The sequence below is a fragment of the Camelus bactrianus genome, chromosome 14 (genome assembly GCF_048773025.1).
Source record: "Camelus bactrianus isolate YW-2024 breed Bactrian camel chromosome 14, ASM4877302v1, whole genome shotgun sequence".
In the NCBI taxonomy this organism is placed as follows: domain Eukaryota; kingdom Metazoa; phylum Chordata; class Mammalia; order Artiodactyla; family Camelidae; genus Camelus; species Camelus bactrianus.
Genome location: NC_133552.1, coordinates 17,290,189 through 17,357,792, shown reverse-complemented (window position 1 = coordinate 17,357,792; position 67,604 = coordinate 17,290,189). Strand labels below are relative to the sequence as shown.

The following is a 67,604-nucleotide window of genomic DNA, read 5'->3' as shown; positions in this document are numbered from 1 at the left end:
ACTATAAAAAGAAAAATGCAAAAGAATTTATCTTACAATTGGCCTTTTTGCCATCCATTCTAAGGGATAAGACAGTATTTCAAAGTCATCAGTGGGGTTTGCGCCTCATATGGATTTAAAGTCATGTACCCAAGTTCTCAACTTTTGTGCATTTCTGTGGAAATCTCTCCAGTGCCAACCATCTCAATTGTGGATTGCTTTGGGGAATAAAAGATGAATTCCAGTACTATATTTAGTTGTTTGAATTCATTACCCAGGCTCTTAGGAAATTGGTACAATCTCTGTTATCTTGCTGGTCATCTCACAAAGCCTGATTCCACAGGCTACTGCCAGCATTCAAAAGGCTTTCAGTGATAGGCTGTCAAGAAAATGAAGTAAAACTTAGAAAATTATGTTAACAAAGCAACACATGCACACAGTAGAACTTGAAGTTTTAAGAATTAGTGTTTGGTAAGAAGAAGGTAAAAGAACATATAACAAACAATTTTAGAAAAGGCAGACACAGAATTGCTTCATATATGGCATATCTTTATGTGCAGCTAACAAATCTAAAATGTCATTGCTAATGAAACTTGATGAAATGAAGTAATTTAAATTTATATAACTATTTTATCATTCAAAAACATCAGAAAATACATGTCAGGTTTTTGTATATCATGTAGTAATATCATTTAAATAAAAAAGAAAATAAACCAGGCAAATTAATTTTCCTGACTAATGATTTCAATAAACTGGAATGCTTGTATTCTTCTTGAAAAGTAATTCAATTTTAAGCAGAACTAGGAAAACCTTGCCCAAGAAGTATACGAGGTATTCTCTAGCAAATGAATAAAAATTTTTATATAGAAGTAACTATCATATCACACGTGTAATCCAGAAGGAGATATTTATATCATGATAACAAATAAATTCATTAAAATGTAATATACCCATAGTTACAAAACAAGATAAAAAATAAGACCAAATCCTAGTGGCATATAGCCTATTAATGCTTATACTTGTCCCTGAAATATTTCTTGGGGAAAGAAGTGTATTTATTTTTTAATAAAAAAATGTTGGTTTTTGGCTTGAATAACTGGGTGGTGTCACGTTGCAATAGGAATAAACAAGAAAAGTGTCATGGGAAATTACAACAGCTTAGAGACATTGCACAGAAACATTTACCTAGGCATTTTGATAAAAATGAAATATACTTAGAGCTCAATCTCATTATTTCTTCATGGTTAGTATAAACCTTGAATGTAAGTGATCTCTTATAGACCTTTAAAAAAATAAAGTGTTTTTTAAATATAAAAGTAAGACACATTTATTACAGAAATATTTGAAACAGAACTAAACCTAAGAAGAAAACAAAATTCCTCTTGTAATGTCACCACCCAATGAACAAGAGCTAATCATTTTGACGTGTATATGTATATATGTGCACACTTATGTAATGTATTATTCTTATTTAAAAAATGGGTTATGTGTCTGTCTCACACCACACACAACAATTTTCAGATTCCTAAAGGTCAAAACTGAAAATATAAAGAGATATATCATGTCTTACCAAAAAATCAGAATGCAAAGGACCTTTTTAAGCAGGAAATGAAACCCAAGGGAAAAGATAAACAGATTCACTATGTAAATTTTTTTTTTAATTCTTGTACAGCCAAAGCCACCATAAATGAAGTCAAAAGACAAGCAACACACTGGGGAAAACATCTATAATACACATGACCACCAGAGAGCTACTCTACTAACTAATCTCGATCGTAAATGACAGAAACCCACTAGGACCAGTTGAAGAAACAAAAGGAAATGTAGTCCTTTTGTGCATGTGTCTTCAGGCACAGCCAAATTTGTGTCATTCTGAGCTCAAACTGTGTCATCAAGGCATTGTCTGTCTGTCTGTCTATCATCTATCTCTTAGTAACACTTTTCTCTAAGTTTGGCTCTTCCTTGAGTAGCAAGGATGACCACTGATGATGACTCCAGGTTTATGTACTGGAAAGTCAGGAACCTCTGAGAGAAGTTCAATATCGATCCCAACTATTACTGTAAAACATATTAGGGATGATTTTGGCTTAAACTGGGTCTCACATGTCCATATGTGAACAAATCATTGTAGCTACACAAATGAATACTCTGACTGGTTGAGTCACATGCCCGTATGTGTAACTAGGAAAGGGGAAATTAGCCCATCCACAAACAAATGAAACAGGTTCTTTACAAGGAAGAGTTCTGAAACTGAAAACTGGGAGAAGGAGAAATGTTTTTGGCAGCTAAAAAAATCTAGAACTATCAGAGACCTCTAAACTTCCTAATATCCAATAAGCTGTTATAAATAATAACATCAAAAAGATGAACTAAGTATTTCAATAGCCATAACAATCAAAATTAAACATATGTATTTTTCATCCTGAGACGTTATTGCTCAAAAATACTTGCACGTGTGCAAAAATATATCCAAAGATATGTATTGCAATGATACAACAGTGAAAAATCTGAAACATTCTAAGTTTTCATCAGTGGAGAATTGGTTATATACGGTCAGTCCAACAAGGTAATATCATCCAGCCATTTAAAAAATTAGTTATCTGTTTTCCCTAACATGGAAAGATATCTACCACGTATTTTTAGAGAAATATTTACCAGATATTATAATCACATTACTCAAAATTTTAAAAGTACAAAAGAGTTCTTAAAATGTCTTTAACCCCAGTGCTCTGTCAGTTCATTTCCCTTCTCAGAGGCAATCAACAATATCAAGTCTTTTATATTTTTTCAGGATATTTTATGCAGATGTAAGCTAATAAATGTTTCCTACTATTGATATAATATTAACATAATACATACTTCTTTCCGTGCCTTCTCATTTAATATTATGTCACAGATGCAGTTTCACACCAGTACGTTACTAGCTTATATTATTTTTTATGATTATATATTATTCCATTGAGCAATGTATATAGTTTATTTTACCAGGTCACTACTAATGGACTTTCAATTTTTTGTAACCTCTTTCTATGAAAAAAAAAAAAGCTGCAATGAATAACCTTGTCATTTGCACATGCTTAGATATAGCTGTGGAATAAATTCTTAGAAGTTATCTTGCTGGTTCAAAAGGCGTGTGTGTTTATATTTAACAGGGAGTTGGGGGAAAATATAACATATTTATTTTATTTACTTTTAAATAGGTAATAATAATAGTTCAAAAAAGATTTAGGTAAGAGTGAAAAGTAAGTCTGCCTCATATGAATTTCCTTCAGATGCCAGTTTTCGGAGGCAAACATTGCCAGCAACTCTAGAGAAATTCTAAGTACATATAAGCGTGCAGCTGTATATGGAAGAATCTCCCTTATCCAGTAGGTTTTTAAAAAAGATCTTTTGCATTATGTTCTATAGTAGCATCATAAGCTTCATTTGTAAGCTTCTTGGAAATGAAGATTCTCAGATCCACCCAAACCTACTAGATCAGAATCTCTGGGGATGGTACCCAGGAATCTTCATAACTACTAGCTCTCCAGGTAATTCTAATGCTCACTGAAGCTGGGGATCACCATCTCCAAAGGCCAGAAGGCTCATACCCAGATGCTGGTTAAATAAGAGATGCAGGTTTTGGTGTAAAATACTTAATTGTCTACTCATCCAGTCTCAGCCATTAAGATTCCATCTATAAAATTCACCCCAGGAATGCAGAACTGGCTTAATGTTCAAAAATCAATCAATGTAAGTCACTGGGCATCCACCGTAATTTCCAGAACCGCAAGAGCACCAGAGGTGGGAGAACGGAGATGGGCGACTGCTTCTGTTTCTAGTTCTTCATTATCTTTGTCCAAAACTGCTCAGTAAGTAGATTCTTTTTTTCCTCTTTCCTTTCCTTGCATTCATTTCTTCTCTTTTCATCTTCCCTCTTCCTTTCCTTGCTTTCTATGGCCCTTTATCTTTTCCTGTCTCTCATTCCTGACACAGAGAGTGCTCAATTTAAACCTGAAGGGGGACTAGGGATAAGTGAGATAACCCGTCTGTAAAGTACTCAAAATAATCCCAAAGCTGTCCTGTAATAGTGAGTGTGACTGCGCATGCATCTGTATACACAGAGACAAAGGTATGGATGAGAAAACATGGATTCATGGTACCTCTGGGAAATGGAATCTCACGGCTGGGAAGAGGGGCTTTTGCTTTCTACCAGATTCTACTTCTGATTGCTTGAATTTAAATATAATTATGTATTATTTTTGTAAACATAAAAATTGTTTTAATTTTTAATGGAATCATGTAATGGTGATGTTTTGTTTCTTTCTCCCCTCAATCATACATCACATTTTTCAATGTTATTATATCCAATATTGATATGTCATCATGGAAGAGCCCTAACTTACTTATCTAAAATTCTCTTGTTAAATAAATTCTCCTCAGTTTTTATTAATTATAAACAATTTAAGGAAAATTTATAAAAATAAATCTCTGCCAAAATTTATCCTTGTTTTTTATTTTAATATAAATTTCTGATATTAAGATTGCAAACACTGTATACAAGTTTAAGTCTTTTTATTCTTAGGATGAAAGTTTACCTTTTCCCCAAACCCACAATATCACTGATTTTAGTTAATAAACTAGTATATTCATTTGCCAATTAGAGAGACAGGAAGTAGACATGATTCATTTACTTTCTTTCATTACTAATAAAGTTGATTTATATTGAGAACAGTAACCCTCTGTCCTGTAGGATGAAATTTCCTTTTTTTTTTTTTTTTAGTTTACTGCCTGCCTTTTATTCTTACCTGAAGTGAGGTTTGGTTTGGTTTTGTTTACCAGGGATGAGAGGGCTGGGAAAATGGAGCAATGTTGGTCAAAACCAATTTATTCCTTTATGTTTTTGTTTTTTATTGCTAAGCTTAACAAGTCCTTCCTTACAGTCCTTACTCCCAAATTTACATAAATATTGACCTATATTTTACATTTTAATCTTTGATTCATCCCAAAATTACTTTAGTATCCTAAGTGAGGTGTGGTTCCAAAATTCAAGTCTTTCTAGAATGCAGTGAAGTTGTGCCCTCATTATCTACTGTCTACCCCACCAATATGAAATGCTGTCTTTATGATATATTAAATTCTTCGTTAGACCCATTTTTTGTACTTTCTACTCCGTTCCATTAACTTGTCTATGTGATGCCAACACCATACTGTTTTAATGATTTTAATTGGAACCACATCTTAATATACCTCGCTTATCAAGCTCCCACTCAATGTTATCCTTATTCAAGACTTTTCAGCTATTCTTATACCTCTTTTTTATACAGTTTTTATAATTTTAAAACTTATTTTACCTCCTCTCCCCCTCACCAAATAAACAATTTTGGATTTGGGTGAGAATTTGAAGAAAACTGCTATCCACACAATATGCGGTCTCCCCATTCAGGAACATATACTATGTAATTTTACGTAATAATAATGACAACAAGTCAGTTACTGGGGGATTTGTTTCTGTATGACTCATACTGTTTATGATAAAATGTCTGCTTCTTATCTGGGAGCAGTAATCATAAGTATAATGGTTTATGCACTTACTCAGAAATATTATTTTCAAGCTGAGAGTTTTGATCAATATAGCTCCAAGGAGTACTCTGCCTTGCTTTGGAGTCTGTATGCTTAGCCAGCTGTGATGAAAGGCAAGAGAGGTAGGGCTAGGAGAGCAGGGCCCTCTAAGCCCCCTTTACTGGGGATTGTCACTTCCCACTCAGAACCCAAGGAGGCAGAAGTATGCAGCATCTCCTGGGCAGCAGGTGCTCAGAGGTCGCTCACTGGGGTCACTGTTTAACCATAACCTGCACATCAAGGCAGTGCTTAATTTCATACACTAGACATCACACATCCTGAGCTTGGATTCCTGATCATCTGACTCCCAGAAACTGCCTTTCCTGCAACACCCTATGGGTGACAATCTGAAGATAGTCCATGGCATCGATGTCTGCCAGAGATAGCAGAGGTGGGGACCAGTCCTGGACCAAGGTAGCCCCGGGGCCTTCTCCAGCCCAGGCTGGCGCAGCTGCAATGAGCCTTCAGGGTGGGACCACCCGGGCCTCTGCCTCCTGCAGACTCCGAGGTCAGGTCCTGAGGCCCTGGAGTCAGCCTGCTCAGGAAGGTCAAACAAGTGTCCTGCTCTGTGGTGATGAAGAGGCCCTCTACAGACCAACCACCCTCCTCTACTAATGCTCCATCCCTCCCAACTTCTTTCTCCTTCTGCTTGCCAGCACTGAGGGTTGACCTTGGCTGGAAAGCCGCAGTGTGAGTGGCATATGTAGGTGCAGTTGTTCTAACAGGCAGACACCTCAACTTGGGCGGCCACCATGGGACGGGGAAGGGCATTATGGTTTGTTTGCCTTTTTAAGTAGATTTTAAACACATATTTCTCCAATTTCTTCTCTTTTTAAATTCTCGACACAATGACATTTCCAGTGGATTGAATGTCAACTGAGGATCTCTGATTATTTTTATTTGTTGTTTTCATTACATTGGGGGGCGGGGCGGGGATGATGTAGAGATTAATGACAAAAGAATGATTCTTCTCTTTTCTTCAAGTTGTGCTTAGTTAAGCACTTCTAATCCTTAAATAGGATTCCTTTGGCTAGGGCCTGCAATGCAAATGTTCCAAAAGCAATTAATCTCAGAATTCCATACCTCCACAAATCGAGAGTGCCAACCCATTCTGACTATCTAACCACTATTTTCTAACATGATAGGAAGTTCTAATTTTCATTAATAAGAAATGCTGTATGTTTGATCAGAAAATGGTATTGGGGGACATCTATGTGGGAAGCCAAAGGGTTCAGAAGATCCTGCTGCCACATACTTCTGGGGAGACCTGAAGATCAGTAGTTTTGTAGTGAAGAAGAAAATAAATAATAATCACATTAACTATTCTTTAAATAAAACCTTCAAACTAATGTTTTCTGGAGATCAAATTTTTTTTGAGTTGAGTTCAATCCACCAGTGATTGAGCACTACCAGATGACCATCACCATGAAGCGTAGGCCTTCTGGATACAGTGTATGTGGCATGTACTACGACCAAGGTGTGCCCAGAGTGCCACAGGAGCACAGCGAAGTCACACCAGGCCAACTCTGGGGATTCCAAGATGACTTCCTATGGGCACAGTAGTTGACCCAGTGACCAGGGCTACTGTTGTAAAGTGTACGGCACAGCCAGCGTCATGGGAGATAAGGCTACAGAAATAAACAGAGTGGGGTCATAAGACCCACATGCCATGCTAAGGGGGGGTCACTGACTGCTAAAGAGTCACTGAAGGATCTTTACAGGACAGTAACATGACCAAATATGGAAACAGATTAGGAAATTTAGAGAAGGTACAAAGGTACCACCAGGCACAACAGTAGTAGCAAGGAGGAGAATTTTCAAGGAATATTTAGAGTATATAATTGGGAGATTGAGTGTTGAAAACGAGGGTGGGAGGGAAGTCTCTAGAATGGTTCCCTTGATTTGTATTTCATGGGAGGAAGGAGTATGAAAAAAATCTTTTTTGCATTAATTAATTCACCAAACTTATAACTCTGTCATAGGAAAAAATCAGTTTTATAGAGCTGATATATTTCAAAACTATACATTGGTTTTAAGTCATATTCTGTTCTCTTCTGGGCACGAAAGTGGAGTTAAGGCCACTTTATGCAAATACTACATATAAAAAAATTCTAGATTTGTCAAGACAACAAAATAAGGGTGATTATATTACTTATAAAAGCATTCTTTGTTTTGCAAAATAAATCTTATGATACCTTTAAATTATTAGCTCCAAATATGATACAATATACTGCTCCTCAGAAACACTATTTTATAAAAACATACATACTTGCAAGTTGATTTCTGTTTTATCCCCCAAGATTTTTTTTAGAGTAAGATGCACAACAATACTTTCTAGGATTTATTCATTCATTCATTCATTCAACTAACAACTGCTTATTGGGTTCTTCCTGTATGTCAAACACTGTCCTAGACCCTTCAGTTACAGGAGTGAATGAAATTGACAAAAGTTCCTGTCCTCATAGAATTTACATTCTAATGGATTGTCCTTTTGTTTTTCTTTTTAAAAACAGGGTATACCATTTTCCCTTTTGCTAGTTTTTAAGGTATTTTCTAGCACAGTTCCTTGCCCAGAGCAGGCACCTTCTATGTATTTATTCAATTGAATAAATTCTTAAAAGAACAGAAAGTGACTCTAATAATACATTGTATAAATGACTTCACAATTTAAAATATTCTGATATACTGCCAGACTCAGATGAAGATGGCAGACTATACATTCTCATTTTTTTTTTTAAAATCAGATCTATAGTCACAATGTTTAAGTTATTAATGAGAAAAAGATACAATTGTTGGAATACTCCTAATTTGCTAGCTTAATTTCTCATCAAATAGTGTACTGTCTTTGCATCACTTCAAACTCTTACTAGATTACATTGCCTAAAATTTTATAATTTGCAAAGCACTTTCATATCCCAAAGGGAGGGAGGGATTTTAAAGCCATTGCTTTCCTAGTATTACCTGTGTGGCACAGAAGGCTGATTACCCACAGCATTTCCTTTCTCCTGTTCCTCATGAGGAGTAGACTTCTGACTTTTAGCTAGGCACAACTGCCTCCCAGTATAAGATATTACATTTCCCAGGCTCCCTTAAAGCTAGACCTGATCACAAAATTATGGCCAGTGAAATATGAGTGAAAGTTTCTATAAGACTCCAGGAAGTCTGTTTAAAGAGAACAGATTGATCAGAGAGAAGACCCTTTCTGCCCTTTCCTCTTTCCTCCAGCCTAGAATGCATATGAGATGACTGGAGTTCCAGCAACTATTTTGGGCCATGAGGTGACTTTGAGAATAGAAAGCAGAAGCCAGCTATCTGATGACACCATAAACCACAATATTGGACCTGGTATTGCCTACCTTGTACAAGAGGGAGAAATCAATTTCTATCTTGGTTTAGCCACCAATATTTTGCATTTTCTGTTATCTTCAGTCAAACCTAACCCTAAAAACTATAGTCTGTTATAGACGTCAATCAACTACACCAGCAATGAGTAATACTCCTACTAATCTACCTTAAGCTCGACTCTTTCCCTTCAAGCTGCTCCTTCAAACCTGGTATCACTTAGGTTTATATCGTAGGCTGGAAACAAGGTTAAGCAAACTGATTTGCCATGATCTCACTTGTGGGATGGACCAGGGGGCCCAGGTCTTTTACCTCACCTGACACTGGTCTATATGACCTACTGGCAAGGAAGAAAGCAACCACTTCTGGTCCAATTACTTTTCTTTCTTTACCTCTGCACACCTCTTCTGAAAAAGAAAAAGGCTTCTAAACCAGCAAACCAATATAGCTTGGGAACAGCATGTAAGATCTGCTTTGTTAATGAGCCCCCAATGTCTTCTGGGGTGGCAAATTCCTAGCCCTGCATCATCGTATTTCCCAGCTCACTGCAGACATTACTAATCAATCCTAAAACTCATACATGCTAGGCCCTGCCCTGCCCTGCCCCTGAATTCCTAACTGGCCAGACTAAGCTTTTCTTTGTTTACATGTTAGTACCTTATAAATACATTTGATATCACTTCTTAGGTTGCTAAGCTATTGTTTGGTACTGGTTAGCAACTGTAACAGGAAACTAAAATGGGACTCTTGGTGTTTCTATCTTGCTGGGGCATAAGTGCTTAGAATAAAACGATGTTTCCAAATCAAAGTGTTATACGTCATCAAAACATTATATGGAACTCAGGAATAAGGTGGACAAATCAGATTTGTAATAGCTAGTCAGACAGGCAGATAGGTAGACAGACAGACAGACAGGCACCCCCCAGCCACCTGAAGGAAGTCATGGTGCTTGCTTTCCCCTTGCCTTAAGCCAAGTGAGAGAGGTTTCAAGGCCCTGCTTGATGAGTTTCATGTGTTCACTGGAACATCACAGACACAAGGCACTGATGTAGGACACACCCAGAGAATTCTAAAGGGAAGAGACTGTGGCTATTGGCATGAGGTGGCCAAGCAAAGATAAAAGAGACAGGGCAACTTGGGCATAAGTGGCAGGACCAAAGACAGAGGCAGAGTTTTCCTCTGAGTCACTTGACCACAGGGAGGATCAGGCCTGGGGTCATTCTGAAAGGGTTCTCTTTGGGAGCTTTACTCGGGGATGGAGCCAAATGACTCTGCAGTGGGATCTCCTGCTACAGGGACAAGGCTTGAGTGAGGAGATGGAAAGTGGCAATTGATGGAAGCATCACCTGAATAGTGGGAGCTGCAGTGGGAGATTCCTGAGGGGCAAGGGGCTCCCCAAGAAACCCACAAACCTGCCCAGAGAGAGTCGGCTTGGAGCATCTACTAAGCCCACATGGCACAATGCCAGGTCATAACAATTCCAAAGACACAAGGCTGTGTCCTTTCCTCCTAATCTCCTTCTCCCCAGGGCACTTTTCTGAATGGTCAGAAACTGCAGCTAAGCAATGGGAGAGCGAGGTGGGGGAGGGCAGTGAGAGGTGACAGATGCAGCTGATCACGGCCCCTACCCCACTGTGGGTTTCTGGCTTGACCCAATATATTCTCACTTGCTTAAGAGTTTGGAGTAAGATTATTACATTGGTCTGGATGCATTGTTGCTGCAGTAATACTGGTCTTATGACACAAAGGGCAGGAAGGACTTTGGGACCCAGCAGGGACCAGGAAAGAACAGTCCTTGGAAGTGGATATAAAGGGCCATGGAGAGAGAGGGTCAAGTTACTCCGCACAGCCCCCCACGGCCTCATCCTTCATGGGGTCCTACTTGCTTAAAAAAGCTGCTACACCATCCTCACCATCGGGTCCCTCGTGGCCATGGACAGTGCGTGAGTCCAGGACACGGGGACCACCTGTCCCTTTTGAGAGAATTTCCACCCTAGCTGCTCCTGAAAATTGGAAAGGATGTCTCCTGTCACCTGGAGCATGAGAAGAATGAGGATCAGTCTCTTCAAAGTGTCACATTGGTTTTGCAATGTTGTCTGACCCTCCTTAACAATGTTTCCACAGTACCTTGCTGAATATGTTTGATTGCTGGGAAAATCTGAACGGGTTAAATTTTCATGATGTTTCAAATACAGAAAGCTGACGTTAGAAAATTCTGCAGAAGCCAGAGTCAAAATTTTATGGGGACAACTGGCAAATTCCTCAGAAACCCAGCCAAGCCACTTACTGAAATTTTTAAAAGTTCAGTGAGAACCATGGGCTTTACTTGAAACTGTACAAATAATAGCTTGATTTTCTTCCTTTACTTCTTTCCAGCTCAATTTCATGTAGCTTATGGGCTATAGTAGTTTTCTGTACTAAAAAGAGACTCACACTAATTGCATTTTTTGATCCCTGAGTCACTCTTGCTTTGGTCAGACACTTTTTAATTTAAGGAGTGAGGCACTAAAAAGTAAGAATTACCCAAGTAATTTATAGTAATGCAAAATTTGGCTCAACAAGCAGATCAATAGTTTCCATAAGGCCCAGGACAGACAGAGAGACGGTTACAAAAAGTCATTATCTAATTGGGAAATATCTGCTTGGACACCAGATTTCCAATTGACCTTAACTGAAGATTGTCTTGGCCCAGAAAGCATAATAGCCCTTGAAAAAGACAAGGGCATTTTTTTTTTTGTAACATCACATGTCATAGAAAGAATTGCCTTAACTGGAACTTTCCAATTTCATTTTCCCTTTCCGCTTGGCAATACCCTAAGAGACCCAAAATGATCTACAGAATTCCTTTTGACAGTGCTCAAAGGACCCTCAAACGCCCCTGAATTTAGAGTCCAGCTGCTTTCATTCCACGATGATAACAGAGGGTGTCTGCTGTTGTGACTACTGGGTCTACCTCCTTGACCCCCTTTTTACAGAACAAATGGAATTACAGCTCTTTGGAGTTCTCAGTGGACACTAGTAGAAAGTATGTCCTGTGTAAAAGACAAATGAGTTTTTTTCAAAATAGGAAAACAACATTTCCTTATGAAGTGAGTGGGGATGCCATTAAGCACCATCCCAGCCTGAGGGGCTAGATGTTGCTCAGTTCAGCAGGACTCAGGCCAAAGCCCCAGGACGGGGCTCCTTTTGGGTTTACAAGTATCCTGGGGAGTTACAGAAGGTGCCTGCACAGGGTGGTTTGCCAGAAGCAAGACTTGTGGCAGTGCAGGGGATCAGTGCTGCTAATCCTTCTGCCTGCAAGGCACGGGGCAGGTGGAGCCCAGGTTTGTCCCATATGCAGCTCAGTGGTAAGGGGGACAGAAGTCTCCACGTGTGTGAAGGCTGGTGCATCAGCAAGGAGGACACCATTCAAGGTGGCCCCCAGGTGCGTGAGAAGGATCCCGTGGAGGCCTGTCAGGCCACTTCCCTCCTCAGTGCCCGCCCCACTCCCCGGACAGCCTCCCCTCCCCACGCTGGCCACTCCCTCTCGCTCAAGTCCCCAGTAACTAACTCTCCATCCCGCGTAACACGACTTGCATGCAGCTCTCCTCTCTTCTCTGTGAGTTCCTGTGACACACCCCCTTTACCACCTTCCCTAACAGCTCAATTCTCCTCTTTTCTTTCACAACAGACCCTGATTTACCCACCCAATCATTTGACCACCACCTAATCATTACCAGCCAAAGCCAGTCTGAATCCCCTTTCCTCAGGAGCCAGAAGGCTTCTTCAAAGACCTTTGAAAACCTTCAAATAGACCCAGATCCTAATCTTACAAACCTGCCCACTGAATACGTTGATCAGCCCACACTAAGCACACAATTGCAGGCGCGGAGTGCTCACTAGAATGTCCCCTCGGGAGAACACGACGTTTGCCCCTAAAGCAATCCATAAAAATAACGTGTAGTTTTCTTATGCCAAGGAAGTCCTTAACCTTTTTTATGACAATACGTCTGAATTAAATTGAGAGCTCCAGCTTCCACACCTTCGAGCCATCTTAAGAGACCTATTTCAAGAACTGAATGGGAAGTAGGTGGGCCTCTCTTCCCAAAATGGGTTTTTTGGTTCCTCAAGCACATGGGAGTATCAATACCTGAAATTTCTATGCCACCGTGTTGCAATAATTTTTATCTGGAAAGACTTTTATTTTTTTTTTTTGTCAATATTATGCCTAACAATTGTCAAGCACACATTGTGTGCCAGTTTTCCATTAGTGAATTTGCAAGTCACTATGAAATAGTTACTACTAATATCTCTATTTTACAGGTAAGGAAACTGAGCGGATGAGTTAAAAAAAGAGGATGAACTCTGAATAATATAATTTCAGGGTTATACACATAAACATGCTGAAGGCTCCTGATACAGAAAGTCAACGTGCTTTCTGGAAAATTCATGCCCCACCCCCCACTCTACACCATCATCTTTTCCACCACACACTCAACAAAACATTGAGGGTTGTCATTTAAAATATTTACTCATTCAACAGGCGGAGCTGGGACCTTATTGTAGTTATTTTCATTGTCTTTTAAAATTTTCCTATTTTCTACTAGTTTAATTTTGGAGTCCTTCTGAATTTTGTGGGAGCAAACATGGCATAAATCCTAAGGAAATGGATTAAATGCTTCACTATTTTACCTGGAGCCAGAGTTAGCTATTTTACTTTCAAAAACTAGAAAAGGGAGAAGCTAAAAGTATCTCACACTTCTACAGCTTGTTCCAGAAATAGAAACAGCTTCTATACTCTGAGGAACCAGAAAGAAGTTTGTTCCTCTTCTCAATAGTCAGCGGGTCTGCGCCAGCCTCAGCATCGTCAGAGAAGCTGAGGGTGACAGAGCACATGACTGGAAGCGAGTGGCCAAGTCTGTGCCAAAACTAGGTTGAGCCTCACTCTGCTTTCTCCTTTTCTTAGATAAACTCATCACTGGCAATGTCATGTTATGGTGCCTCTGTGTGCTGAAAATATTCTGCAACTTGATGAATATGTGGTAATGAAACATGCCAATCCCAATACCCGTGCTGGCGTATAAGGAAGGGGGTCAAACAGGAGCTCTCTGCCTTTCACACTGCATCAAAGGGTTGCGTCAAACAGGATGATGGGTGTTGCAAGGGGCAGAGACCACAAACCGCCTACCACCACTGCCAGGCACCAGGGAACCTCAGTCATTGCCGCTCTCTCAACCCTTTCCTGGCAGATAGGTTCTGACACACTGCAAGAGGGCAGCTCGAACTAAAATGTACCATCAAGCAAGAGGAGAAATAATCAGATTACCAGCTATTTTAGACTACATTTGAATTTCCAAGTGTGATGATGACTCCCAAATGAACCCATTGTTTTCAACTCAGCTCTAACCAAAATAGCTAAAAGCAACCGAGTAGCAGCAGGAGACAAGCTACACCCTCACGAGAAGCAGCCCTTCTGCTCTGGCTGGCTTGTGTTAGAGGACATTCTGCCCCATAAGTACCATTATGAGGTATGTCCTTCTAAAAGACATGTCTTCCAAGAGATGATGCAAAGACTGCCCTAGGAGAGTGGGAATAACGCGCAGATGAAAGGTGTATCTGTTTCCTACAGCTGCTGTAACAAGCTGCCACATGTCAGTGGCTTCAAACAACACAATTTTATCATCTTACAGTTCTGGAGGGTTTAAGTCAGAAACGGGTCTCACTCGGTTTAGGGATTAAGTCACGGTGTCAGCAAGACTGCATTTCTTCTGGAGGCTCTAGGGTAGCATCCATTTTCTTGCCTTTTCCAGCTTTTAGAGGCTGCCTTCATCCCTCAACTCACAGCCCCCTATTGTCTTCAAAGCTAGCAAAGTTAGACTGATTCTTCCTCTCACTGTCATCTCTCTCATTTTTCCTCTTCTGTCTCCCTCTTAGAAGGACTTTTGTCCTCATTACAACGGTCTTACCTAGATGATCCAGGCTAATCTCCCCATCTCAAGATCAGCTGATTAGCAACCCTAAATCCACCTGCCCATCTTAATTCTCCCATCACCAGGTAACACGGCAGAGTCACAGGTTCCTGTGTTTAGGACCAAGACATCTTTGGGGAGCCGTTTTTCTGCCTACCACAAGAGGGAACAACAGAGACTTCAGTTTTGTATCTCTAATCCCCACAGCAAACTTCAAGGTGGGACGTTTACAAAATAAGAAACCGACGCTTCGAGAATTTAAGTAATTTTCCCAAATATATTAATCTAGTAAGAGACAGAGCTGGAACATGACCTGGATCTATCTGTTCTGAAAGCCCACACTCATCCTCCACATCATGCTCCCACCCAGGAGGCACCCCTGACCTTCCTACTAAATCCCTATGTCAGATGGAGCCTGAAGACTATTTAGCAGGAACCTCAGAGGAAATTCATCTGACTTTGCGCTGGTGATGAGACTTAGAGGACATGTGACCTCTACTTCATGCTGCATTGTACCCACAATGTGACTCTGGGCAATTTACTTAAACTTTCAGGTTCTCAGGATTCTCAACCCTAAAACCAAGAATCTGGATCACAGAGCATCTAGCACACCCTCCGGCTCTAAAATTCTAAAATCAAGTAATCCCATGGAAGAAATCACTGTGCCACAGAACAGTGCCACATAACGCACGCTTTGTGGACCCCTGCCAGCCCACAAGCTATTCATTACCTGTCTGTCTCAGTCCATTTACACCACTATAAAAACATATCACTGACTGGGTAACTTCTAAACAACAGAAATCTACTGCTCACAGTTCTGTAGGCTCTAGAAATCCAAGATTAAGGATTTTTGTCCTCAACTTGTTTGGTAAACTTGGGAAAGTTGCCGTTTTTCCCCTCTGCTTTTTTTTTTCCCCCAGAGAATTGTATCAACAGTAGTTAACATTTAGAAAGGGCATTATGAGAAATATTAATTTTTAGAGACAAGTATATCTTAAAAACAGGAAGAACTTCTGTTACATGGTAACAGAATAACTGCCCTTATTTCACTTCACTCTTACATAACAATTTGAGTATAGAGTTCCAGGAGGATGGCTATTTCAGTCCAGCACTTTGCCCTGTATTTTTTGCCTCTATTGTTGACAAGACTGTTGTCTCTATGATTACTACTGTTTTTAGGTAACCTATGGATGTTTACTATTTCCTCGCTGTTGTTGATATTCTGAAGTCGACGCTGATGTATTTAGTGTGGACTTGGTTTTATTTGCTATGCTTGTTAATTCAGAATGCATCTTCAAACTGAGGCTGCATACACTCTCCCTCTACAAAATTCTTAGCCACTGGCTCTTCATTGGCCTCTCCCTCATTCCCTCTATGCTCTCCTTCTAGATGTAATTTTTAAGTCCCTTCTTTAGTTCCCATGGCTTTTAATTTTTCTCATTTCCTTCTATTTATTTTGGTGTACTGCATTCAAGATGATTTCTTCATATTTATCTTCCAGTATTTCGGCTGTTCCAAATAGTCTGTTTAATTTATACACTGAATTTTTGCTTCCAACGACTTTATTTCTAGAAATTCTTTTTCATTCTCTTAACTTTTTTTCATAGAACCTATGCTGTTACTATGATTCCTAAGCTTATTAAAAATTTAGTCCTTATTAATATGCTTATTTTATAGTTCCTTACAGATTATCCTGTTATTTAAAATTCTCAGGATGTTAATCTCCTGTTTATTATATATGCTAACTCTCCTTCATGATGGCTGATTTCCTCTTTTGAGAAGAATTTTTTTTTTAATTGTACTCATTTTTACTAGGAGTTACTTTTTCAGTGGGAGTCCCAGTGAGCCCTGGATTAAGAAAATCTTACATTTGTTTTGGTCAGGACCCTAGAGCTTTCAATGGCTCTGGATCAGTCTGCATGTTCACTTCTTGGCTTGAGTTTCACAATCCATACAAAGAGGATACCTGGCGACAGACATCATGCCTGTCTGTGGGGCATGCCCAGAGTTTTTATTTTTCATGGGTGACTTTTTCCTTACATGCCCACAGACAGGATTAATTTTCTCCCAGATTCCTCAAGCAAGTGGCCACCATTTTTCTAATATGTATTTGTTGCCAGGGCTGCTCTAGGTCTTTGCTCACAACCCTCCAACCCCCAGCTTTAGCAAGAATGTCCTTGATCAAAACCTGCCAACCTCCACACCCCCTCACCTTTAGCAGGAGTTAACATAAATATTTAAGTTAAAGGGTCCAGAGATAAGGAAGCTACAAAGGGGAAAAAACCCAGATGGAACCAGCTGGGACTAAGATGGTGATGAATCTGACCTCCAGCAGAGTCTGAGTCTCATTAAATGCTGACTTTTACTACATTAACATATTAAATGACATCTACCAGCAGCCAGGGCCAGACATTAAAGACCAAGAAAGGATAAAATGGAGATGGCACCCCAATTCTTCAGAAAAAGCTCTGCCCCTTCCCCAAGGCATAATGCACAGGCCTCCCCATCATTAGTCTCACTCTTCCTCCCTTTGTCTTTACTCTTTAAAATTAAGTCCCTCCGGCCAGGTGGGCGAGAAGTTCATCTGCGAACTCAATTCCCGCTTCTCCATTCTTTGGCTACTGAATAAAGCTTATGCCGAGTCTATCGATTTCAGCTGCAGTTTCGTTATTCATCTACTCGAAACAGGAGGGGAAAATTACCCAGCAGGGTCCCTATGACTCAATTCGGTAACACACTGGGTTCCTCCCTCACCCCCTCCCTCCAACTCCCCGCTTTTACTGTCTCGGGCAAAATGCAGACTCATCTGTACTTGGGGTTTGGAAAGTTGTTAACCTCTGGGCCTTCCCGCTGGAGCTGGCATCCTCTCATCACTCCCTTCACGGCGCTGAGATTTTGTTAAAACCAAACATTTTCCAAACTCATACTTCGCCACCTTAGTTTGCTATCTTAGAAGTATCCTGGGAAAACTTACAAAGAATAATAGCAGCATACCAGTGGTTGGTTCTATGTGTCAGCTTGGCTAAGTTGAACCGCATTTTCCAGAATTCCCGTCCTAGCGTGGGTCCCTTTGGGGAGAAACCACAAGAGAAATACGCGCGACACACTAGCAGCGTCTCCCTACTGAAACGACCCTGGTGCTGCGCATGCGCATTGTCATGGCTCTGCGGCTCAACACCCGCGCCCCTCTAAATCTCGCGGGATCTCTTCTTTGGCTTCACAGCCTAGACCAGGTGTGAGTGCGGCTCCACAGGTGGGGCACCATCCTCTCCGCAAGCCGTGCACAGCGGCGAGGTTGGAGATTTGGAGTGGGGAGGCAGACACAAATACTGGTGGAGACTGGGCTGATGGCAGCAAACCTCGTAACACCCTCCAGCCAGAAGGGATGAGGGGATAGAATTTCCAGAACCAAAAAGGGGAGAGAGGTGTGTGGAGTAGGCAGCCTGGACAGGCACTGTGACCTTTGATCAAGGGGCACGGCCAACTCCAGGGACCCTCGTGGGAAAGAACCAAGGGGAACAGAAACCCTGACCTGACTCTCCTTCCACTCCCACATCTCCTTTCAGCCCTCCTGATCACCCAAACCTACCCTAAGCCAGAAGGCAAAGAAGGCATTGACACGCAGCTTATAGGTTGGCCTCCAGGGCAGACAGTGGGAGAGGGGCGGGAGTGGATCTGGAGGAGCAAACACAGGCTATCTTGTACTGCCTCTAGCTCCTCCTGTCAGTCATTGTGGTATTAGTAAGTACAGCAAAGTTCAGCAATACAGAAGAAGAATACTTGCCATGTACCATTCACTTATCCAGGAAAACCAATACTTTTATACTAAAACCTTATTTGTACCAACATATTTATTACGTATCCACTTGTATTTACTCTCCTCTTTTATTTGTATGAAACTTATTACAAAACTAACTTTCTGAACATCAAAACAACGAAGTCCCAACAACACATTTCAAGTTTCTTCTGTTGAGACTCATTGGGTTGCAAGCAATACAGACTCTTCAAGCTCAAGTAAAGGGAATTTATATAAGGATACAAATAAAGTAACAGGGAAGATGAGCTGTCTTTCAAACTTTAAAGCAGAAGACCAGTGTGGCTGAAGCATAGTCAACAGGGACAAGGTAGAGAAAGATGAGGTCAGAGGCTAGAATATGTAGGATGATTGATGATGAGAAGGTATCAGGGCTGAGATACGGAGGGGCTCAATCATGTTGAAGAATTACTGGAGTGAGGATAATGATGTATGAGGCAGGGTTCTCCAGAGAAACAGACTCGAGAGGATACAAAAGGAGATTTATTATGAAGAATTGGCTCACATGATTATGGAGGCTGAGAAGTTCCACCATCTGTCAGCCACAACCCGGAAAGTCAGAAAAGCAATGCTATAATTCAGTCTAAGTCCGAAGGCCTGAGAACCAGAGGAGCCTATGATGTAAATCCTAGTCCAAGGGGAGGAGAAGATGAGATGAGATGTCCCATTTCAAACAATGAGGCAGGAAAAAAAAAAAAAAAAAAAAGAGCAGAGGCGAATTCCTCCTTCTTCCATCTTTTCACTCTATTCAGGCCCTCAGCTGATTGGAAGATGCCCACCACATTGGGGAGGGCAATCTACTTTACCGCATCCACCAATTCAAATGCTCATCTCATCTAGAAGCTCATCTCATCTTCACAGAATCACCCCCAAAGTAATGTTTAACGGGAAAGATGGACATCCCTTGATCCTGTCACACATAAAATTAACCATCATACTGGAGTAAGTGGTCTGGAGGTGGAAGGATGATGCTCAGACAACAGGAGGCTTCAGGCTGAGATTTCAGAGGTGATGCAGTTGTTAGTGATGACAATGTCATGGGTGTGATTTTTAGGAGTGGGTAAATAAGGTATAGTGGAGGAATAAAATATCGTAGTCAAGGAGATGAGAAAGTAGAAGGCAGGGTGGGAGTGGGTCATGCACAGGGAGTTAGGGTCTGGACGAACCTTATAAACTGCTTGTCCAGCTGCCCTGTTGGCTGACTATGGGGCCACCTGTCCTCCACCTCCACACCAGCCACACTGAGGTCCAACTCTTCCTTCTAATCTTCAGATTCCATGGGAAGGTAGAAGTTTGGGTAGATAAGTAAGCCAAAGTGGCAGCATGCAAGGGCTTCAGAAGAGGGCAGAGTTCAAGGGGACTGGCAGACTGACCCCAGATGGGCAGCCTCTCTATTCTGCAGTGAGCTTACTAAACTCAAAAATGGTGGGTATGTTGAATTCCTTTTTGAAAATGGTGGAAGAGAGGAGCCTCATGTCTGGATCTGACACAAGGCCAAACAATGGCACACACAGGTGTGGAAGTCTAGAAGAGAAAAGCCTGAGAAGTAAGGCCCAGAAGCTTTCAGAAATCCTGGGAAGGACTTGAGGGGCTGTAGGTCCAGAGATGAGGCACCTGTCCAGAGTAGCCACACCTGTGACAGGCAGTGGGGCATCGGCTATAAACTTTTGTCTGCCCAGGAAGGAAACTGGGTCTCAGAGAGATTAAATATTTGCCCAAGATTGTTCACTTGCTAAAGTGACAGAGGCAGGATTTTAACCTAAGCCCGTTGGACTCTAAACCTGTGCCGTTTATCACTCTCTGGCACCCAGAGTAGGCAAGTCCTTCTACTGAGTTCCAAAGACTGAGTGGGGGTTTCCAGGAAATGGAGGGGAAGGTGAGAGGTGAGGAAATGGTACTGAGATACAAGGGAAGGGGACAGGGCACAACCACTGAAGGAATGACACAGCAATGGAGGACAGGACAATCTGGTTACAACCAAGATGGCGGCAGATTCAAATTCCAGCAGACCTTGAGCCTCACGGCACAGCCACAGTTGCCATACAGTTCCTAGGCTGACCTTAAAAGGTCAAAAAGTGGGCAGGACCCAATTCCTGGAAACCCCTGCCCCTTCCCCAAAGTAGGAATAATCCTCCTACTCCTTAGCATATGAAATTACCAAGCCTCTAAAACTAACAACTCTGCACATGGTGGTTGCTCTCTCTTGCTTTCTGAGATGGCCCACACTCTGTCTATGGAGTGTGTATCTGCTTTTACTTTAAACACCCCACACCTCTCATTCTCTCCCTCTCACCCTTTCTGAGTTGGCCCACATTCCGCCTATGGAGTGGGTATCTCCTATTCTTCAGAACTTATTTCAAGGGCCAGTTCCTCCAGGAAGCCCAACCTTTCTCAGAGACCTGGGCTCTGGCTGGAAGCTCCCGGCACTCCAGCAAAAGCACTGAAGCAGAGGAATAAGAAATTAAGATGCGTCTCCCATACAGCGAAACGCATAACCTCATGTCTGTGATATTTCTGCCAAAAGCATGTAACACAATGGCAATTGTGAGACAACAAAGCCAGATGGAGGGACAAAATAACTAGGTTGTCAAGGATATAAAAGACAAAGAACTGAGGAACTGACCCAGATTAAAGGAGATTGAAGGGCAGGGCAAATAAAGGCAGCATGTGACTCTGGGTTAGCACATGAACAGCAAATTTTGAATTTAGGTTTTCAGATTTTTGAAAAGATAATGCATGCAGTTTGGTGCAGCCATTGTGGAAAACAGTATGGAGATTCCTGAAATGACTAGGAATAGACTTACAATATGACCCAGGAATCCCACTCCTGGGCATATATCCAGAAGGAACCCTACTTCTAAAAGACACCTGCACCCCAATGTACATAGCAGCATTATTTACAATAGCCAAGACATGGAAACAGCCTAAATGTCCATCAACAGATGACTGGATAAAGATGAGGTATATTTATACAATGGAATACTATTCAGCCATAAAAATGACAACATAATGCCATTTGCAGCAGCATGGATATCCCTGGAGAATGTCATTCTAAGTGAATTAAGCTAGAAAGAGAAAGAAAAATACCAAACGATATCGCTCATAAGTGGAATCTGAAAAAAAAAAAGAAAAGAAAAAGACAAATGAACATAAATATAAAACAGAAACAGACTCATAGAATACAAACTTGTGGTTGTAGCGGGGGGTGGGAAGGGACAGACTGGGAGTTTGAAATTTGTAGATACTAACAGGTATATACAGAATAGATAAATAAGATTATACTGTATAGCACAGGGAAATATATACAAGATCTTGTGGTAGCTCATGGTGAAAAAGAATGTGACTATGAATATATGTATGTTCATGTATAACTGAAAAATTGTGCTCTACTCTGGAAATTGACACAACATTGTAAACTGACTGTAACTCAATAAAGTAAAATTAAAAAAAAAGAAAATATAATACCATTATGTCAACATTAATCTTCCAATTTTGATCACTGAACTCTGATTATGTAAAAGACTGTTGTTATTTTTTGAAACTACCCACTGAATTGTTTGGAGGGAAAAGGCATCATTTCTGCAGTGATTCCTGAATGTCTCAGAAGCACACACAGACTCAGAATTGTCCATGGTAATGTTTGGGAAATCTAGGCAAAGGGGGATGGGAGTTCTTTGTACTGTCTTTGCAACTTTCTGCAATTTGGAAACTATTTCAAAATAAAAAGTTTTTAAAATTAAGGTTAGAGCTGAGGAAGGAGAAGGAAGAGAAAGAGAAAGTGGAGGAAGCAGAAGAGGAACAGAAACAGGGGGAGGAGAAGGGGGAGGGGAGGAGGAAGGACTATTCCTTCTGAACACAGACACATAACTACAGACTCTCTTACAATAAGATTCCACTCTATAAACACATACCATCAAGGCTGCCTTTGCCATGAGGTTTCCAATCCCACAGTGTCTTCAAAACTTCATCTTCATTAGCAATTGCAGGAAACTATGGTCCCAAATGGTCTCGTCCCCAGTCAAGGCACTCCTGCATCTTGCGGGGCACATACTCCTCTATGACACCTCAGTCCTGTCCCCTCACCTGTGGCCTGTGTGTGGTCACCCAGGCCACCGTTGCCCCCTTTTGCCTCATAATTTGTCAGGTGGAACTCCCGCTGATCATCACCTCTGTCTTTTGGTAACTTAGATCTCAGAGAACAGGGAACCCCACCAGGCGACGAGCCAGTTGAAGGATTAGACACCCTGGGACAGGTGTGGCTGGGCTGTGGGCAGGGCGGTTTCCCTTAAAGGGGAAGGTGTGCAAGGCATTCGCAGGCTCAGCCTGTCCAACAGTCTTAAACACTTAAGTCCTCCAAGCTGGTCCAGAGAAAAGAAACATATAGAATTCAGTGTTTACTTACTTTTTTTTTTAAATCTCACTCTCTCTCACACACACACCCCAGCAGCCTCCTTTCCTTTCAGTTCGGCACTGCTTGTTAGCCCATTTGATGTCTTTCTTCCTTCCAGAAAGTGTTTCTGTCCTGCCATCCAACTCACAGAGAATGTACTTGGAGTCATTTTCCTGCCTGTGTGCTCGTTTTGTAAGTCATGCTCAACAGCTCCACAGTTAACCTCCCGTGGTTTGTAACTGCAAAAGCCGATGGTTGAGTTCCATCATTTGCAAGGTCTCTTCCAGCTCGAAAGTCAGTGGTTCAGCAGCAGTTTACGAACCGGACCAAGCACACAGTCAGAGCTGCCCGTGGGGCCTTCCGACAGGGTTTGAAAACATTTCGAGGCAAGAATGTGTAGCCAGTGCCCTCTTGTGGGCAGACCTGCAACTCCAACAGCCACAGGGCCTTGAGGAAATCACAAAATCAAAGCAACAACGAAACACTCGGATAATAATGGTTAACATCTGTAGACAAAAAATTAATCAGTCAACCTAAGAAAGAAATGGAAATTTTTACTGGAGCCAAATTTGACGATTATAACCCAGGAAGAGCATCTCAGAAAGCTCTGAGAACTGCTCTGCCGGTTAGAAGTCAGGGCACAGTTATGGAAGTCTTTTGTACATCAAATGACGTATTATTGTCAGTTTATATTACCCAGATCTGCGTGTCCTCCTAGTGGGCCACATGGCCCTTTACAAGCTCGGAAAGGAAGGTTCTCTTTTAAGGAGTGATCTTGTTGGTGTTAGGAGATTGCAGCTCCTTGTGGCTGAGCAGGTGTTTGAAGGGGGAGGTTTGGCTGATGCATAGCGCAGACACACTGTGCACAGTGCCGGGAGAGAGGAGGCCAAAGGGCAGAGGACATTTTCATGTTTAGATTTTTCTTGTCTTGCCATAAAATACGGGTCACACATTGAATTGAGGGCTTACTGAGTGTGGGTGCTAATCTGCAAACGTCACGCCTCTTACCTCTGCTAACCCTTACCCTGTGTGATGGGGGTGCTTTTACTACCACTTAAGAACAGAGGGAACTGAGGAACCCAAGGCTGAAGCAACCTGTCCAAAGTAACACCACTCACGGGTCACAGCGAGGGACCCAACTCAAGCAGCGGGATTCTGAGCAAACTTCAGAACTCAACACAATGCTGCCTCATCAGAGGAAAATTCCTTTCCATGTTTTTTCAAAATGGAAAACCATTTTGGGCATCATCTAGCCATCATTTCCCCAAGTGGCCCACTGTGAGAGGTAGTCCTGTACGAGGATAATAAGGTCGTGGGTATGTGATGGTGGGGGAGGGGAGGCAGAGTGTTCTAGCATTAAAGAAGTTTGAGACACACTGGGTTAAAGAACATTTATGCTGATACTTCTGCCCGTCTTCATTATGCTAATGTGCATTGAGAAAGAAATGGGATACGCTCCATAAATCTCAGACTGGTTGGACCAGGGTTTCTCATTACAGCTTAGTTCCTCAACCTTACAACACTCAGGGCCAGAGAATTCTTTGTTGTGGGGACTGTCCTGGGCATTGTAGGACAGTTAGCAGCACCCCTGGCCCCTACCCACTGGATGCCAGGTCGTGACAATAAAAAATGAGTCCAGACGTGGTCTGACATCCCCTGAGGGACAAAATTGCCCCTGGTCTAAACCACTGCTTTAGACTACAGAATTCTTCATCATGGAGCAACTCAAGGGACTAATGTTCCAGGGAACCCACTTCTGGAAACACTGATTTAGTTCATTTCTGCTCAATTTAGAGGCAAGGAAACGAAGGTCCAGGGAGGGGAGGTGACTTGCTCATGTCAGTCATGTAACTTGAGTGATGCATAGCAGAGCTGTGTTTCCAAATAAACCCTAGCCCTTTGGTGCTACCCTAGCTTCTCTTAGGTGATGCTGACAATGTAGGCAGGGGGTGGGGTCAGGAGTCAGCCTTCACTCAGCTCTGTGAAGCACTATCATTGTCTCTGGTGCTGCTTCACAGATATTTAACACTGGACACATTTTTTTCCCCTCTTATTGATGCAACTCATGGACCCAGGGCACTTAGACACTCACTGAAGAACAGACAAGCTCATGGTTGACCCTGTGGTCAAGGTCCTACTGTGATGAATTTCTGTTCTTCAACCAAAAGCAAGAAAGAGGCTAAGTTCAGAAAGAGTCCCTTTTACTTACTGAATTCTCCAGTAGTCCCTTTTCCTCATGGATTTCCCAAGAGTAGTACTGGGGCCAAAGTTGGCATCTCACGCCTTCTTTCCCTGAAAAAACTTTGGCGTGGGGACAGATGACATCGGGTGAGAGTACAGGCTGTGCTTTCTAAGAGTCAGGACCCCACAGGAATGGGAGGCTGGACCAGGTGCAAATTTAGGTTCTGCTCTGCTTCTCCATGTGCTTGATGTGCAGTCCATCCTAGATGCAGGGACACACCTCATGCCTCTCTGTCCACCCCAACTTTGGGTTTCGACCACCTAGATTCTACCCTTGGGAAAGTAGGGAGGTGTTCTGTTGCCACCTGGTCCTGGCTGGGGCAGTGAGCACGTGGCGCTCTGCAAAGCTGTTCTCAGCCCTGAAATGCATGCATGTTATATCGACAATACTCTCCATCACCTGTATTGCACTTTCTATGCGGCCAGTACCGCTCTCCATGCTTTACATTTACAGCTCGTTTAATCTTCACAACAACCTCATGTGGCAGGCGCTGTTATTATGTCCATTTTACAGATGAGGAAACTGAGACGCACACGTTAAGTAACTTGCACAAGGTCACAGAACTACCGAGTATAAAAGCCAGCTTTGAAATCCGAGAGGTCTGGATCCTGAAGTTCTTAACCTTTGTGCTGCCCAGGCCCCCACAGGTCTAAAAACAGCCCTGGGAGCCCCCTCTTTAAAGAAATTAAGACACTGCAGACTTGCCAAGAAACCACTCCTGGCTTTGTAATGACTGGGAAGATAGGAAAAACCAACTCTTCCTTATAAAAAGGTGACATGTCCTTATGGGAAAAAAATTTTTGAGATATAACCGACAAAATTACATATATTTAAGGTATATAATTTTTGTTATACATATATATTATTTTTCAGATTCTTTTCCCGTATAGGCTATTACAAGATATTGAATATGGTCCTCTGTGCTGTATAGTAGGTCCTAGTTTATCTGTTTTATATATAGTAGTGTGCTATGTTAATCCCAAACTCTTTAATTTATCCCTCCTTTCCCCTTTGGTAAATGTAGTTTGTTTTCCATGGAAAATAACATGTTTAAATTACAATCTGATCAACCACCTTCCTAAAGGGTGATTTTCTAGATGGTGATAATGATGAATTAGCTGCTTCTCTTCCCATGGAGACACCAAAGAGAGCCTGAAATGGTATTGATCTTGGCAGCCTTGATGTGTGTGCTTCGTTGCAGGCTTGCGGAGAGTAGAACGCAAAGCAATGCTGCCACCTGCTGTAGAGATGGACAGTATTTTTGTCTTTTTTATCTTTCCTAAACAATGTTAACAGTCAGAGCAACAAGGGAGGGAGATTATCAGTCTCCACCAGTCTCCCCCAGTGCTGAGATGGTGCTGAGTTGCAGTCATGGCCAAAGACATAATTTTGTTACTGCATTTCTTCTCACAATTGAACATAAGTCTACTTCAAGTTCTTCTTAATCACAGTGTTGATGCCTGGACAATAGACCATCAGTTCCTCTCAACTCTGCTGCTACCACTGCAGTTTTAGGCCCTATTGGCTCTTGCCTGGACCTGGATTATCTCCAGCTGATCACGCAGCCACTGTTTCTTCCCCTAAACACCCCCTTCTCCAGGGTGATCACTTTAAAAGTAGAGCAGAGCATGCTTCTCCCCTTCATATGATCCCCCAATGGATCCCAGACTCTGTTTCTCTCAGAATAAAACCCACACTCCTACCTTGGCCTTGGCGGCCGGCCGGGATCCAGCTCCTGCCTGTTCTGTGATCACTGCCTGGATGGCTCCAGCCATGACCTTCTTTCTTTTGGACACAGCAGACTCCTCATACCTTGGATCTTTTGCATCTGTCATTTCTTTTACCAAAAAACTCCCTGGCCCCAAATCTTTGCATGGCCATCTACTTTTTATTTAAGGCTCAGAATCAATGTCATATCCCCAGAGAGAATTTCTCTGGCCATTCATTTGAAAATATAAAAACTTCAGTCTCTGCCACATAATAGATGCACAGTAAATATTCATTTTCTTCCTTTTCCCAGACAGCACAGACTCTGGGTGCTGTTAACACAAACATCCCAGGTAGAGGGAATTATTCTTGGAAGTCCTCACCCGCCCCCAGCTCTGAGGTTGGTACAGAACTGGGAGAAGACATAAACCAGTTAGCTTAGGTTAGTATCACTGGGAAGGCTGAGTGAATAGGCCTAAGTAGGTGAGTATGGCTTGTGTCAATGTGGGGCTGAGATTCTCAGGACAGGAAGGTCTAGCTGGAGCACCAGAGGACCTCGTTTAAGGATCTGGACTAAACCAAGGGGAGGGTGGGGTGGGTGGCCGCCCTCCCCATGCACACCCACGCGTTCATCCTCACCATTACCCACACCCTGGGTCCCTCACTGCCACCACCAATCCACATTTATAAAAATAAACACCTCCAGGTCCACATTACCTCTCTCCTCTCAGGCTAAACATCAGTGAGGGGTCTCAGGGCAGAGAGAAATGAGAGAGGAGGACATGTAGGGTGTTTCAAGGCCAGGCTGGAAGTCACGGGCATCACCTCCACTTGAGTTTCACCGGCTTCTCTCTTACCACATTGGCTCAGCCAGATGCCAGAGGCTAGGACCGTGTGCCCATGAAGAGAACAGTGGATATCTGTGGACACTCTACAAGCTGTAAACACATCCTCCCAGTTGGTTTTTTTTTTTTTCAGTGCACTCATGGTTAATGGGAACCACTGTCCATTAATTTGATGTAATGAAGGTTGTCCACTAGCTACTAAGAAGCCATTTTCTGTTTGATATTGATGGAGAATCTGTCCCCAGAGCCTCCCACCATCCGTGGGAGGACAAGGTGCTCTTGTTTGACATTTGTGGCATCCACAATGAGCAGAGCACAGGGAAGGAGCTCAGATCTGAGTAGCTGGAGTCTGGAGTCAAGCCCTTTCCCAAAGGCACCTCTATGCGCCTGGCAACGGTACCCACTCAACAAATGGCCTATGGAATGGCTTCATTCATTTGTTTTTAATGTTGAGACTTATTTAAAGTGAATGGGACCGAGGATGAGAACAAATGTAGTGGGGATAGAGAGGTGGCAGAAGGGGATGCTTCCCAAATGAGCAGTTAGAAGCTTCTCTGCTCCGCCTGGGTGGTGGCAAGAGGTCTGTGCAGCTGGAAGGCTGGTTTGCAGGTCCGTGACTTTGGATACTGGGACTGGTGATCTAATGCATCCAGGCAGCCTCATTGCACCCTACTTCCTCTTCTCGCTGAGAGCAACAGTGTAGATGTGTCCGCGAGGAGTTGGGAACTCCAGTCCTTGCCACCATGGCTCAGTTGATTTAATGCTGGCCAGACACCACGTACAGGAAGCCTCAGTCACAAGACTTCTTAAGGTCATTTCCAAAGAGGGACGTGGGAGGGAATTAACATTGTCCAACTGTCAACATCCTTGATGAGCATGCCTCCTCAAAGCAAACATTCAAGGACCTCTATTTTTAAACAACTGGTTTGAAAAGAGGAATCACAGTTCTCTTCCTCACTTCATCAGAAACGAAGCGTGCTGTGATGAGCGATGTCATGGGAGGCAGATTGCAAACACAACTGGAAAACCTCAGCCTAAAATGGACAAAATGACCTTCTGTGCCTCCTCACGCCCAGACGGGCAGCTCTCCTGGCCTCGAGGACTAAGGATCCAAGAGATAAGCCGAGACTTGAAACACATTCTGTGCTTTTCTCTGTACTTGGTCAGGCCTCTGCCTGTGCCTCCAGGCTCCTCTTGTCCCCGGGCTGCACCATAACCTTCATGCTCCTGGCCGGGGCCAGGCCCTCTGCTGGGGACCTCATTTTCATTTTGAATCCTTGTATCAACTACCTATAGTCATTATCTCCAATTTTACAGTTCAGAGTCACACAGGTGGGAGGTGGCAGATCTGGGATTCAATCCACAGTCCCGGCCAATGATTCCCACTCAAGTCATCACACCACAACGTCTCCAAAGAGGCTCGCCCCTCCTCACCCCGTGTCCCCCGGTATCACTCCCTACCTGCAGCTGAGAATCACAACTGTAAAGGCCGTGGTACTGGAATTTCCCTAGTGAAGAGTATAAAGGCAGAGCTCATCACTGAGATCTCAGCACTGCACCTCCAAGCCTCATGGTGGGCGATGGTCCACAAGCAACATCAGGTCTTCATCTTCCTTCCGGCAGCCGAGGAAGAGTCACAAGGGAAAACCACACGAGGAGTACATCTCATCAATGGGCAATCTATATCACAACTAGTCACTTCCTCCCAGGGCGCTGCACGTGGGCTGACGCCACTTCTCTGTTCCAACAGGTACCTTATGGGGAAGGAACCTCTATTACCACGGTGGGAAGGAACCATGTCCCAGTCAGACCTGTAGACTGGTTAACTTAAATTGCCTCATTCTTCCTTAAAATAAAAAAATCAAAAGCATCACTTCCTGGTACCTCCTGTGCACTATTCCTCAACATCAAAGATGTGTCTCTCTCACATGCACACATATACACACACTCACTGGTACCTTATGAACACGGCAGCCTGAACACAGAGCCCTTCAAGCAATGCATAAGCCCTAGCAACTTCCTTAAATCAATGTAAGGGAACAACGTAAGAAAGTATTCAATGTCATACCACTAATTTAGGTTTGACCAGTACTTACAAGTTAAAGCTGTTTTTTTTCTGTATTATCTCAAACACACCACAGAAGAAGCAAGAACTAGGAACATGGGCTTTGGAGGCAGGCATCATGCACTACCTGTGGGAACCTAGGTTAAGTTATTTCTCCTCGCTAAGCCTCAGTGTCCTTACCTGTAAAATGGAGATATTGACATGAACCTCGCAGACCTGTTATAAGGAATATTGACATTCCTCTCAGACCCTGGATTCCTAACAGAGAATGTAAGCTAAAGGTCAGAATGAAACACTGTCTTAAATTTGGTCTTATTTATCTTATCCCACATGCCTAAATTTGTACTTAAAAGAGACCCAGCTTAAATAACGAACTGAGGCACAGCTCTGGCAGAAGCACATGCGATGGGAAAACAATTGACAGACGAGAAGACACCAGATGGACAGGAGACACTCATTTCTTGCATGCGCTTAATAGTATCCCACTGAATCACACACACACACACACACACACGCACACAAACACACACACACACACACACACGGGACTGGATGGGGTGAGGGCACGACCTGGAGCACTTGATTGCCTGTCTGTGCTGTTTGACTAGTCCATTCTGAGTAGGTTTACCTAGGGCACAAGAAGCCCCGGCATATGACACCACGTTCCAGACTGAAGATGTTGCAGAGAAGGAACCCAGCCCCACAGCCCTTTCTTAAGTAGGAGAAAGTACATAGGAGGTAGAATAAAAAAAATAGATTCACATGTTTCAAGAAAGCATATAAATACAAGAAATGTTAGGCAAAAGAAATTCATAAAATTTTAGTGATTCACCCAACCTTGTTGGTAGAATGTCTATGATTTTAACGTCACTGCTGGAATCACATTGTTCGTTAACAGCTTTTTCCCACAGCTTATTTAAGTCATCAAATACCTTATGTTCAACTTTATATCTATGAGACAAACTCCTAAAGGGCAGGATAAAGTTCTGCTCACCCAGGCATCCCCTGACTTTGTGGAATAGAGCAGGCAAGTAAGGTCTGATTTGTGCCATCTGAAAGAGCGCCATCTAGAGGCAACTACTTCAAACGGCACCTTCAAGCACTGCGGAGCAACTCAAACCCAGCTTGACACAGAGTAGTAACACGCAGCCTCCACACAAACCCAGGAATAAGTAAAATCTGTTAAGGCTGATACAATTACAAAATGGCATTTAAGTTAGGGGGGGAAAAGCCCGAGCAAACAGATTTTTGGTTGCATTTCTGTTCGTTGAAAGTACAAATCCCTTTCACAAAACAAGTTTACAGAAAGAGGAACTGAGTAATTCATCTTGTCAGTTACAATTCATACAAAATAGGCTCCACCATTCACTAAATACAACGATTCAAATACAATTTCAGAAGTATCAAAAAAACTTTAAAAAACCTGTAGCAGCAAAAACATTGAACATTTGTAAACAAAACCACCAGTAACAACCCTATGCTAAATACCAAAGAATCTTCCTTCTTTTAAAATATTAAATATATATAATAAAGAGAATATTGGCCATCTTTTTTCTTAATAGACAATACTCAATAATAAAACCATGCTATCAATAGTAGACACAGACGACATGGTCATAAGGCGTGTGAACAGTCCTTCTCGCAATACTCAGGGCATCATGTCGCTGCGGAGGGCAAACTTTCCGAAAGTCTTCTCCTCGCTCTGATCCTCGCACACCGGGGGCACTCGGAGGACTGGAAGCACTGCTTGTGAAAGCAGGCTCTGCATGCTGCAAGCAAAGAGGACAGCCGTCAGCAAACGGTGTCTGGTTTCTCAAATATGAACAGACACTCATCCCTATCCTGGAGAGAGAGGGGGTCTGAAGCCTGCTACCAGAGTCTTCCAAAGGGAATTCAGGCAGGTGAAACTCAGAGAGATTATAAGCAGGTCATGAGGACCAATAAAACACGACGCTCAGAGAGCCTTTTGTAGTGGATGCCGCAGTGCCTCCCGGATCCACCCAAAAACTGTCCTCCCAAGGTGCTGAGAGTGTTGGGGGTTGATGGCTCAGGTGGTGGCATTCCTTCTCTGGAAATGGCCCTGATTAGAGAGAGCTGCTTTGATTAAGGTTATGCCCCCTTCCTGGCACCAGCTCACATCCAATGACTGGTCTATATAAAGTTTAAAGGCCTGGTTGGTTCTCTGTCCCCAGTTTGGGACAACGTTGAAAGGCCACCCCAGCTCCAGACTTCCCCATGAGATGCACTGTACCTTCACTGCAACCGCATCTCAGTTCAACCCCTCCCTCTGCCCAACCCTGCTGCCTTCATACCCCAGCAGGTGCTGAGTTTAAGAACACACCCCAGTGAACTTTCTTCATGCAAATCTCTGCTTCAGAGTTTCTCTGCTGGGAACCCATACTGCGACACCGCCTAATGGGTTAGGGGAGAGAATGCTGGAGGGGCCTAAGAGGAGGGCCTGCTCATATCAAGGGTGAAGAAAGAACTCATTAGCCAGATCTCTCCCATGAAACATTTTAGAGAGCAAGGGATTTCCTGGGGCACTTATCCAGGCAGACCTCAGAGACACTGCAGGTTTGATTCCCTGCTATCATAACAAAGCGAGTATCGCAATAAAGTAAGTCACACAAATTTTGGGGTTTCCCAGTGCAAATAAAAGTTATGTTCACACTACACTGTAGCCTATTAAGTATGCAATAACATTGTCTTAAAAATGTACGTACCTTAATTAAAAAATACTTTATTGCTAAAAAATGCTAACCATCATCTGAGCCTTCAGTGAAATCTTTTTGCAATAGAAATAGCAAAGATCACTGATCACAGATCACCAGGACAAATATAATGATAATGAAAAAGTCTTAAATATGGTGAGAATCACCCAAGTGTGACACAGACACACAGTGAGCACATGTTGTTGGAAAAATGGCACCAATAGACTTGCTCAGCGTGGGGTTGCCACAAACCTTCAATTTGTAAAAAACACAGTATCTGTGAAGCTCAATAAAGCAACGCAAAATATAACAAGGCTTGCCAGCATAGCAGAACAAGGGTTTGCAAATCTCTTCTGTAAAGGGCCAGATGATAAATGCTTTCGGCCTTGAGGGCCATACAATCTCCATAGCAACTACTTGACTCTGCCATCAGAGGGCCTGACACAAAAGACGACGCTTCAGGGTCAGGCGTGACTGTAATTCAGTTACAAAAACAGGGGCGGCTGCAGCTTGCCCTGATGCAAAAATGAAGTGTAGGCAAAACAGGGGCTACTTCGTCTCTCTGAACCCTGTTCTGAGAGACATCATCCTTTAAATCTGCCCTACTCCTCCCTGTGCACCCCAAACCTTACCACCTCCAATTCCACATACAAGCACGCACCAGCATCATGATATTTTGAAGAAATAACACTGTGCTTTAGTTATTAAGCTGCTTTAAGCTTAAGTTAATTTTGTGCTTAAGTCATCAAACTAAAGTTACCTCTGCACTGAAGTTATTAAGCTATTATGAAGGTCACGGTGTTAAGGTACCTGAGCATCTTCTACATGTGGCGGTCTGAAATGGAAAGATGACAGCTGTGCTCCGGCAGAATTCACAAATGAAGCCCTTTCCTTGACACAGCTGTGAAAACAAGAGTCAAAAAGTTGGAGTCTTCACTGGTAATGTTTCTTCTGCTGGAGGAGCTGAGTTACCACTTTTACTGAACTTTCTAAATACCAACTTTTAAATGTCTATGATCCTAGCCTGTAGGAGGAACAGGATACGATATATCCTGCCACGATGAACAGTCCGACTGGGACAATAAATGAGCGTTTGTTTTGGCCTGGAGAAACTGCACATTAAGCCAGTGTGAGGCACCAGAGAAAGAGCATGATTTTAAACATGTGTTTTTAAACGGCCTAATTTTGTTTCTGGCAGCACCCCTGCAGTTCTTTAGCCTGTGAAGGCAGAGCTCGGGTTCCACTGCATTCTGAGTCCACTTGGCTGTATGTGACACATCAGAGCAGATGGGAGTCGAGGGAGGCCCCATGCAGGGCTTGGCGCCCAGACTATAAGTTGCTTGGCCCAAGCTCGCCTCCCAGTAGGATACTCTTGGTTTGGTACTTAACACCTCTGAGCCTCATTTTTCTTGTCTGTAAATAGCGTTGGCAGCACATCCCTCAGGGTTTGTGAGGGTTAAATGACATAAAGTGCTGAACAGCCAGCAAAGGCCACAGAAAGGACTGCTCAGGGATGCCCCGCCCTGGCAGGCAAACCTCACCTCACAGCCAGCCACGTGCGCAAGGGAAACTTTCAGGATGTCCTTGAGCAAGGGCGCCAGCAGCCCTTTCTTGACCCTGACCAGGTCCTCCAGGGAGAACAGGTGGAGTTCATCAGTCAAATGTCCAGGCACCTGCTCAAACTCCTGTAACGCACTGCCCGAGAAAAAACAAAGAGGAAGTCAAAAGCCCACCTACACAGGCCAGGTCAGAAGAAGGGGGATGCCTTTTCCAGGCACTCACACTTAAATTTTTAACTCAATTAAAAAAAAAAATAGCCCCAGGAACAAGTTAACCTTACTCCCCACTTTGCATTTTGCAAGTTTGCTTGGAATCCAGGAAGTTAAAGTTCCAAAAATGCTGATTTCAGAAAGCTGAACGAGGAGAGAGAAGTGTTTCTTGCAGCCTGTCCACGCACACACAGTGAGCAAAAGGAAACTGAAAATTTGTTTTCAAGTCCTAAAAATGGGTACTGAGATAAAAATTACCACCTTATTCATTCCAGCTAAATTTCAAGCCCATCAGTGTCACTGACTGATGTCTCAGGAGAGTTACTATGACTCCCAAATCCACGGGTCGGGTCCAGCACTGAGATTAAGACTCAGGCATTCAACTGCAGGCTGGTCACAGCACTTGGATGTCCCAAGGGCATTCAAAACTGAATGTAATCTTCCCTAAGCCTTCCTGATTGCCTCCCGAATTCCCTAAATCCATTAGCGGCATCCCCGCTTGGGACTGCATTCCCAAGCCAGCCACTGTCTGCACTGGCCTTTACATTCCAGTGATGCCAAACCACGTTTAATTCTGGCTCACACTGCTTCCCCTCTGCTGAAGGAGCCCTGACCCCTGGGCTCGGCTCTGACTGGCTCTCCAGGAAGCCTCGTCTGCTCACTTCCCCACCTCATCCCTTATGAACTATGTGATGCCTCCCGAGCACCCTCAGGGCACGTGCACTGTGACTGACACACACTCTGGCAATGATCTCTTAGTGCTGACTTTCTCCCTAGACTCCTCCTTAACATGTGTTCTGTTGATTTTTTTATCTGACACACCGAATGGAGATTTAAGAAATTTTCGTAGACGGTAAGAATTGGAGATATTGTTACATGTTATGGAGAAAACTAAGGTCCTGAGAAGAAATTCACCTTTTACGCCAAGGCCCAGGTTGAGATGGAGCTCAAGGTCAAATGACTACAGAAGACAAGCTCCTCCCAAGAAAAGTAATTCAAAAGCAATGCAGCATCATTAAACAAAGATCAGAAACGAAGCTTTAAAACAGAACAAAAAATTTTAAAAATCTATGATCCCAACTCTTATAACAAAAATCTTAACTCCTTGAGTAATCTACTTTTCTTCCACTTAAAAATCTCTATCTCTGTCAATGAATTCATGCCTGACCTTTACGGCTGCAGAAGTTCATTGTAAGGATATACCTATGTATGTGGTTAGAGATTCAGCTAAAGCCTAGTGGGGTTTTTATTTTTGTAATAACAAAAGATATTAAAAACCTATTAAATGTTCAGTAATGGGACAATACTCATTACCACATCATAGTATAGAATATTATACAGCCAATAAAAGTCTGAAACACCACTAAATGAGGGGTTTTAAAAGGCCATTAGTTCCCCCATGAGCATAGCAGCACTAGTCACAATAACCAAAAGAAAGCAACCCAAGATGGATGGATGGATGGATAAAAGGTGGAATATCCACACAATGGAATCTCATTCAGCCTTAAAAAGGAAGGAGATCCTAACACAGGCTACAACGTGGGTGAAGCCAGAAAACATTATGCTACGTGAAATAAGTCAGTCACTAAACAAGTACTGTGTGATTCCACTCATATGAGGTACTTAGAATAGTCAAAATCACAGAGACAGTAAATAGAATGGTGGTTCCCACATGCTGGGGGAAGGGAGACTGGGGAGTTGTTTAATGGGTACAGAGTTTCAGTTTTATAAGATGAAAAGGGTTCTGTGGATGGAGGGTGATGATGGTTGTACCACAGTGTGAATGTACTTAACCCCTTAACTGTACACATTAAAAAGGGTTAGGATGGTAAATTTTATGTTATGTGTACTTGACCACAATTTAAAATAATAATAATAATAATAATAATAATAATAATAATAATAATAATAATAATAATAGCCACTGGCTAGAGTTGTTTCATCCTTGTACTGGCCCAGTCTCCTTAATATATTAAATTCACTGCTAGTGAGGTAGAAGGTTTAGCAACATTAAAGAGAGGGTCTGCATTCCTAAGGAGAGACAAGAGGTAACTGCTGAGCTCAGAGGCTGGAGGAGCTGGACCAGGAGGTGCAGAGGATTAGCAAATATGTGGAGGTTATCAAGCCTCCACTTCACAGGCCCACGCCGCCCCAGCCCCAGCAGTAGTACCTTTCAGCAAACCTGCAGGTCTTCAACAGCTTCTTGACATGGAATAGCTGCTCCTGGAGTTCCTAACGTGAGAAACCAAACGGGGGAAGGTAAATGTGATAAACAACACTGGCAATGTCGAAGTCAAAACTAAGTGTTATTTCTAACCTCGAAATGCTACAACTCTATACAGTAAGCCTTTGGAATAAACAGTCTGCAGAGCAGGGGCTCATGACTGAGTCCAGAGAGCTACTGAGGGCCCAGGCAGGACTCAGGTTTTTGGGGAGCCTGACGCTTACATAAGGGGGGGGGGCGTCTTTAAGAAAAACACCAAACTATGTGTAAAAGAAGGAGATGCTGCGATCTGAGACAACATGGATGAACCTGGAGGACATCGTGCTAAGTGAGATAAGCCAGACGCAGAAAGACCAAAACTGCATATCTCACATGTGGAATCTAGAAGAGTCGAGTATGTAAAAGCAGAGAGTGGAAGGGTGGCTCCTGGGGCTGGGGGTAGGGGGCAGGGGGAGATGTTGGTCGAGGGCGCACAGCTGTGGTCATGCAGGGTGACCAGGTCTAGAGATGGAATGGACAGCATGACGACTGTAATTTCCGAGACTATTAAACACCGGAAATTCGCTGAGAGTAAATTTCAGTTGTCACCACACATACGCACAAGGTAACTGCGGGAGGAGGTGGGTATGTTAACTAGCTTGGCTAGCAATCATTTCACTGTTAGTATGTATAACACCAAATGGCCACACTGCACACTTTAAACATATACAACATCTATTTAAAAGATAATAAAATTCAAAAGCTATGTATAAAGGACAGCTAGGCATACATGTAAGATTCAGTATGGGGCCCAAGCAGGCGAGGGCCTCTGCAGCATAAGCTCCATGCACTGGAGGGTAAACCCGCCCCTCAGAGGGTCTGTCTGGATCCCTGAGCCAGGGGAGATGCCCATTTACAGGACCCTCTGAGCGGCTGGCCTCCCTTTCCCCAAAAAGGCAGCTGCTCACCCTCACTCTGTCCAGCTCCTTGGCCTTCGTATAGAGGCTGTGGCTGCTGTTCCGCAGATTGAAAATGGGCTGGTGCCAGATGCCGTCCAGCAGCCGTTTGGAGAAGTTGCTGACATAGCATTTCCTGAAGTCCCACAGCCTGAGGACCCGGGCAGGGAGGCAGGACTCCTCGTACGAGTGGCAGCAGTCACAGAAGTACCTGCCCAGGTATTCGCAGTACCGGAGCCGCTTCACAAACCCTGCGGGGCACGCGGGAGGCTGAGCATCGCTCCCCGGACGCTGGAAACCCGCCCCCGCCTGCCCCCCGACTCCCACCAAGGTCAGGACTCAGGCTGCTCTTTTCCTGCTGAGGAAGCCATGCTGGGGAAGATCTGGCAGGGACCAAAATCACGGCCGTGCGTGAGCTCTGCTTTCCTGGAACAGATGTTGGAAAAGAGAAACCCCTCGCCAAACACTCCTGGCTTCAGAAGATGGGCGCTGTAAACAGCGGTGTGGCCAAAAGACCATGAGATTCAGGCTCTGGAGATGTGACGGGAGTCCCGACCCGCCTCTCACTGGCAGGAAGCCTCTTACTAGCCGGAATCTCCTCAGGCTGACTGTCCTGAGGCCACACAAAACAACTCAGAGCTGGATTCTGTGATATCACACAGATGAAGAGTGCTTTGTAAACGATAACGCACTCCATGCACATGGTTAGGAAGCAGCGCCAAAAGAGTTCCTGGATAAATCAGTGAGGGAAAAAAATGCACAAAGGATGGGAATACATGGAAAGATGAGGCACAAATAACCAGTATAGAGATGTGAAAAACACTCAATCTTAGTAACAAAGACATGCATATTACATGAGTGAAATACTTGGCTTTGCCTCAGACTGTCACAAGCTTAGAAGCTACCTCAAAATGAAGAGTTAAAACCATCCTAAGAACTACAGGAAGTTCACAGGAAAAGTCCAAAATCGTTCACGTGGGTGATAATGCGTCAGCCCGTGTACTCTGCCTACCTCTGCAGCGTGTTTTCGCCTCTTATTCTCACCCTCCAGTCACACAGGACTTCTCTGCAATCGCCTTGGGCCCTTTGCCTATGGTGACTCCCCTCCCCCACACACTCCTCGGGGGACAATCACTTCCTTTTGAAGCCTTTCACTCCCAGGCCCCCTAAACCCAGATGAAGTTCCCTGGCTGTAAACCCCACAGCACTCTTGACTTTCTCTTTCATTGCAGGCATCACCCTGTTATTCACTTGACTGGTAACTTCCTGTCAGCAAGCTCCATGAGAGAAGGGACCATCCTAGTATCAACAGGGCAGGCATATGTCTCCACATTTGAACAAACTCCAAGAAGTACTTTAAAAGCTTTTGGAGTCACAGTCATGAGTTCATAGTTTCTGATTCATGCGTTCAGTATTGACTGAGGCACCAGGATACAGTGGTTAACCAGACACATGGCTCCGACTAGCCTAGCTGGGAAGATGAGTCACTCAAAGAAAATCAGTTCCAACTGGGATGCCCGGCAGGGGCCATCAGTCAACATGGGAGAAGGAAGTTCAGATGGATTTCTGCTATTTTTATTTATTGAGGTGGAGATGCCCAAAGTCTTTTTCCTTCCAAGAATGCCAAGGGAACCCTTTCCAGCAAAGCTCCTCTTCGCAGCCTTCCACCAGTCAGACCGGTGGACACCCTCATAGCAGAACAAGTGAGTCCCAATCTCAAGAGGGCAACTCGCTTTTCTGATGGGTGAGACCTGATTTTCTAGGCCCTCGGACCACTCCCTGAAACCCTCCCAGAGGAGTCTGGCGAGCTCCTGGTAAGTTATTCGATCATTCAGCAAACATCTTTTGAGTCCCAACTGTGTGCCAGGAGCTCTTGTAAGAGCAGGAGACAAAGCAATGAGTTAAACAGACCACATAATCTGTCCTCAGAGAACCGAGAATCTAGCGAGGGAGACGGGCAATAACGAGAAAAATCAGTAAAACAGGAGAGAGTGTTTTAGGAAGATAAGCACTAGAATAAACAGTAAGAAGGCAGGGGAATTTAATGTGCACACGTGTGTCTGTGGCCAGGAAGGTGGCGAGGTGGACGGACAGTTTCAGCAGGGAGACCAAGGAAGGGCTCCAAGTGAAGATGGGGAGGCAGGAAGGGAAGCAGCCAGGGGACATCGGGGGAGGGCATCCCAGGGAGCGCAAACCACAAATGCAAAGTCAGGAGTGAGCCTGCCACCTTCAAGGACCAGCAGCGAGGCCATGTGGCTGGAGCAAAGTGCCCAAGGTAGAGAGAACTAGGAGATAAGAGCCCGGGAGGTAACGGGTGGTCACCCAGCCTTGGAGGTCACGGTGGCCTCTTCACGCACGAGAGGGCCATGTCACGAAGTGCCTGTGACAACGTCTCATCCAAGGCATTTCTCACAAAAACTGTGCACCGCCCAACTCAGTTACTCTCATCATCGCGCAGTACGCAGGCCACCCACTGTCCGTACTTACTAGGTTCTATCGGAGTTCCGCAGCCGGCGCAGAGGAAGTTCTGGGCTGCTACCACGAGGTCCCTCCTGAGGGCAGAGAATGAGAAGAGCTACATTTCAGAAAAGGCCAAGGGAGCATTTTTCACCGGTTGGAAAAGAAACTGAGCTCATGATACTTTTCTTGGCTTTGGGACCTTAATTCTGTCATTTTCCATTTGGGAAAGAAACAGAATTATTCCACAGTTTTTTCTAGTTGGCATCTCCAGGCCTTTTAAAAGCCCCTGCTACCATGAGGGCTGAAGTCAGGATCTCAAGTAACTATTCCACCAAGGGGGTCTTTGCAGACTTCTCGCGGGGCACCCACAGGGTTCTCTCCAGAGAGAACCAGACGCACGTAACGTGTGGGAGAAGGTGCAAGGGACAAGACACCAAGAGATGACATACTTGGGAAGTTTACAAATAGATTCAAAGGAATTTAGATGAATGAGAGGTAATACATGACAACGCTATCAAACATTTCTGGTGAATCTAATAAAACTGAAAAATGAAAAAAAAGTTTCAAAAAATATAGAAAGAAAGGATGATAGCAAAAAAAAAATTTCTGGTGAGAGTCTATGGAAGTGCTTTCTGTTGAATTATTAGTGCCATGATTTCCCATGTGATTTGGAAATATGGAGAACATTGTAAAATTTAATGACAGTTTAGGGTCAGCAAAAATAGCCAAGGTAAAAAAATGTGGAACCCTAGCCATGTGCCTTAGAGAGGACCCAGGAAATCCTAGAGGAATGACACCCCATATTGAGGAAGGTGACCTGCTACAAGGCCTGGAGACTGGGCTCTTCTGCCCAAGCAGCCCCAGAGACCTCCGTGGCGCTCCCTCAAAAGGAAAGAATGAAAGGGAAGCCAGTCTGCAAGGCACTTCCAAGGGGCACAGGCAATACCCCTCCCCAGTCCCTCCATAACTCTGCAGTCTGCACATCGAATTAAATATCAACCAAGAGGAACGGAAAATTGTATTTGGTTAAAATGTTCCTTTGTCTACAATGTCATATACTCTCAGAAGAAATAAATTAAACTACTACTTTAAATTATTATATATATTATATTATATTATTATATATTATATACCTATATATTTTAATAGAATTTATACATTTATATAATTTATAATATATTTATTTATATATATTTATTTACATTTAATATATTTCATATATATAACATAGATTTATATTTTATATAACTACATTTATATTTAATTTATGATATATTTATATACATTTAAAAGATTTATATATAACATGTAATACATTTATTTCCCTTTTTTGCACCATCTTAGTTGTTTTGTCTTTTAGGATTTTGTTAATTCTTAGAAAACAAAGATATTTTTACTAGGGGGAGGGCATAGCTCAGTGATAGAGTGCATGCTTACCATGCATGAGGTCCTGGGTTCAATCCCCAGTACCTCCATTAAATAAATAAATACATGAATAAATGAATAAATAAATACCTAATTTATTTATTAATAATAAAAAATAAATAAATAAATATCTCCCCCCTTAAAAATTTTTAAAACATATTTTTATTTGTATTCTGTTACATTTCTTAACTATAGGAGCTTTCTTCAAGATTAGAGTTTTCCTTTTAAAAAATTTTATTCATTGACTTTTAGTTCACCTTGCATTGGAAAATAGAGCAGTCTGGTCTTCTAAAATTACTGTATGTAATTTTTTAGGTTCAACTTTAGCTGCTTAAGATAAGCCTATTTAATTTTCAATTGTTATGTAACGTTATATAATGTTCATAATTAAGGATACATAGCTAAATTTTCAACTTGTCATAACTTACAGAGGCCCAAAGCCTGTGATAAAAGAGATGCCAAGAAAGCTAATTCAGAAAAATATGCCCAACTTTCCTTTTCCTAAAACAAATGTTCTTTTGCCCCTCGGTGCATTATTTTTTGCCTTCACCTATTTCCACAAAAAGGTGGGATCTATCACAACTGGTTTTAACTGGATTGGAGCTCAAGCAGCAACCCCGACTTACTTGAGTGGTGGATGAACATTAAATATGATTTGAAACCTTGGGGGCGCCCAGTCTTCAGTCCCTCTGATCCTCGACTTCAGTTTAATTTCCTCCAGTATATCCATGCTGGATTCAAAGTCTTTCCCAAGATGCTCTTCATCCACAACCTGCATAAATAACACAGAGGAGGATTTAGGAGCAACTCAAGCAAGCTGATTCAGGAACTGAAATAAGAAAGAAGCTTCCAGTGTGTTTCCACCACTAAAATTTACCTTGAAAATCGAAAACTACTTTCAGCTGAAAAAAAGGAAACAGCAAGCACTCTCCTGGTATCTAAAGCCATCTGCAGAATTGCTTAAAACACCACCCAGCTGAGATCACTTTGCTTAGTATTTTTCGTTAGTTCATTTGTTTCCAGGCTTCAGATTACCATGAGGAGGTCAGTGTGACCTGGGATGCTTCTACACACAGCGGAAGCCTCACCCGGCCTAGGCTGACAATGCTGCCCATCAGAATCCCCTGTTACAGGCAGACTTCCCCAGAAACAGCCCTCTTCAGACACTGCCCTGCTTAGACACGTGCAGAAGCTCCCCTCCAAACCATTAAACTTCTTTATTAGCATTTAAAATCCAAACTCTGCAAATAAGCATCTACGTCCTCTACAGTTTGGCTGCTTTTGAACCTCATTTCCCCGGGAAGATTAAGATTAACACCCTCCCCACCTGACACACAGATACACACAAACACTCCTTATCCAACCACAGCAAATCACTCCGCTCAAGAACCACACCACGCACCTCCTGTCGCTTTGACTCCAGCTGTCCTTTGCCAAGAACGCCCTTTCACGCGTCCCTACCCGCTGCAGTTCTGCCTGGCCTGACACTTAGCTCAAGTTCTGAGCTCTGCAGTCAGCCTTTCCAAGTTCCCCTGATGAAATGAAACACTGCCTCCCTGCACTTGCAGAGTGCTTTTCACCAGCCCCGATTTCAGCCTCTGCCACACAGCCCTCTGCCCCTGCTGGGCTGCCTGCACAGCAAGGGAACCTGCCTGGATTTTCAAATGAGGCAACCTGGGGCTTGACTCCTGCCCTTACTACTGACCAGCCCTGCTGAGGGTCTGGAACTAACGCTTTAAAATTAAAATAACAGCAGCATCTACCTAACAGCAGACTTCTGAGGACTGAAAGTGAATTGTTGAGCATGGTTCCTGGTGCATCACAAACACTCCATAGACACGAGCCACATCCTTCATTTCCCGTCTCCCTGATACCCAGCGACCACACAAGGAAACACACGGATGTCTGATGTGAACAGCTGGCAAAATGGGAATTCAGCAACTTTCAATTCCAGGTCAACTCGGGCTGATACTTACTACTGAGCCGGCCGGATTCAGGGAGCCTGCCAGCGGATGGTTAACTCCTGAGGACACCCAGCACTTCCGGAATTCTCCGTAGAGCTCTTTGGCGAGTAGCTCAGCAGAATTGAAGTTTGGCTCATAAACAACACTGAAATATAAGAGACGCAAAGAATGGAAAACTATATTTATGAGACGTGTGTTAAGGGTCTTCTGCTTCTGGTTTTTGGCTATCCCTCCCTCTCCAAAAACCGGGGTGGAAGGGGCATCACACAAGAGATTGCATCAACCACCCCCCAACAGTTCTGTTAAGCAACACAATTCCACAGGCTCCACAGAGCAGCTTGTGTCTATTGAGGGCACCAAGGCGGGGAAGGGTGGTGGAATGAGCACCAGGGTCAGAAGACCTGAGTTCAAGTCCCACCCCTGCTATTTAACAGCACGGTGCCCTAAGGCGCATCCTGTCTGAACCTCAGTTTCTATATCCATAAAATGAGGTTTAAAAAAACCCCACCCAGCTTATCCCTGAGGATTACATGGGAATGTGTACAAAAGTGTTTTAAATCTCCTAAAAACACTGTGGGAACTTTAGTGGTGATGGTGTCATTTCTAAGCAGTAAACCCTGTTATTGGAACTAGGTGAATCTGGCCTGAGGTGTCTGAGGCCCATTGTTCCCAGCGCCTCAGAGGTGACAGCCTGGGGGTCTATGTGCAGGTGCACATGGAAGAGAGATACCTCTTAGAGGAGCCGCAGGAACATCCACAGGTCTCTGTGATGTCGCTAAACTCTCCAAGCTCTGTGGGAAAATCAAAGAAAGGGTAGTGAGGTCTTTTAGTCTGTTTCACTTAAAGTCAATTTTATAAGAATACAAAGATAGCTCCCTGCATCTGAGAAAGGACCAATTATTTAGTATCTCCATACTGTACGTTTTTTTGTGTGTGTGTTTCTATTAGGAGACTCCAGCTAATGATTAAAGATGGGATGGGACTGGGTTTGAAAATGTGCCCATCTGAAAATGTCACCAAATACAATTGAGGGGCCAGATATCAGACCATAATGACTATCTGCTTTTACATTCAATTTTACAAGTGAGATGAGAGATTAATATCAAGACATCTTATTTTTTTAGATCAGGTTCATGATCTTGGGAGGAGCTCCTCTGAAAGCCACTATGACGGCGTGTGTGTTGGTGGCGGGGAAGGGAGGCGCCTAGTCACAGGGGAGGAGTTTCCAAATCTTACCTACGATAACGAATTCATCCAAGTCACCTTTGCAGTCCTCCTGCATCACATCATAGGAAGTAGATGTTTCAGCCACTGGGCTGACCTGTAACACAGCACAACCTAGAGAGAGAAAGGAAGGGGGTTTCACCAACAGGGAGAAAAAGAACCACCACCCAACCTGCAACATCCAACTTAACTGAAATCGGGGAATGAAAGGGCCAAGAGTTTAAAAGAATTTAAAAATTCATCTGCATGAATTAACAAACGCAGGGAGCTATTTTTGTGTTGTTCTTACATTCACATGATTAAATGAAACAGACAGCTGAGTATATGGGAGTCAGAGGAGCAATCTGCCTACTTTTATGTAAGTTTGAAATTTTCCGTAACACAAAATTTAACAAAATGAAAGCGGGGTAAAAATAGTCCTTTTTTTTTTCGCAGTGAGGCAAAGGGTATAGGTGACACAAACATTGTGCTGGGTTGACTGTGTTCCCCCCAGAACCTGTGAATGTGACCTTATTTGGAAATAGAATCATTGCAGATGTAGTCAGGATGAGGTCACACTGAATCAGGGTGAGCCCTAAATCCAATATGACTGGTGTCATAAAAAGAGGGAGACGCAGACACAGACAGAGATATACAGAGAGAACACGGTGTGGAGCTGAGGGCAGAGACTGGCAGGATGTGCCTACAAGCCACGGAACATCAAGGATCACCAGCAACCACCAGAAGCCAAGAGATGCAGAGAACAGACTCTCCCTTAGAGCCTCCTGAAGGAACCAGCACTTCCCACACCTTGGCTTCACAAAGGAGCTACTTGCAGTCCATTTAAAATGTGAAGATATTGAAAGCTACTTAAATGCCAAATAATAGGGAACTGATTTTGCAAATCATGCTATTACCTCAGGAAATAATATCATCGAAAAATGCGAAAACTGTAGCAACACAGAAAAACCAGATAGGAAACACTGTTAATATAATCTGATCATATTACTGATGTAATGACATTAATATGAATGTATTATTACTATGAAAATGTACCCACTTGAATAAACATAGGAGAGAAACACAGAGAAATGAACTGTTGTTTAAGGAACGATTGTAGCCTGGAGACGACAGAGAGGTTACATGAATGAGCTTCCTAGAGGACTGGCCAGGGTTTAAAACCACACTGCTCCATCCTCACTGGGGGACAATCAGCTTCTCAGCTTTGGTTTCCTCATGGGTTAAAGGGGGCAATTTCACCCACCTCTATGTTTCCCACACTCTTTTGATCAGGGTGGGCTGCAACATACAATCCACACTGCAACCTAGTACGGGAGCAAAAATACATTTAACTGATAAAGTTCCAGGAAGCGCTGCTCACCCTGAGTGAGGTGCATGTTAATATTGTCTAGTTTTTTGTTTTTTTTCAGATGCTCTAATGACCAACCTGCAACTTGTAGAAAGCTGACCTACCTCATGGAGTGACATCTCTGACCATAAATTTCACAAGAGAGATACTTGATAAAAGAGAAATATTTTTACTTGGGTGGTAGAAATATTTTAAAATTTCATTTAACATATTCATATTTAAAAAAAGTTTTTCTCAGCTAAATGTGAGCTTTCAATCAGCCATCCAACAAATATTTATAAAATACCTATTTCAGGCAAGCCACTATATTGAATGCAAATATAAATAAGACAAATCCTCATTCATGCAAGATCTCATGAGGTGGCTGAGACACCAACACACTTAACCACAAGGAAACACAGGTGTGCACCACGAGCCTTCAGTATTTCAGGGGCGGGGGAGCCACACACATAGACAGAGCATCGTGGAGCACAGCTTACATTTCACATCACATGAATGGTACCCTGTTCCCTGTCCAGAAACAGGATGGAGCACGGGCATAAGGAGGAAGAAAGAGTCAACGGCAGAGTACAGTGTACAGAAATATGAACCCCTTCTTTCCCACCCACATGCCTCTTCTCCCCATGGGTGGCCTCAGAGGGGATGATGGCCCATGTCACATTCCCGGGCTCCCCAGCCACCAGTGGCTGAGCAGCTGTGGACACCCAGTCAAAGCAGGCCCGATCAGGTCCACTTCTGGGGCCCTGCAAGACAAGGTTGAGCTGTGAGACCCTGGCTGAGCCATCGGGGGACTGCAGAGCTGAAACCAGATGCCTGGGGCAGGGGTGGGCAGAAGTCAAGCTGCAGAAAAAGGAGAAGGAAGCAGCTGCAGGAAGAGAAGTGATGAGAAGCCACAAATCCCCCAAAAGACAGATGCAGGAGCTGCCTCTCTACTGGTCAATTGTGTATTGGCCCCCACTGGGCTCAATGAGGATGCTTGCTGTCCTTTAAAAAAAAATTCCTTTAAATTTGAGCAAGGTTGTACATTCAATAACTATTGATCGTACACCTATTTTGTGCCAGGCACTGGGCTACATACACATTTTACCACGTGGAGTTAGCGCTTCCTTCATTACTGAAAGGTTCCTAATTAAGATGCTAAGTAAAGGCGGTCCCAAGGAAAAGTAAGCTTTAGTTTTTAATCTTTTTTTTTTGAAGGAGGGGGGTTGTGAAGGAGTGATAGATGACTAGTTTAGAGATGTTTAAGTTAGTTGGTTATCTGCCAACCAGGTAAACATGTTCAACAGGTCCCAGCCATGTGAATCGAGCACTTAGAAGAAAGATGCTGGACAAATTCAGGAGATGTCCATGCAGAGGGAATAATGGAAAGGTACTGCAGTGGGTAAAATCTCCCAGGCAGTGACTATGGAGAGAGAATCTAGGACTGAAGCAGGACCCACACTTGGGATTGGGAAGAAAATGGCAAGCACTAACCTCAGTTCTCAGCTTAGGTCCCCTTCACTCTGGGAAGGCTCCCTGGATCCCAGAGTGAAGGGAGCTGCCCCGACCCCGTGACCTGCCTCGCTGGACACCTGCCTCTGTTGGCTCTGTGCTGCCACATCCCTTCCTCAGCCTCTGCTCCAGCAGGACAGCTCCTGGGCCGAAGGGGCACACTCGTGGCCTGCTGACCCCCAGCCCATTGGATGAATGAAAGAGGACCACGCATGTGGAAGGCGAGCCAGGGGAGTGCTGTGTGACAGAGGATGGAGGAAGAGGGCCGACGTCAGCCTCTGCCAAAAGGAAAAGGAGGATGGAGCCCAAGAGAGAAGCACATCATTTCAAAAACTGGACCATAATGACCAACAGTCAAGCCCAAATGGCAGAAACGGCGGGGACTGTGGCGGCCACTGCAGAGGAGATGTGCGTGCGGGATGCAGCATAGGGCTTTCTCAGCTGTGCCCCACTCGCCTTCGTAGCCACTGTCCGACGAAGTGGAAGACCCAGATTCCTGCTTCACGTTGGTGTAAAAGGTCACTTCAGGGTCTACTTGATCTTTCCCAAGTGACCCACCAGCCTCTCCCGTACTCCAGCTCTCTGCGTGCAGCTGACTCAGAATATCACACTTCATTTTCTCCATGATTGATATAATCATATCGGCAACATAAAAGTGGGCATTTTCCTGTAAAAAAAAAATCTGTTAAAATACAAGCATAATCAACATTTTTCACCAAGGGTGTATTAGATTGAAAAATCAATAAAATGTATTTAAGTGGACTTCATGCATAGAAATATAAATGTATTTAACTAAGTTATTATAGGTCATCACATGAAGTGTAGCCCCTATCTTTCAGAGACAGAAGATTGAACCCACTGTAACCAAGGGATGACCTGAATCGATTTTCTTGTGATATAAAGCCCTAGACTGGTGGTGCTCCAATGGTAGACATCATTCTTCAGTCATGGGAAACTTCCCAGCTGAGTACAGACACTACCGATCAGATGCTGAAAGGAAACTTATCTGCCATGCTTTATCCAGGGAAGTTTCCAGATTGAAATCAGAACAGCATTATCCAAGGGATTACCACTCTTGGTGGTTTTAAAGAGAGAAAAGAAGATACGTTCACCTTTTCAACATCGACAGGGAGCACGAATGCCTCTGGGGAGAAGGAATTCAAAGGGACGTTTCTTCCGCTGACGTGAACAGCACCTGCCAATACAGCAAAGTTGTGAACAGTGGAGAAAAAGAAGTTCAAAGATTATCGAAGAAAATAAAGCAATTCTTGGGAGTGGCTTTTAAATATCATTTTTTAAAATTAGCACAATTCTAGAATAAATTAGGACGACAGGAGAAGAAAGACCCTCCTGATGGTTGGCCTTGCAGATGGGAAAGGGTTGGCACTTGTACAAGAGTAACCTGGGAGGACTCCTGAGAGGAGGCAGTGGCAAGCACTGGGAGGGAGGAGACCAATGAGGCAAAGTGGGTAGGAAGACAAGTGGATCATGGAGGGTGAGAACGAACAATCTAGAAGCAGGGCCATGAGATTATGGAATCACTCCCTCAGCTCACTGTGATTGACCCCAAACTTCCTGTTTACAGAAACAAAATCTATCTGAAAAAGGCCAGCACTGCTTCTCCAAAATGATCTTCCTCCAGTCAAAAACAAGAAGCAACTGCAGAGGGTGTATTTGGCTGACTCATCCATTCTGCACCTCGAAGCCGCTCGATTACTGGCAGTGAACACCACCAAGGCAAAACGACGTCTGTCACGGGACGCCTTATTGCGGCATGGAAGGCAAGACATTTCTGTGAGATCCCTAAGTGCTGCTGTCCTAGCCTGATGAGTCAGAACGAACTGTTGCCGGTGTCTTAATGGTTTTAAAGGTCTCAGGGTGGCAGACAGAGAGGTAGCAGGATCCCTCACACCCCCTGCCTCGTCCTCAGGGACCCCACTATTCTGTTTGGACCTCTCAGCTTCAGAAGCCGTCTGGGGTGGGCAAACTTTTTCTGAAAAGGACTAGGTAGTAAATATCATAGGGTCTGAGGGTCTGTTGCAACGAGTCGGTTCTGCCACTGTTCTGAGAAAGCAGCTGTAGACAAAACAAACACAGCTTTATCAGTAAAATCAGGAGTCTGGCTGGATTTGGCTGCAGGTCACAGTTTCAGGACCCTGAGGATAGGGGAAAAAGCACAGAGAAGAACCAGACAGTGGATTCCAGCTCTAGTTCTCGGTGCACTGGCTGCACCTCTGCAGTAAAATTTCCTCATCCCTGAAACTGGGATAATTTATCTTGTGAGGAAACTGAAGGTGATAAGGAATGTGAAAGCACTCTGTAAACGTGCAGCTCCTAAGAGAACAAAAGGAGCTGTGGAATCAGTTCTTGCATCCTCAGGAGATGCTGACAGGCTCAGGCATCTGTCCATCTCATGCCATTAAGGAAAGGAAAACCCTTGAGATACAACACTTCCAGGAGAATCCTGGGTCCTAGTGGCAAATACCTGACCTCCCCATCGCTGCCCCACACCAAAGAAACAACCAGATCACTCAGGATTTCTTCTTAATCCCATAGAATGAATCCCCTTAGCAAGTCTAAGAGACACTCTCAAACAACACAGTGATTTTTAAAGGTACTTTGCTGGGAGTCTCTGTTTTTGGTCAAAGGGGCTAGGGTACCTGTTTTCTTTCTAGGAGAAAGGCAAAGCTACAAGATAATTTTAGGTTGCAGAACCACTTCCGGTACAGGAACACAAAAAATGATTCGGCGCAGGGGTACACTAGGCGCTAAGGATCATCTCTGGTCACTTTATAACCTGTGGTGGTGGTGGTCTGTGGGTGAGAGGGCTTCCCTTTTCTCTGTGTCTTCCTCACTCTCCCCGGGAGACAATCTAGTAGGAGAGAATAATCTCTCACTTTGTAACCACTAAATTTAAAAATTACTCTTTTCCTGAGAACTATCCGTGCAGGTGAGCAAAAAGATAGAAAACAGTCCTGTAATCAGACTGTCATTTTGCTTAAATTTGGTTCTTATCTCAAAATTAGCCCATTGAAAGATTGTCCAAAATCGGGTGTTCTTAAACTACGAGTAATGTTAAAGATTGTCACCATCCTTGACTTTTCAAGTTTCCAATGGAAAAAATAAACCCCCTATTTTAGGAAAGGGGGAGGACTAGTTCCTGTAAGTGAGAAATACACACACACACACACACATACACACACGTTTTCAGGCAGCTTTTAAAATTGTTTTAAAAGGAAAAAAAATTTTGCTGACCCTTTGAACTAGGATTCCAACAAAAATGTAAATCGATACAAAGCGTGCTACAACATAATGGATACTTAAAAATAAACGAAGCGTGCCATAAATTATAACAGTAAGAGCTAATTTGTTGACTCAATAGCCTTCGGCATGGATTATCTCATAGGACTTTGAGTACTTTAGGAATACGTGTGTTACCTGGTAGCAATGGGAACCATGGTTTTAATTTAATTTTGTCCAGTGTCTGGAAGAATTGTGTTTTTAAATCTTACTATTTTTCTAGTCACACACTGTCCAGGTAAACCTAACAGGGGAGGCAAGTTCCTCTCTGACATCAGCACGGCTGTGAAATGCAGCCCACCCCCTCTGGACCACCTTCTACCAGCACCTGAATGCAGACACCTCCAGTGCTCTCCCTGGCACACAGCTTAATGAGCTGCAAGTTGCGGAGGGCACACACTTGCCCCAAGATGCCAAGTGACACTCACTCTCAATCAAGTGGAGCTAACATGACATTTCCCTGCAGTCCAAGGAGGACAGGAAGCCGTCCAGGTGGCCTGGCCAGAGACAGTACTAACTGAGCTAATGCCCTGCCTTGAGGTCAAGGCGGAAACCTGTGACCTTTATTCTCATGAGGAAACTTGGCTTTGGACCCATACAAAGCAAGCGTGAGGACAGACAGGAGAGGAGGGAGGGAAGTCCCTACTAGAGTTACCTTCATCAGCGGGAGCTGTCAGGTGGGAAGGCTTGAAAAAAGCACTGTCGGCCTCAGGACCTGGGGAAGCGGCCAAAATCTTGGGGCTTGTGAACAGAGACGTCTGAGGACCGCGTCCTGGGAGCACGGCCCGCTCTCCCGCTGAGGTAAGAGAGAAGTCCCCGCTCTTCTCTCCTGAGCCCTGGGCAGAGCAGCTGCCTGTGGAGTCCGCAGTGCCCTTCAGCAGTGATGTCTCCACCAGGGAGTCCCCTGCAGACAACAGTGAAGGGCCCCGGGGAGAGGCGGCGTCCCCCACAACGTGGCTCTCACTGTCTCCCACTGCTGGCACCTGGCTGGGCAGATCCTGCAGCTGCACACACTGGGGGTTAATCCAGGCAGCCCTGTGCCTCCTGAACCTGATGTCTGATTGGCAAGAGGTGTGGTCAGTGTCCAGGAGGCTGGGCGAACCATCAGTGTCACCAGGGTCATCGCTGACCCCTTCCCAGGGGTCCTCTGGAGAGTCCCGGCAGCCCGCAAACTGTGATACCATCTTCTAGGCTCGGGGCTGGTGTGAATCCTGCTGTCCTATTGGATTCGGACCTTGAACTCACCAAGTGACAGGGTGGAGGGCTGGGAAGTTTATCTGCAGGGAGCAAGAATCATTCAAGATAAACAAGGGCTCAATCATATTTTTAACTCGAAATTCCTTTGAGGAAGCAAAGAAACAAGAAATAAAAGTTTGTACCCAGCCCTGTACTACACAGTAAATCCCACTTGGATTTAAAAGTAAAAAATTAATAAATAAACTAGCCATAAAACTTGCAGCAAACTTAAGGGATATGACATTGGTATAGGAAAGAGGTTTCAAAGCATAAAAATAATTATTTTCATACAATGATAAAGTTGTATAAGAATACTGCTGATAAAAAACAGGTAAAAATGTAAAACATCCATGCATTATTCCAGTAAAATTAAACGTCAAACCCAAAATGGGAATACCATCTGGAAGTCAAGACACATTTTCATAGTTTCTTATTTTTATTCGGTTTGTGTTTGTATTTCAATAAAGTAGACAGGTGGCATGTGAAACTGAGAACAACAAAACATGAAAAAATTTGTTTTGTATAAATTTACATGAGCTTATAATACTTACTTATAATAGTAATGTAAATCAATGCTTAGCTTATACTGTCTAAAGAACACACTATGAATCTAGACTCTGTCTTTAAAATGATCCGCTCACTTTTAAGCTCCGTTTTTAGCTTTAGTAAGTTAGGTAATGATTGAAAGGTTGAGAGCTGCATAAAGGAGAAGCACTCTCGTCACTGTACCTGCAGGCTCGGCATGTGTGTCTTTCTAATGCCCTCCCAGTGTCCTTCACATTGTAAAGCTTAAAGCAACCTTTAACAGCCAAAGCCAGGTCACCAAGGGGCTGGCCCAGAGGTGGAGGCAGTCCCTTTGGCGTTCAGCCCAGAGGAAGGGTGGGGTCCGCAGGCGCACAGCAGGGAGCCTGACTCTGGTTCTCACAAAGTTCAGAGGCTAAGATCATCATTATGTATACAGGCGGCTCCCACACGGATCTATTTCTGACCTCCCATGACCTCCTGGCGAGCAGACCTTACTGTTTGACATTTGTCTGGGGAGGCGGGGTATCACAGCCTGATATATCCAAAACATACACTGACTTCTCCCCCCAAACCTGCTCCTTCCTGGTTTTCCCCATCTCAGGGGACATACTTCCCAGTTGCTGAGGCCCCAAACCTAAGAGTCATCGCTGACCCCACCTTCCCCAGCTCCCCCTCTTTACCCATCCACAAGCCTCTATCGAGAGCAGCCACCTGAGCCTAAGTCACCATCTTCTCCCACCTGGACCTCTGGCCATCTTCCCAGTGGTCTCTCTGCTTCTGCTCTTACCCATTTATTATCAAGTTAGTCAGAGACATCTTTTATAGACCTACATCAGATGTCATTCTTCTAATCCACTCCCCGCCTCACCGTCATAGCTTCCCATCAAATCTGGAATAAAATCCAAAATCCTTACCTTGTCCTTGAGGCGTGACACCATCCTGTCCTGCAGACCTCTCTCGTGGGTCCACTTTCCCTAAGTCCCGACCACACAGCAAGCTCCTGGGTCCTACAAGCTCCCGCCCACACTATCGGCCCTGTTCTCGGCCCTCCGCCTGGAACGCTCGCTGTTCCCCCAAATGACCGCACGTCTGGCTCCTTCCCGTTTTATGCATGCCTGGGTTTATGAATTACTTCCTCAAAGAAGTCTTTCCTAACTGCCTCTCTTAAAGTAGTTCCCTGGTTACTCCTTATCACATCACCTTGCTTAATTTTCATCACGCTAGCTCTCACTTCCTGATACATATAAGCCCTCCGGCAGCTTACATTCTGGGGGAGGGGAGGTAGTGCCTAAACACACATTCAGACATTTTGGGTGCTGGCAGGCAACGAATAACATGAACCTGAGAAGTGCTAGCTAGGCATCTTCTCAAGCCCTTCCCACCATCATAAATGAGCTCCTCTGAATCAGAGATGCTTAGGTGCAAAAATAAAATCAATTTCTAAACACATTTTAAAGGAAGAGAAATCCAGCTACAAAAGTTACCGTCATTTCTATTGAGACTGTCCTACTGAGGGTAAGCACAGGCCAGATTACTAGTTAACGTACGTGCAGCAGCAAAGGCCCGAGACAACGCAGGGACTCCAGGACTCCCCCCACCCCCATTCATTCTGGAAGGTCCCTGCCCAGCGCGGTCACTGGTCCCATTGAGAATGACTGCATCACCAGGGCCACTGCAGAGCCACAGTGTCTTTGCACCTGGCAAACATGCAATCTTTACAGGAGGGGCGGATGATCAGCCGGGCATGAGCCACCATGAACTCTAGTGACCTCATGAAAGTCTTGCAGACCATAAGCAGCCAGCGCTCTGACAGTGGATGAATAGCTTTAGCTCCGAATACCCCTAACAGTTTTGAAGATACTCCATGAACAGGCACAAGTGTGTCAAGTTTAGGATTTATGACTTTCTCTGCCTCAGCACTACCGAGTACTGGAAGACATACCAGGGAACATCAGAGAAAAGACTCACCTTTAATGTCACTGTCTTAGTGACACGCCCCCTGCTCACCCGGTAAAAAACGGCTCCCCAACAGTTCTTCTCCCCTCCCCAAGTCTAGTTTTTCCTCCTTACTCCTTAGCTCTAGTCCCCATTTTATTTATCCTCAATGACTAACACTCATTAGAATGTAAAATCTCTGAGAGCAATTTTTTAAAAACTTATTCTGATCACTGCTCTGTCCCCAGTATCTAGATGGGGCACATAATAGGTGCTCAATAAATATATTCTTTGAGTGTATGAATGAAAGAATGAACAAACTAGCCAATAGTGCCTAAGCATGGTTAGGCTGATTATTTCTGTTGTCCAGGAACGGAAGTCAAGATTAGACATCATCTTGTAGATGACATTGGAGATCATGACCTAGAATGTCTGCCAACCATTTCCTTGGAATAAAGAATGTTAGAGAATAGAAATCACAAGAGTTGAGGGTAAAGGGAAAATTCATTTCTCTCAATTTTATGGTGTCTTACTGAGCATGCCCAGTAAGAGACAAAAGCAAGCAGTGCGTGAAATGGTCCATAACCACAGTGTGTGGGCTGTTTGGTTAACACAGTTCCCCAGAACCTCTTTCCATCTTTCTGTCTCTGCTTCCCCTCATGTTTTGACTTTAATCAAAGGTCACATTCCCCCAAGGATGTCTACAGAGTTAAGCTATCACATGTCACACAGAAACCATCAAGACGCCCAATAATGCAACTCCATAGCTTCCACGACAGTGGCCAGGAATTGGAGTAAGCTGCAGGTTTCAGACAGCTGCACATCTCCGCTGCAGCATGTGCTGAACACCGTGTTCTCACACCAAAAGCACCAGATTGCAATGGTGGCTGGTGGCATCACACGGCTCCTCTCTGACCAATTTAACCTTTGGCAATGACCCTTAATTTTGAAGGTCTGTTGTCGAGAACACAGAGGAAGGACAGAAAGCAGGGTGGGGTGAGAAGGGGAACACCCAACCAGGGCAAAGATCAAGGAACACCAGATATTTGCCTAAGAAAACTGTAAGGTTGCCCAAGATGCACAGATGACTAACTTCCTGTGGTCACTGCTTATGTCACGCTTACTACTCTCACTCTGCACAATGATAACTTCCGATATTTCAGGTGTTATGAGGCCAATTTGGCAACTGAAATGGAGACCGTTAGGGGATTTGCCCCAAGTCTCACCATTAGTAATCAGCAGAAGTACAACAAAAACAAAAGCCCAACACCTGATCCAAACCTCCTTCCCTTGGTATTTACATGTTCCACTTGGGCTAAAATTAGCAGGATATTTTCAATTTCATTAGCAAAGTAATTTTAAGAATTTCCCCTTCAATTTGTCACAAAATGTGGGATTAAGATCCACTCAGCTATATATATTCGATTCCATGCCCTTTGAACAGTTGTCCCCAGAATTTTATGATTACAATTTCCTATTTGTGAAAAAAAAAAAATCTTTGCACATACATCTCTAATATAGGACTATTTATTTATAAACCTTACATATGCACAGCAATTCTAATACATTATGTAATTATAAAGCATAATTGAAAATAGCATTTTGTTCTTGTTTTCCAATGAGTCATCCCGTTCCACTTTGGGGACCACTGCTCAAGTCATGTTCTACTCAAAAAAAATGTTTTAAAAAATACATTAAAAAACCAATAACAAACCAAAAAAGATAACTAAATAAGACTTAGAAAAAATATTAATACAAAAATTTACCCAAAGTAAGGGCAGGTACCTGTACTTGAAAGATGGCTAGATTTCCATATTTGGGCAAAATAAAATGGGGAGCCATGTGAGAAAACATTCTGGCAGTTCCTCAAATGGTTCGACATCCAGTTACCATTTGACCAAACAATTCCACTCCTGGCTATAAACCCAAGAGAAATGAAAGTGTATGTTACCGTGAAATCTTGTACATGAAAATTTCTTAAACTGCAATATAACTGACATATAGCAGTGTATAAAGTGCACAGCATAATGATTTGATTTACATACATCACGAAGTGATTAGCACAGTAGGTTTACTGCATCGTCTCATATAGGTACAAAATCAGAGAAAAAAGTTTTTTCTTGTGATGAGAACTCAGGATTTACTCTTAACAGCTTTCACAGATAACATACAGCAATCTTAACTGTATTTATCATGTTGTACCTCACATCCCTATTACTTATTTATCTTATAACTAGAAGTTTGTACCTTTTGACTGCCTTTATCCAGTTCCCCCTCTCCTAATTTCCCACCCCCACCTCTGATAACCACAAATCTGATCTCTTTTTCTATGAGTTTGTTTGGTTTTTTGGAAGTATATTTGACCTACAACACCACATTAGTTCCTGTTACACTACACAGTGATTGGCTATTTCTATCCATGCACAAGTGTTCATGACGGTGTTATTTGTAACAGCTAAGAAGTGGAAGTAACCCAAATATCCATCAGCTGAGGAGTGCTCAAGCCAAGTGTGCTATGGCCATACAGTGGAATATTATCCAGCCACAGTGAGAAGTGAAGCACTAACACATGCCACAATGTGGATGAGCCCTGACAACATCATACTAAGTGAAAGAAGTCAGGGACAAAATACATTTCACCTCTATTTATTTATGGATTATCCAGAACAGGCAAAGCCATAGGGACAGAGAGAAGATTAAGAGTTGCTTTGGGGGATGGGAAGATGGGGGTGAGAGCTAAAAGGTCCAGGGTGGTATCTTTTTTTGAGGCTGTAATTGTTCTCAAATCAACTGCGGTAGAGCCGGTGCCTGTCTGCAAATATACTGAAACCACGGGATTGTGCACTTTAAATGGGTGACTTGTACGGTGTGTGAATTCTATCTCAATCTCAATAATGCTGTTGAAAAAACGAAATGGGACAAGTATCCGACTCCCTTCTGGAAGGTCTGGGGAGAATAGAGAGCCCTGGTATTTCATGGGCTACAGGGATCAAAAGAGCAAAGCTGTCAGTCGGCTGTGAACAAAGGCACTGAAAGTTAAAAGCATCAACAGAGAGCAGATAAAGGGCGTACTGAATAAATGCACCCAAAGTAGGTACGGAGAAGGGAGAGAGTAAGTGGAGGTGAAGATGCCACGACTGAACTATCGAGAAAAAGAACAAACCCCAAGGGCCACCAAAGACAGCATCACCAGCGAGATGGCTGAGTAACTGGGCACCACTTGCCAGACCCCACACTGCGGGCCGCAGGCATTCACCTGTATCTGGACACAAGTATTGCAAGGGAGGGTCTGCTAGGCCTGATTTACAGACGGGAAACACAGTCAGGTTAAGTATCATGGTCATGTTTGGTTAAGTGCCTACCTTTTAGAAATATATACAGAAGGATTTAGAAATAATTGATAGAATTTGTTGAATTTGCTTTAAAATGATACAGTGGGAATTGCCAGTGGGGGATGTGGACGAAACACAACTGGCCAGGCTGACCGTTGCTGAAGGTGGGAGAGGGTCACATGTCCTGTTCTCTCTACTTGTACGTTTGAAATTTTCCAAAAGAGAATTCCCAAGTTAAAAACAACAACCTTCAGCATTTGCTATGTCTGTCAGTGTGTCCCTCAGTTACCTCTCTGACCTCCTTACCCACTGCCTCTGCACCCCTACACCCTCCTCTACTTCTCTACCCACCCCCACATTTACTCAAATTTACCTCCGGATGGAGGCTTTCCCCATTATCCTTTTTAAAACTGCATCCCTGCAGGTTTCCACTATCCCCATTTACTGCTCTATTTTTTCCTGTAGCACTCATCTTCTGGTATCTTACCCATCATCATCAGTTCATTACCAACACTTACATGGCATCTACTGTGTGCCTGACACTGTTCTAAGCTTTCTACACACACACACACACACACACACACAAACACACACTCCATCCTCCTAACACCCTATGAGGTTCATATAACAGCACTATTTTTATTTTACAGGTGAGAAACGAGGCACCTTGGGTCAGTGGAGCCAGTTTCACACCCAGGCACTGTTGCTTCCAAGTCGACATTCTTACCCACAACAGCACAGAGGGGAAGGGAAGACCCTTAAATCTCATTGTTGAAACGTCTCTCCAGGACATCAAAATTCACCAAGCATGGAAGGGCTGCTGTGAGCCCAGCAAGGTCAGTAACACTGACATGCTTACCTCCCTCAGCCCAAACCTCCATAGAGACCAAAGTAAAGTAAGGGTGAGAAACCAGAAAAAAAAAAAAAAAAAAAGCTTTTATATAGGTCATTGGACAGTTCAAATGCCTTGACAATTGAATCATATTGTTTAAAATACCCAAACAATAAACATATATAGAAGTTCAATTTTCCTCACCTATTAGATTTAAAGTGGCCATCCTAGGTTTCTCAAAAAACTAAAAATAGAACTACCATATGACCCAGCAATTCCACTCCTAGGTATATATCCGAAAAAAACAAAAGCACTAATTTAAAAAGACACATGCACCCCAATGTTCATAGCAGCACTATTTACAACAGCCAAGACATGGAAGCAACCCAAGTGCCCACCAACAGATGAACAGATAAAGATGTGGTATGTATGTATGTACACACATACACACTGAAATATTACCCAGCCATGAAAAAGAATAAAATTTTGCCATTTGCAGGAACATGGACAGGCTTGGAGGACATTATGCTAAGTGAATTAAGTCAGACAAAGATAAACACTGTATGATATTGCTTATATGTGGAATCTAAAAAGTACAACAAATTAGTAGTGAATATAATAAAAAAAGAAGCAGACCCACAGACTAGAGAACTAGTGGTTACCGGGGGGGGGGGAGGTGGGCAATAAGGGGTAGGGGAATGAGAGGTATAAACTATTGGGTGTAAGATAGGCTTAAGGATGTATTTATTGTACAACACAGGGAATATAGCCAATATTTTGTAGTACTGTAAATGGAAAGTAGCCTTTAAAAACTGTATAAAATTTTTTTTAATTTTTAAGGAATCCAAAATAAGTAAATAAAGTGGCCAGGCCAGAAACTGTCTTCTAAGAACAGCTTCCAAATAATGCAAGAGAGAATAGGGAAGCTTACATATATTTTCAGGACTCCATTGTTTTCTGAGCCACTATAGCTTGCTGGAATAAAAGAAAGTAGAGGAATGTAAGGAATAAAAAAATTCCTGCCACCCTCCAGTTTTCATCATCTGAAATCAACTAGAGAAAAGCACGTGCTGGCCATGGGTGCTATTCAATGATACCTGCCAGAAAAACTTAGAGGTCTACTTTGCACTTATCTCTTTTAATAAATGTAATGCTAAGGATCCAAGAACAGAACTAAATAATTTTTTAAACAATTTTCAAACACAATTATCGGGCAAATCACATCTGCCAGTCTACTCTTGAAGCTAAAGGAAGTAAAGACCACATAGCGATTCAGTGACAAGCTCAGGGTCCTGGATCCCTGCTCCATGTCCTCAGTCTGGATGTGTGGGATGAAACCCAGTGTAGAAGTAAAGAAAAAAACACAAGAGTACCAATCAAATAGAAGTTTTATGCCAATTTGAGAGAAATTACTTACTAGTTGTGTGATCTTGGACAAGGCACTTAACCTCTCTGTGCTTCATTTTCTTTACAAATTATTGTGAGAACTAAATGAGTTGTAACATGCAAATCTCAGTCTGGCACACAAGAGTCTATAAAAGTAAAGTTAGCTTTATTATCACATCAGTGTTATTTTATAAAGACTTCCAGTTCAGTGTAAAACAGTCTAGTTTTATTTCCCAACCTCTGAGTCATATTTCAATTCCTTTTAATTAAAATGGAAAAGCCAATCAGAGATCTTATTTAGTACCTTGAAAAGATATATGACATACAGGCACTAGTACTGCTCATGTTTATAATCTCTGGAAGGCTGGACATGCTTATCTAAAAAGAACTGCCTAGATTTTAAAAGTTATCAACCAACCATGTGAATTTCTCCTTTCCGTATTAGAATTATGAATCTAAATTTAGTAATAAGAGAAACTATTCAAATTTGTCCCTGCTATTATTATGTGCTCTGATTTGTGTGGGAGGATGTTCTGGAGCTCTTTACTTATCTTCTGCTAAAGACTATTCAAATTACAATGCTTATTCTTAGGTGTTTATTCTTGGCTCTGATAGAATTGTCCCCATGTCAGAAAACAAGAACTCTAACTTCAGAAAGTTGACAATATATCCAGAGTTAAATGGTCTCCTGAAGAACATGTCCAATTAAATCTAACCCCCCAGCTGCCACGACTCAGCTTTCATCAATTCTCCTAACATCTCCCTCCCCTCCCTTTGTATGTGCCCTAAAGAATGTGATGAAAAAGGCAAAGGTCCTGTCCCCTGATGTCACGCTGTGATGGGCAGTTTCAGGGTGACTGTGTGGTGAAGAGGAATTGCAACAAGAGGTTGAGAAACAGACTCATCTTGCCCCTCTGCTCGGGTAACCAGAAAAACTTCAGCACTGCCCTGAATTTCCTGTCTGGACTCAGATACAAAGTTCTGTTGGTGGCCAGGAAGGAGGTGTGGGGAGCAATACGGTGATAGCTTAATTTGTGGAAACCGCATTTTACACTTTTCAAAACAATACCCTCCCTCTAGTCACCTTCCAAACCACCCAGTGAGGTGGGGCAAGAACTAGCCTACTTCACACACAAGCAAACTGAAGTTCAGCGAGATGTCCTGACTTGCCAAGACCTCACTGCCATTCGACCTCAGGACAGGGTCTAAGAAACCTAAGTTTGCAAATGACCCTCAGTCCTTTGCGCTTTCCCTGAACATCTTCGATTCAAAGATCCTCCCAAATTCCACTGGAATATCACAGGGCAGGTCTTGAATATCCCCTTTCCTTTGAGCCCTCATTCCCATTAAGGCTAAATAACCCCGCTTCTGAAGTTTCTCCACATTCTCCAAGCTGACAGCATCAATTTCACAGGATAGTGAGCCTCCCACGCGGTCATGGGCAGGCGGCGTGGGGGTGAAATGCAGCATCCGCTTTCCCAGCTGCAATCTCAGCAGGTGGATTCCACATCTGGCGCTTGGACCAAACAATGTGCTGCGGTTTCATGCTCGCTAGCGCGGTTCAGCAGCAAAACTTTGTTTGCCACCAGCTTTGGGCGCGTTGGGGAGGTGGTTCTGCGCTGGCCTTCGCCATCTGTGTGTGCGCTTCTGCGGAACCGAGAAAAGCCACCAGTCCGGAACCCAGCGCCCAGGACCGCGCAGAACGAAGGCTTTGTGCTCACTAAGAGTCGTCCTGCATAAAAGTGCCTTGAGGTCCCTCTCCTGCGCCCCTCTGGACCCAAGATGGGTACGGGGTCGCCCCCGCCCCCAACCACCTCGCAAGTCAACTCCATAAAAATCGGCCACCCCTGCTGAGGAGCCCCCTCTTACCTTCTCCCAGGAGACTCGGCACTGCCTTTACCAACCTTGGGGTTCCCCCGCCAGTCTCCGCTCCGCGCATGCCTCTCTGGCGTCCCTCCCACTACTCCCTCTCTAGCTGCCTCCCCCTATCCCCCCACCTCCCGCAGCTCTGGCACCCCGCCCCCAACCCCCAGCCCCGCCCCGCTCCGCTCCCCCAAGCGCTGGAAAACTAGGTCCGCTACTCGCCGGCGCTGCTCGCGGCAGCGTTGCAAGGTCACTGCGCCCCCCAGCGGCCGAGAGAGGGAGAGAGGAGGGGGAAGCGGCGCCCTGACGCCGCCATCCCCAACCCTCTCCCCTCCAAAAAAAAAAAAAAAAAAAAAAATCCGGGGCTCCTGCCGCAATCCAAGAAGCTCACCAGGGAGGCGAAGCGCTGCTCCCGGCCTGCTGCTCTCAAGGAGACACCGAGGGCGCAAACGGGAAGGAACTCGGGACCCCTCCCTGTACCTCCCCCCCAGCCCCTGACCTCAGGCCCCGGGCGATGCGAGCTGGGGACCGCAGGAGCAGCTGTGCGCTCCTCTCTCCCGGTTCCCTCTGGAAATCCCTCCCTGCCCTCGCTGGGGACCCAGATGGAACCGCGCTTTCAGGGGTCGAAATGAGGTAAACACAGACCTGGCCCAACCCCAACCCCACAGCCCCAAGCAGCGGTTTTTAGCATCAGTACAGTTGCCTGAAAAGCTGATCTTCCCTAGTAATTTGGATTAAGGTCTGCACTGAAATCAGTGGGCCCAGCGGGGCCCTGCAACTTACCCGAAGCGAGAACCGCGTCTTTCTGACCTCAGCGGGCTGCTCCCCGCGGAACCCCTCTCCGAGGGCGCCCCTGTCAGCATTCGTCCAACCTAACCCTCACCTCGTCCTCTTGCGGCCAGGGTCTGGAATCCCATCACCGCTGTGCCGCGGAGAGCGCGCAGATCGCGCAGATCGGGGTGGAGGCTGGGGAGAAGCTGCCAACCAATACAGAAAGTTCTCACAAATAGAAACCTAAGCCCTGACAGTACAGCTGAGGGCACGCAGTCCCGCGGCCCCTAGGGAGCTTCAGCGCGCTCCAGCAGCGCCCTCACGTCTCCTGGGGGAAGAATCCCCCAGTTACCGGCCCCGGGAACGACCCGCAGGGGAGCTGGTCCTGGCTTGCTTAGAAGAGGTCCTTCTGCTCTGTCAAGCCTGACCCGCATCGCACTCCCTTTGGTTCCTTGGCTTTCTCCTTTGTCACTTCCAGGTTGTGGAACCATGTCACAGGCATTTTGGCCTTTATATGCCCGGCGTCTCTCTGAAATACCCACCTCCTTTACCCAGCGCAGCGTGGAGGAGTTAAGGGGCGGCACTGCGTCGTCGCTGCTTCTACAGATGAAGGTCTCAGTGAGCCAGCATCACGCAGCTACGTGAATACCAGCTGTCAGTATCCGCTTCGGTTGGGGGCAGCCTGTGTGGAGTCTAGACTAGCTTTGACCCGAAAGACCTCTGGACATTGAGGGTTCTGTCTTAGGAATTCAAGTCTGTTGAAGGCCGACTGGGATGGGCTTACATTAAACTAAATCAAGAAAGAAAAGGGTACGGGATGGGTGCTAAATTTTGTCAAGTCTCCGCTATATGCCAGGTACTTTTACTATTTCCAGCAATGCTATCCACATCCCTGAGAATAACAAATAATTTGTTTCCATTTCACAGAGGAGGGATCAAGCTTAGAGAGGTTCAATTACTTGCCCAAGGTCACACACCTGGGATGTAGCACAGTCAGGATGTATCTAACATGAAACCCCATGTATCTAATATGAAACCCCACGTCCAATTTCCACCATGTCATGGACAAGACACAGAAGAATAACGAAATGAAGGGGCCAAGCCAAAGCTTTTTTCAGGAATATTTAAAAGAGGAGGGGAAGCCGAGAGAAAGAAGTTTAAAGCAAGGGCAAATGTCTTGCAAAGTAAATCAGAGATTCTGCTAGTCAAAAACAAACAAACAAAAAAATCAAAAACATAAAAGACATACTGAGTAGGTGGTAGGCTGGACATAGTCCAAGGCAAGAAAAGTATTCTTATAGGGAGACGAAGAGATTTTGGACCAAGATGGTAAGGTTTGGTCAGTTTCCTCTGAAGCTACTTTGAAATTACCTTTACCAACAGGTGAAGAGGGAAACAGGCCGGCCTGTGCACTGTTGTGTGGGGCACCCTATAAATCTGACTCTATGCATTCCACATCTAGTCACAGATAAAGGAGACCCACATTCTGGAAGAGCATCTCTAGAACTAAGAAACTTAAAGGACAGATTTTTTCAAATTAGAAAAACTCACTGGAAATCTGCTCTGTTCCCCCCAGGGATCTGGAAGTAGACTGTCTCAGGCACTACATGCTGAGGGATAGGCTTTCCAAGACGGTTCTAATCGATTGGCCAGTTCAGAGAAGGTCACAAATAATTACAAACCAAGAACCTTGCAGGAAAATCAGAGGCGAGTTCTCTTTTTCATGGGGAAGTTCATCTTCCAGGTCACAGTGGACCCCAGGACCTGGGACACAAGTGCAGTGAGATTAAGTGTCAGGAACAACCCACCACTTCAGGCAGTGGGGCGAACGCCCAGCACCCGTTGGTCACACACAAAGCTCCACTGTGGCCAGGACAGCCACGTAGGAGACTCGAAGCCTGGCAGCTGCCCGCCCAAACCCAGCCAGGCTTCATAAGAAGTGATTTGTGCCAGGAGCAGAGATGCGACCCTGCTTTTGAGCTCAGCTGACAGAGCCAGCAAAGGGGAAATCAGTCTTTGTACAAAACAGGAAGGATATGAGCTGAGATGAACAGCATGAAGAGCTGTGAGGAGCCCAGTGGCATCATTGCCATGCAGGCGTCCAGGGAAGGAGGGAGCATCCTGCATGGGAGGGCAGCCAGGACCGTGCCACAGAGTAGAAGAGCCAAGGGAAGCTGCATTTGGCTTGTCTCTGTTTTTTTCCCTTCTGTCTGTCTGAAAGATAGCCACTTTTAAAAAATCCACAAAACCCCAGATTTATATGATTCCATTTCCACAAGTAAGCTAGAGTAAGCAAATTCATGGACACAAAAATAGAATAGAGGTTACCAGGTCCTGGGGGAGGGATTGTTTCCTGGGGACAGAGTTTCTGTTTGGGATGATAAGAAAGTTCTGGAGATGGACAGCAGTAACAGTTGCATATTATTGCAAATGTACTAAATGCCACTGAATTGTATTCTTTAAAAAATGATTAAAATGGTAAATGTTATATATATTTTACTGTAGTAAAAATATATTTTATTATAAAAATAATGTATGTTTTTAAAATCTGTTATCATGATGTGAGTAAAAGCCAAAGTGAAAGCAATCCATTAAGAAAGGACCCCTCCCCCTGGGAATTATTTTCCTAAATGTTAGTAAATCTTGTTTTCTTTTGCTTTTTGTTGGGAGTGCCAGAGCCCAGCTTTTGGGTTGTTGCACTTCCCCATTTGGATGGAAGAACAGTCCTGCCATTTTACTATTTGCTTCCGCTGGTGATAGGTAGCTTGGGGTATGTGGGGGTGAACTCAGAGATGCCATGCCCTGAAAGAGGCTCTTTACCTTTAAGAGATAGAGGCAGTTAAAACAAAAGGATTGCAGGTGAAAATACCAATTGCGTCAAGAAGTACCAGAGGCAACAGTCCCACAGCTTCCCACGAACCCTGATCCCCAGGCTCAGCCTTTCCGTGGAGTATCGTGAAAGGGTAAGGGACACGAGCCCTTGGTCTGACAGATAATGCGTAAAGCTTGTCCCCTAGTCCTCCTCTCTCTCTCTTCCTTACACAACTCCAACTTTTCTCTTTGAAGATGCTCTTAGCTGAAGTAGAACCGGAAGATGTCCCTATTCTGTGGGCTATTTTCATGATAAAAAATGTAAACAGAAAAATCTGAGTTCTGGCATGAGTGCGATGGTAAACAGTTACTGCATTAGAACTAAAAAGTCTTAAGTTGTTTGGATTCTGTCTTTTCTACTAGATTGTGGACCCAGAGGGCGTTACTCATTTCTGAATTCCTTCCCCCACAAGTCTCCTCCCCAGGACCTAGCCCTGTACTTCACATTTTAGGTGTTGCATACATTTTTTAACTGTTCACGTGGCTTGTGGGGTGTGATTTGAATGCCATCCTACAAAAAAGGAAGACAGGCAGCTAAGATTATCCCATGTTTGGGAACTGTTCACATGTCCAAAGTTCAGTGGCTTGAAAGTGTTCTTTACTGTGATCTCAACCCGATTTTCAGTCCCTTCTTTTACTCCTGACTGAATTACCCTAAGATCCACAATGGTCCACCAGTTGCTCTGGAAACATTCTTCATATTTCCTACCTTTGTACTTCAAGCATTGACCACGTCTTACATTTTTCCCATCTGCTTTCCAGTGCTGACGGTTCAGTGTTCCATGCCTCACATTTCATTCATTTCTGTGGGAGCCTTCTAGCCCAGTGTAGACAATTCTCCAACTCACTTTCACATGGACTGTTTGATAGGGAAAGGCTGAAAAGCCTGTATAAAATCCTGTGTGGTTGGTATGACTTTTTCTCCACAACTCTGTTACCAAAAGCAAAGTTACCTTTTTTTTTTTTTTTGAAAATTTTTTCTAAATTAAATTGACTTGCTATCCTTACTTGAATAAGTGGCAAGAAAAACTTGTCATGTGATGGAAAGCCTTGCTCCCTCCCTAGAGTTTCTTAAGGGTCCAGACACTTATGTAACATTAAGGGAAGATTTCTTGTCTTTTTCCATCATGGTCACTGCATGAGTCTCAGTTTTGAAGTCTGTTAATTTGGTAAGTTCCATCAGTCTAGGTCAAACATGGGTACAAGGCTCCTTCACCAAGCTCTTAGGGATTCATTTACTCGGCATCCAAATCCCCTTCAGAGAGTCTGACCCTTTGTCCTTCCCATCAAAAAAAAAAAAAAAAAAAAGTCTCTTTTCCTTAGCTCCTACTTGAAAAATCTCCTTCCCACTGAGCAGGCAACTCCAGCCTTTCTGCTTATCATTCCACAAAGCCACAATTAAGCCAAATACAAACATCCCTTAACTCTGCCCTGGGGGACTCAAAGCCCTGCCAGCCCTTTTCAGGGAGGCAAGAGAAAAGTGATCTCATTCATTCAGATTTTTCTGCAAAGCAGTAAGAACAAAACAAGTGGATTTCTCAATAAATTATTTTGCCACATTAAATTTAAAAAATAAAAAATTCTAATGTACCAGTACAATGAATACCGATGGATACTGGTCTCTAGTCTGAACAGAAATTACTTGTCTGTAACAGAGATGGAGCCACTCAACAGCTTCCCTCTCACAGAGTCACATCTTCAGGCATTAAAGTCATTCAGCTTGATTTGAAGTTCTGATATCATGCTCTCCAAGCTTTCTTCTATTTAAAAATCGATTTTCTGTGTCAATTTGCCTACAGGGAAAGGAGGTGCTGACCAGCCAACATGGGCATTCCCACCTGTTCCACTTCCCCAAAGTGATATTTTTTTGTAGGAAAGAGTAATAAATGATCATTCTTGTTCATATATGACTCTCCAGTGGGTTTGGGCAGATTAAATCAGATCCTGTGATGGGAAGAATAATGACCCCCCAAAGATGTCCATGTCCTAATCCCCAGACCCTGCAGTCAGGTTGCACAGCAAGCAGGGGATTCAGTTGCAGAGAGAAATAAGGTTGCTGATCAACTGAC

At 43.8% G+C, this 67,604-nt stretch overlaps 1 protein-coding gene and 1 non-coding gene across 5 annotated transcripts; one reads left to right on the top strand and one right to left on the bottom strand.

Annotated features, from left to right (window-relative positions):
• Positions 1-28,296: 28,296 nt before the first annotated feature.
• RUBCNL (rubicon like autophagy enhancer) lies at positions 28,297-63,127 on the bottom strand. Of its 4 annotated transcripts, none has more exons than XM_010951394.3 (14): positions 62,677-63,127; positions 51,440-52,061; positions 48,597-48,679; positions 47,941-48,151; positions 44,658-44,759; positions 44,152-44,212; positions 43,434-43,566; positions 42,084-42,229; positions 40,060-40,124; positions 37,585-37,823; positions 36,584-36,645; positions 34,186-34,339; positions 33,455-33,545; positions 28,297-31,702 (listed from the first exon to the last, which is right to left on the bottom strand). In XM_010951394.3, exons 2-14 carry the CDS (start codon positions 51,966-51,968, stop codon positions 31,590-31,592), a joined length of 1,989 nt encoding a protein of 662 aa, XP_010949696.2. In that variant the 5' UTR covers positions 51,969-52,061; positions 62,677-63,127; the 3' UTR covers positions 28,297-31,589. The 4 variants fall into 4 exon arrangements, with proteins under 4 accessions (XP_010949696.2, XP_045369986.2, XP_045369984.2 ...); XM_045514030.2 differs by having other exon boundaries at positions 62,777-63,127; XM_045514028.2 differs by lacking the exon at positions 62,677-63,127 and adding an exon at positions 61,900-62,047.
• Positions 41,435-41,507, top strand: TRNAG-ACC (transfer RNA glycine (anticodon ACC)). The gene has a single exon. It is a non-coding gene; the product is annotated as a tRNA-Gly (tRNA).
• Positions 63,128-67,604: the final 4,477 nt, after the last annotated feature.

Excerpts from the sequence above, each read along its gene's own strand:
- RUBCNL (XM_010951394.3), bottom strand. The coding sequence starts at position 51,968 with ATGGTATCACAGTTTGCGGGCTGCCGGGACTCTCCAGAGGACCCCTGG. Across the intron at positions 44,213-44,657 it reads GGATGAATTCGTTATCGTAG|AGCTTGGAGAGTTTAGCGAC; the intron begins GTAAGATTTGGA and ends ATTTTCCCACAG. Across the intron at positions 40,125-42,083 it reads AATGTTCATCCACCACTCAA|GAGGGACCTCGTGGTAGCAG; the intron begins GTAAGTCGGGGT and ends CTCTGCCCTCAG.